The 72,089-nt window shown below is 40.0% G+C and overlaps 1 long non-coding RNA gene and 1 pseudogene across 2 annotated transcripts; one reads left to right on the forward strand and one right to left on the reverse strand.

Moving 5' to 3' along the window:
* Positions 1-6,448: 6,448 nt before the first annotated feature.
* Positions 6,449-39,907, forward strand: LOC132438088 (uncharacterized). Of its 2 annotated transcripts, none has more exons than XR_009522152.1 (3): positions 6,449-6,512; positions 30,099-30,251; positions 39,810-39,862. It is a non-coding gene; the product is annotated as an uncharacterized lncRNA (long non-coding RNA). The 2 variants fall into 2 exon arrangements; XR_009522151.1 differs by lacking the exons at positions 6,449-6,512; positions 30,099-30,251 and adding exons at positions 9,953-10,030; positions 25,379-25,475 and having other exon boundaries at positions 39,810-39,907.
* On the reverse strand, positions 27,568-28,546 carry LOC132438807 (5'-AMP-activated protein kinase subunit gamma-1 pseudogene; annotated as a pseudogene).
* Positions 39,908-72,089: the final 32,182 nt, after the last annotated feature.

A 72,089-nucleotide genomic window follows, 5' to 3' on the forward strand; every position in this document is an offset into this window, starting at 1 on the left:
CATATGAATTTTAGGATTACTTTGTCCATTTCTGCAAAAAAAAAAAAAAAGGGAGTTGGAATTTTGATAGGGATTACAATTGAATCTGTAGATCTCTCTTGATAGTATTGCCGTCTTGATAATATTAAGTCTTCCAGTCCATGAACAGTGGATATCTTTCCATTTATTTATATCTTCTTTAATTTCTTTCAGCAATGTTTTGTGGTTTTCAGTGTACAAGTTTTGTGCATCCTTGGTTAAATGTATTCCTAAGTATGTTTTTTCATGCTATTGTCAATGGAATTGCTTTCTTAATTAGATTTTTGGTTGTTCATTATTAGTGTATAGAACTACAATAGATTTGTATATACTGATCTTGTATAGTACAGTATTCTTGAGTGAGCTTTGATCATTTTTGTCTTTCCAGGAATTTGTCTAATTTATCTAAGCTATAAAATTTATCAACATAAAGTTATCATAATATTCTCCATTATCCTTTTTAATATCCATAAATCTGGAGTGTTATCTCTCTCATTCCTGATATTGGTAATTTGTGTCTTCTCTTTCTTTTTTCCTGATCAGTACGGCTAGAAATTTATTAATTTTATTGATCTTGAAAATATCCGGGTTTTTTTCATTGATTTGTCTATATTTTCAGTTTTCTATTTCATTGATTTCTGTTCTAATATTTATTATTTCCTTTCTTTTGTTTACTGTGTGTTTCGTTTGCTCCTTTTCTCTAGTTTCTTAAGGTAATAGCTAAAGTTACATAGTTGTGATCTTCCTTTTCTAAAATATTCACTTAGTATTACAAGTTTCCATTTAAATATTCCATTAGTTGCATTCAACACATTTTTATATGTTGTGTTTTCATTTTCATTCAGTTCAAAATTCTTTCTAGTTTCCTTTTTGATTTCTCCTTTCACCCATGGGTTATTTGGAAGTGAGTTTTTAAATATTTTTTTCCACATCTTTATTGGAGTATAATTACTTTACAATGTTGTGTTTGTTTCTGCTGTACAACAAATTGAATCAGCTATATGCATACATATATCCCCATATCCCCTCCCTCTTGAGCCTCCCTCCACACTCCTTATCCCATCCCACTAAGTCATCACAAAGCATCAAGTTGATCACCTTGTGCTATGCAGCAGCTTCCCACTAGCCATCCATTTTACAGCTGGTAGTGTATGTATGTCAGTGCTACTCTCTCACTTCATCCCAGCTTCCCCTTCCCCCACTGTGACCTCAAGTCCATTCTCTATGTTTGTATCTTTATTCCTGCCCTGCCACTAGGTTCATCAGTACCACTTTTTTAGATTCCATGTATATGCGTTAGCATACGGTATTTGTTTTTCTCTTTCTGACTTACTTCATGCTGTATGACAGACTCTAGGTTCATCCACCTCATTACAAATAACTCAATTTCATTCATTTTTATGGCTGAGTAATATTCCATTGTATATATGTGCCACATCTTCTTTATCCATTCATCTGTTGATGGACATTTGGTTGCTTCTATGTCCTGGCTATTGTAAATAATGCTGCAATGAACATTGTGGTGCATGTATCTTTTTGAATTATGGTTTTCTCAGGGTATATGCTCAGTAGTGGGATTGCTGGGTCATATGGTAATTCTATTTTAGTTTTTTAAGGACCCTCCATTACTGTTCTCCATAGTGGCTGTATCAATTTTCATTCCCACCAACAATTCAGGAGGGTTCCCTTTTCTCCACACCCTCTCCAGCATTTTTTAAAATTAAATTTATTTAATTAATTAATTTATTTATTTTTGGCTGCATTGGGTCTTCATTGCTGTGCACAGGCTTTTTCTGGTGCAGCGAGTGGGGGCTACTTTTCGTTGCCGTGCGCTGGCTTCTCATTGCGGTGGCTTCCCTTGTTGCTGAGCAAGGGCTCTAGGTGTGCGGGCTTCAGTAGTTGTGGCATGCAGACTCACTAGTTGTGGCTCATGGGCTTAGTTGCTCCACAGCATGTGGGATCTTCGCGGACCAGGGATCGCACCCATGTCCCCTGCATTGGCAAGTGGATTCTTAACCACTGCACCAACAGGGAAGTCGAGCCAGCATTTATTGTTTCTAGATTTTTTTTTTTTTCTTTTCGGTACGCAGGCCTCTCACTGTTGTGGCCTCTCTCGTTGCGGAGCATAGGCTCCAGACGTGCAGGCTCAACGGCCATGGCTCATGGGCCCAGCCGCTCTGCGGCATGTGGGATCTTCCTGGACCGGGACACGAACCCGTGTCCCCTGCATCGGCAGGCGGACTCTCAACCACTGCACCACCAGGGAAGCCCCCATGTTTCTGGATTTTTTGATGATGGCCATTCTGACCAATGTGAGATGATACATCATTGTGGTTTTGATTTGCATTTCTCTAATGAATAGTGATGTTGAGCAGCTTTTCATGTGCTTCTTGGCCATCTGTACGTCTTCTTTGGAGAAATGTCTTTTAGGTCTTCTGCCCATTTTTGGATTGGGTTGTTTGTTTTTTTGATATTGAGCTGCATGAGCTGCTTGTATATTTTGGAAATTAATCCTTTGTCAGTTGCTTCGTTTGCAAATATTTTCTCCCATTCTGAGGGTTGTCTTTTTGTCTTGATTATGGTTTCCTTTGCTGTGCAAAAGCTTTTAAGTTTCATTAGGTCCCATTTGTTTATTTTTGTTTTTATTTCCATTTCTGTAGGAGGTGGGTCAAAAAGGATCTTGCTGTGATTTATGTCATAGAGTGTTCTGCCTATGTTTTCCTCTAAGAGTTTTATAGTGTCTGGCCTTCCTTTAGGTCTTTAATCCACTTTGAGTTTATTTTTGTGTATGGTGTTAGGGGGGTTCTAATTTCATTCTTTTACATGTAGCTGTCCAGTTTTCCCAGCACCACTTATTGAAAAGGCTGTCTTTTCTCCGTTGTATATTCTTGCCTCCTTTATCAAAGATAAGGTGACCATATTGCGTGGGTTTACCTTTGGGCTTCTTATCCTGTTCCATTGATCTATATTTCTGCTTTTGTGCGAGTACCATACTGTCTTGATGACTGTAGCTTTGTAGTATTGTCTGAAGTCAGGGATCCTGATTCCTCCAGCTCCATTTTTCTTTCTCAAGATTGCTTTGGCTATTCGGGGTCTTTTGTGTTTCCCTACAAATTGTACAATTTCTTGTTCTAGTTCTGTGAAAAGTGCCATTGGTAATTTGATAGGGATTGCATTGAATCTGTAGATTGCTTTGGGTAGTATAGTCATTTTCACGATGTTGTTTCTTCCAATCCAGGAGCATGGTATATCTCTCCATCTGTTTATGTCATCTTTAATTTCTTTCATCAGTGTTTTATAGTTTTCTGACTACAGATCTTTTGCTTCCTTAGGTAGGTTTAGTCCTAGGTATTTTATTCTTTTTGCTGCAATGGTAAATGGGATTGTTTTCTTAATTTCTCTTTCTGATTTTTCATTATTAGTGTATAGGAATGCAAGAGATTTCTGCGCATTAATTTTGTATCCTGCAACCTTACCAAATTCATTGATTAGGTCTAGTAGTTTTCTGGTGGCATCTTTAGGATTTTCTACATATAGTATCATGTCATCTGCAAACAGTGACATTTTTACTTCTTCTTTTCCAGTTTGTATTCCTTTTATTTCTTTTTCTTCTCTGATTGCTGTGGCTAGGACTTCCAAAACTATGTTGAATAATAGTGGCAAGAGTGGACATCCTTGTCTCATTCCTGATCTTAGAGGAAATGCTTTCAGTTTTTCACCATTGAGAATGGTGTTTGCTCTGGGTTTGCTGTACTTGACTTTTATTATGTTGAGGTAGGTTCCCTCTATGCCCAGTTTCTGGAGAGTTTTTATCATAAATTGGTGTTGAATTTTATCAAAAGTGGTGAGCTTGAGTTGCTATAAACTTCCCTCTTAGAACTGCTTTTGCTGTGTCCCATACGTTTTGGATCATCATGTTTTCATTCTCATTTGTTTCTAGGTATTTTTTAAATTTCTTCTTTGATTTCTTCAATGATCTCTTGGTTATTTAGCAGCACACTGTTTAGCCTCCATGTATTTGTGTTTTTTTACAGTTTTTTTTTTGTCTGTAATTGATTTCTAATCTTATAGCATTGTGGTTGGAAAAGATGCTTGATACCATTTCAATTTCCTTAAATTTTCCAAGGCTTGATTCATGACCAAAGATGTGATCTATTCTGGAGAATGTTCTGTGTGCACTTGAGAAGAAAGTGTATTCTTCTGCTTTTGGGTGGAGTGTCCTATAAATATCAATTAAGTCTATCTGGTCTATTGTGTCATTTAAAGTTGTGTTTCCTTATTTATTTTCTGTCTGGATGATCTATTAGTGTAGGTGGGGTGTTAAAGTCCCCCACTGTTATTGTGGTACTGTGGATTTCTCCTTTTATGGCTGTTAGCGTTTGCTTTATATACTGAGGTGCTCCTATGTTGGGTGCATAAATATTTATGATTGTTATGTTTTCTTCTTGGATTTATCCCTTGATCATTATGTAGTGTCCTTCCTTGTCTCTTGTAACAGTCTTTATTTTAAAGTTTATTTTATCTGTTATGAGTATTGCTACTCCAGCTTTCTTTTGATTTCCATTTGCATGGAATATCTTCTTCCATCCCCTCACTTTCAGTCTGTTTGTGTCCCTAGGTCTGAAGTGGGTTTCTTGTAGACAGCATATATAAGGGTCTTGTTTATGTATCCATTCAGCAAGCCTGTGTCTTTTGGTTGGAGCATTTAAACCATTTATATTCAAGGTGATTATCGACATGTATATTCCTATTACCATTTTCTTAATTGATTTGAGTTTGTTTTTATGGGTCTTTTTTTTTTTCTCTTGTGTTTGCTGCTTAGAGAATTTCCTTTAGCATTTGTTGTAAAGCTGGTTTGGTGGTGCTGAATTCTCGTAGCTTTTGCTTGTCTGTAAAGAGCTTTTGATTTGTCTGTTGAATCTGAATGAGGTCCTTGCTGGGTAGAGTAATCTTGGTTGTAGGTTTTTCCCTTTCATCACTTTAAATATATCCTGCCACTCCCATCTGACCTGTAGAGTTTCTGCTGAGAAATCAGCTGATAACCTTATGGGAATTCCCTTGTATGTTATTTTTTGCTTTTCCCTTGCTGCTTTTAATATTTTTTCTTTGAATTTAATTTTTGTTAGTTTGATTAATATGTGTTTTGGTGTGTTTCTCCTAGGGTTTATCCTGTATGGGACTCTCTGCACTTCCTGAACTTGAGTGGTTATTTCCTTTCCCATGTTAGGGAAGTTTTCAACTATAATCTCCTCAAATATTTTCTCAGACCCTTTCTCTTTCTCTTCTTCTTCTGGGACCCCTGTAATTTGAATGTTGGTGTCTTTAATATTGTCCTCGAGGTCCCTGAGACTGTCCTCAATTCTTTTCATTCTTTTTTCTTTATTCTGCTCTGTGGCAGTTATTTCCACCATTCTATCTTCCAGCTCACTTATCCATTCTTCTGCCTCAGTTATTCTGCTAGTTATTCCTTCTAGAGTATTTTTAATTTCTGTTATTGTGTTGTTCATCACTGTTTGTTTGCTCTTTAGTTCTTCTAGGTCCTTGTTAAACATTTCTTGTATTTTCTCCATTCTGTTTCTGAGATTTTGGATCACCTTTACTATCATTACTCTGAATTCTTTTTCAGGTAGGTTGCCTATTTCATCTTCACTTATTTGTTCTTGTGGGGTTTTACCTTGCTCCTTCGTCTGTAATGTACTTTTTGTCGTTCCATTTTTTATTTTTTTGATGGGTGAGACTGAATTCCTGTCTTACTGGTTGTTTGGCCTGAGGCATCCAGCACTCGAATTTGCAGGCAGTTGGGTGGAGCCAGCTCTTGGTGCCAAGATGAGGACCTCTGGGAGGCCTCACTCCAATTAATATTCCCTGGGATTTGAGGTTCTCTGGTAGTCCAGTGGTTTAGACTTGGCGCTCCCACCGCAGGAGCTCAAGCCTGACCCCCAGCCTGGGAATCAAGATCCTGCAAGCTGTGTGGTGAGGCAAAAGAAAAGAAAAAAAGAAGCAGTACAATAACAAAGAATAAAAAATAAAATAAAACTAGAAAGATAAGAAATATATTAGGAAAAATAAAAGTATAATTGAAACAACTGCAACAAGGTAAAAGAAAACCACAGCAGAAGAAAGGAAAAAAAAAAGGAACAAGCCCAAAGGAGCAGAACAATAACAAAGTATAAAGCATAAAATAAAATTAGAAAAATAAAAGATTAGAAAAAATAAAAATATAAGCGAATCAACAACAGCAAGGTAATACAGAGGCCCAACCTAAAAGAAGAAAAAAGAAAAAAAAAAGGCCCGAAAAGGCCTTGACTAGGTGGGGCAGAGCCTAGACGGGGGTGTGGAACTTAGGCAGGGGTGGGGTTTAGGGTGGGGCGGGGCCTAGGCTGGGGAGTGCAGTTTAAGCATGGAGTGGGGCCTAGGCTTAGCACCTGCGCAGAAGTGGAGAGGAGGCACGCCCAGAGGGGGGCCTCCAAAGTGTGGAGTTCCGGAGTTTGGAGGTAAGTCCCTGGGTGAGGGTGTGTGGGTGCAGTTTAGGCCCAGGGCAGTTGGAGGGGGTCTCAGAGTGCCACCTGTAGAGGTAGGGCTCTGGGTGGGGGTGTAGGGGCGGAGCTTGGGCTCTGCACAGCAGGAGGGAGACTCTAAGGGCAGAGGATTAGCCCAACAGGCTCCCCGGTGCCCAAGTGGACAGGGAAAATGCTGGCTGTGGTCCCTTCCGTTCCTCCACCCCATCCCCCTCCAGAGTCTCCTCCGTCGCCTCTGGACCCCTAACTGTGGGTGGGTCCAACCAGGTGTAGGAACTCCTCCCCTCCCCCAGCCACCCCTCAGGGGTGCTGGTCCCAGAGGTCCGGCCTTTACTTTTGCTCCCCCTTTCCTCCCTCCCACTCCCTCAGGACCCACGTGGCTGGGTGGGGCCTTAGTGTGCAGAGGATCAGGCCCGGGATCTCAGCAGGCTTCCGGGGGCCCAAGTGGACAGGCTAAACGCTGGCCATTCTCCCTTTTGGTCCTCTGCCCTCCCAAAGGTCCCCCCCACTTTTCCCCTCCGGGCCTCAGATCCCTTTCCCCCCACAGCCGCCCCTCAGGGGCGCTGGTCCAGTCCAGCCTCCACTTCTCCTCTCCTCTCACTACACCCCACATCCTACCCAGTTTCTGGGGGTTTCTCCCACCCCCTTAGGTGTCCATGGTCCCCCACCGGTGCCTGGTAGGTGCCCTAGTTGTGCAGAGACACGAATTCCTCATCCTCCTAGTCCACCAGCTTGACTCTGCCCCTAGAAGTGTGTTTTTTAGTTTCCAACTGTTGGGGGCTTTTTCAGATTTATTTCTATTATTGATTTCCAATTTAATTCCATTTTGGTCATAGAAGGTACTTCATATAATTTTAATCCATTTTCTTGAGAACTGTTTTATGACAGAGACCATGGTTTATCCTGATAAATGTTTTATGTACACTGGAAAAGAATGTGTACTCTGCTGCTGTTATGTGGGATGTTCTATAAATGTCAATTAGGTCAAGTTGGTTAAAATATTGGGTCTTTTATACCCTTACTTATTTCCTGTCTAGTTTTTCTATGAATTATTAAAAGAGAGATGTTGAAATATCTGCCTATAATTGCGGAATTATCTGTTTCTCCTTAGTGATTTATCCATATCTATATGCAGTTGTGCTCCTCTTAGCTTATTAGCTATGACTCTTAATTATGTTATTTTAGGGGTTGCCTTGGGTTTACAGTATGCGTCTTTAACTTATCACATTCTACTTTCAAGTGATATTTCACTTCACATATAGTTAGTATAAGAATCTTACAACAGTATATTTCCATCTCCCCCTCCTGATCTTTATGCTATTTTCACCATCCATTTTACTTCTATTTATTTTGTATACCCATGGTATGTTGTTATTACTTTTGCTTTAAACATTATTTTCAAAGAGATTTAAATAATAAGGCACAGTCTTTATATTTACCTGCATAGTTACTATATCTTGTGCTTGTCTTTCCTTTATGTAGATCCAGATTTCCATCTAGAATTATTTCCCTCTGTCTGAAGGATTTCCTTGAACAATTCCTATAGTGTGGGTCTGCTGGTGATGAATTCTTTCAGCTTTTATATGAATTAAAATGTATTTAATATGATTTCATTTTTGACACGTTTTTTGGGAGGTATAAAATTCTAAGTTGATTTTTTTCCTTTCAGTACTTTAAAGATGTTACTGTCTTCTCACTTGCATTTTTCCAACCAAAATTTTGGTCTCATTCTTATCTGTTTCCTCTATATGTAAAATGTCTTTTCCTCCATTTCATTGCTTTTTAATTATTTGTAACAATTTTATCAAAATATAATTCACATCCTGTATGATTCACACATTTAAAGTATACAATTCAGTGGTTTTTTAGTATATTCACAGAGTTGGCAGCAATTACCACAATCAATTTTAGAACATTTTCATCACCTCAAAAAGAAACCCTGTACCCTTTAGCTATTACTTTCCAATATCCTCATCTCCTTCAGCCCTAATCTCTTTTCTGTCTCTACAGATATGTCTATACTGGATATTTCATATAAAGAGAATCATAATATGTGGTTCTTTTGGTGACTGGCTTCTTTCACTTAGCATAATGTCTTCAAGGTTCATCCATGTTGTAGCATGTATCAGTATTTAATTTATTTCTATGGCCAAATGATATTCCATTGTGCTTATCCATTCATCATTGATAGATATTTGGGTTGTTTCTACCTTTTGGCTATTGTGATTAATGCTACTATGAACACGCATATACCAGTTTTTGTGTGAACATATGTTTTAATTTCTCTTGGTTATATACTTAGGATTAGAATTGTTGGATCAAATGGTATTCTTAAATGTTTGAGGAAATACAAGACTATTTTCCAAAGTGGTTGTTTTTTACATTTTACATTCTCAAAAGTGCAGTGTATGCGGGTTCCAATTTCTCCACATCTTGGCCTACACAGATGATATTATCTTTTTTTTTTAATTATTGAAGTATAGTTGATCTACAATGTTGTATTAGTTTCAGGTGTATAGCAAAGTGATTCAGCTATACATAAATGGAGAGATAGATAGATAGATATTTATTCTTTTTCAGATTCTTTTCCATTATAGGTTATTACAAGATACTGAATATAGTTCCCTGTACTATACAGTAGGTCCTTGTTGTTTATCTATTTTATATATAGTAGTGTGTATCTATTAATCCCAAACTCCTAATTTATCCTTCACATGCCTTTCCCCTTGGGTAACCATAAGTTTGTTTTCTATGTCTGAGTCTATTTCTGTTTTGTAAATAAGTTCATTTGCCTCATATGTGTGATATCATGTGATATTTGTCTTTGACTTACTTCACTTAGTATAATAATCTCTAGGTCCATCCATGTTGCTGCAAATGGCATTATTTTATTCTTTTTATGGCTGACTAATGTTCCATTGTATATATATACTACATCTTCTTTATCCATTCCTCTGTTGATGGACATTTAGGTTGCATCCATGTCTTGGCTATTGTAAACAGTGCTGCTATGAAAATTGGGGTTGATGTATCATTTTGAATTGGAGTTTTCTCTGGATATATGCCCAAGAATGGGATTGTTGGAACATATGTTAGCTCTATTTTTAATTTTTTAAGGAACCTCTACACTATTCTCCATAGTGACTGCAGCAATTTACATTCCCGCCAACAGTGTACCAGGGTTCCCTTTTCTCCACACCCTCTCCAGCATTTTTTATTTGTAGACTTTTTGATGATGGCCAGTCTGACCATTGTGAGGTGTTACCTCATTGTAGTTTTGATTTGCCTTTCTCTAATAATTAGCGATGTTGAGCATCTTTTCATGTGCCTGTTGGCCATCTGTATGTCTTCTCTAGAGAAATGTCTATTTAGGTATTCTGCCCAATTTTTTTTTTTTTTTTTTTTTGGCCATGCAATGCAGCGTGCAGGATCTTAGGGATTGAACCCTTGCCCACTGCAGTGGAAGCGTCGAGTCTTAACCACTGGACCTCCAGGTAAGTCCCATCTGCCCATTTTTTGATTGGGTTGTTTGTTCTTTTTGATACTGAGCTGAATCAGCTGTTTGTATATTTGGAAATTAATCCCTTGTCAGTTGTATTGTTTGCAAATATTTTCTTCCATTCCGTAGGTTGTCTTTTCATTTTGTTTATAGTTTCCTTTGCCGTGCAAAAGCTTTTAAGTTTAATTAAGTCCCATTTGTTTATTTTTGCCTTTATTTCCATTACTCTAGGAGATGGATGCAAAAAGGTATTGCTGCAATTTATGTCAAAGAGTGTTCTGCTTGTTTTCCTCTAGGAGTTCTATACTATCTGATCTAACATTTAGGTCTGTAATCCATTTTGAGTTTTATTTTTTGTATATGGTGGTAGAGAATGTTCTAATTTCATTCTTTTACATGTAGCTGTCCAGTTTTCCCAGCACCACTTATTGAAGAGACTGTTGGGACTTCCCTGGTGGTCCAGTGGTTAAGACTCCATGCTCCCAATGCAGGGGGCCCAGGAACTAGATCCCACATGCTGAAACTAAGAGTTCACATGCTGTAACTAAAGATCCCGCATGCCACAAGTAAGACCTGGTGCAGCCAGATAAAAAAATAAATATAAACAAAACAAAAACAAAGTACCATTATTATAAGAAAAAAAACCCAAAACTGTCTTTTCTCCATTTTATATTCTTTCCTCCTTTGTCATAAATTAATTGACCATAAGTGCATGTGTTTATTTCTAGGCTCTCTATCCTGTTCCATTGATCTATATATCTGATTTTGTGCCAGTACCATACTGTTTTTATTACTGTAACTTTGTAGCGTAGTCTGAAGTCACAGAGTGTGATTCCTCCAGCTCCATTCTCCTTTGTCAAGATCGTTTTGGCTATTTGGGGTGTTTTGTATTTCCATACAAATTTTTAAATTATTTGTTCTACTTTTGTGAAACATGTCATTGGTAATTTGATAGGGACTGCATTCAATTTGTAGATTGCCTTGGGTAGTATAGTCATTTTAACAATATTGATTCTTCCAATCCAAGAGCATGGTATATCTTTCCAACTCTTTGTGTTGTCTTCAGTTTCTTTCATCAGTGTCTTATAGTTTTCAGAGTACAGGTCTTTTGCCTCCTTAGGTAGGTTTATTCCTAGGTATTTTATTCCTTTTGATGCTATGGTAAATGGGATTATTTCCTTAATTTCTTTTTCTGATATTTTGTTGTTAGTGTATAGAAATGCAACAGATTTCTGTATATTAATTTTGTATCCTGCAACTTTACTGAATTCACTGATGAGCTCTAGTAATTTTCTGGTGGCATCTTTAGGATTTTCTATGTATAGTATCATATCATCCACAAAACATCTTCTTTTATTATAGCAATCCTAGCAGATGTGAAGTGACCCCTGACAGCTATTAATATTTTCTCCCTATCATTGGTTTTTAAAAATTTGATTATGATATTCTTTGGTGTTGTTTTCTTTATGTTTCTTGTGTTTGGTGTTTGTTTAGCTTTTTGGATCTCTGTGTTTATAGTTTTCATCCATTTAGAAATATTTCAGCCATGATTTCTTAAAATATTTTTTCTATCCCCCTCCTTTCAGGGTCTCCAAGTACATGTATACTAGGCCACTTGAAGTTTTTCTAAAAGTCACAATAGTCTGCTCATTTCTTTCAATCTTTTTTTTCTCTATGTGCTTCACTTTGGATTATTTCTATTGTTATGTCTTTAGGTTCACTAATATTCTATTTTACAAGTATAATCTGCTTTTAATCTTATGTATTATAATTTTCCTCTCAGTCATTATAGTTTTCATATCTAGAAGCTTGACTTTGATATCTTCATGCTTCTACCCAACATATTTCATCTTTCCTCTAGCCTTTTATACATATGGAACATAATTATTATAACTGCTTGAATTTTCTTACATACTAATTCCATTTTGTATCATTTCTAGGTCAGTTTTGATTGATTTTTTTTCCATTCTGTTATATATTTCTGTTTCTTTGCGTGTTTGATAATATTCAAGATTGGATGGTAGAATTGTGAACTTTATTTTGACATGTGCTGGATGTTTTTGTATTTCTTTAAATATTGTTAACTTTGATATGGGGTAGAGTTAAGTTACTCGGAAATATACTGATTCTTTCAAGGCTCGCTTTAAAGTTTGTTTGGCTGAACTAGAGTTGTGTTTAGTCTGGAGATAATTTGCTCCCACCACTGAGGCAAGACACTTCTTAGTACTCTACCCAATACCCTGTAAATTACAAATTTTTCCATACTAGGGTGGTGAACAGGAATTATTTCTGGCCCTGTGTGTGCCCCAGGAATTGGTCCCTCTAATCCTTTTGGGTGGTTCTTTCAGTTGTCTTGGGTAGTTTTATCACATGTGTGTGATGATCTGTACTCAGCTAGAGACTTGAAGGGCACCCCTGCGGATCTCTGGAGGTTCATTCTCCATGAGGCTATCTCCTCTCCAGTACCCTGCCTTGCAAACTTTAACTGCCTTGGCCTCCCTGGCCTCTCAGCTCTGTCTCCTCAACTCAGGGAGACTGCCAGCCTCAGTCTGAGTCCCACCTCTCTCACTGCAGCCTGAAGACTCTTTCTAGACAAGTAATATGGGGCAATAATAAGGCTCATCTCATTTGTTTCCTTTGTCCTTTGTTATCTAATGTTCCATGTCTTGAAAACTGTTGTTTTATATATTTTATCTTTTAAGTTGTTTCACACAGAAGGGTACATCCAAATCCTGTTATTCCATCTTATTTGAAATCAAGAGGCAATATCTCTTCTTAAAAAGTTAAGCATAGGGCTTCCCTGGTGGCGCAGCGGTTGAGAGTCCGCCTGCCGATGCAGGGGACACGGGTTCGTGCCCCGGTCCAGGAAGATCCCACATGCCGCAGAGCGGCTGGGCCCATGAGCCATGGCCGCTGAGCCTGCGCGTCCGGAGCCTGTGCTCTGCAACGGGAGAGGCCACAACAGTGAGAGGCCCGCGTACCGCAAAAAAAAAAACAAAAGTTAAGCATAAAGTTTTTTAAATAGTCTACATCTAACTGTTTTATTGTATGAAATTTAGAGGGATCTAATACTGTTCTGTCTACTAGTGCTTTATATGTTATAACTGGTGTTTTATCATTCTGGATTATGAACTCATCTGCTGTGGGAAATTAATCCGTGGGAATTCTGTGGAGCCTGGGTTTAGGGAACTTGCCTCTGGGTCAGTTTTATGTTTGCCTCTCCAAGGCTCCTCTCTTTATGTGTTATTTTTTATTTTGGGTATTCCTGGGTCATAAAAAGTAGTGTATATTCAAACATCAAAGTACATGAGCCAGGCCTTGGTTATTAATTATCAGAGGAGTCATTTTTCCCTTGACCCAGAATTCAGGTCAAATCACACAAGCTTCCATGTTTTCTTGGACTTAAATGCAGACCTTTTTCTGTTGCACATTTTCAGTGAGAATACAGCACTTTGAGGGTCCTAAGTTGTTGTCGAAATTTCAGTTCCAATTCCCCAGACTTTGTCTTCTACACTGCTCGAGGTTACAACCCAATCCTCTAAGGCTGCCATGTCCCCATTAAGCACCAACTCCCCAAGGCTGACACAGTGTTACCTCATGAGCTTAGCTCTCTGCTTTTCTTTTTCTTCTTCTCTCTCAGAGTACTCAACTATGCACTTAAAAGAAATGTGTTACATTTTATCCAGATTTTTTTCTATGCTTATTTGGTCCTCTGTATTGTCAGGAAGAGAATTTTCCAATTTACTTCTTGACTCACTATCATCAGACTTCCACCTCCACAACGTCACCAGTGCTATTCTTCCAAGGCCATTGATAACCAGGAGGCAGCTGCCAAGTTCAGTGGATGCTATGTCAGTTAGGATATGTTCCAAACACAAGTGACAAGATTCCTGGATAAAAGTGTCTTAAACCATAAAGATGCTTAATTTTTCTAAGATAGGTGGACCCAGGGTCAGTTTGGCAACTCAGTTTCATTAAAGACCTGTGTTTTTTCTGTCCTTCCTCTTCGCCATCCTTAGTATTATGACAATGATTTTTTTTTAACCTCATCGTCACATGATGGCTGCCTCCCATGACCACATCCAAGTAACAAAAGGTGGCAAGCAAGAAGAGAACTTTTTCCTCATGACTCTGTCTCTTATCAAGTAGGAAAATCTTTCCAGAAGCTCCAAGAAGTTGACCCTTTTGCCCCTATGGCAAGAACTGTCACATGTCCATCCTTGGAGCAATCACTGACAAAGGAGAATGGAGTCATCCCCGGGGCTGGAAACATTGCTGTTGGCATCATAATGGGGTTTTGTTGACAAAGAATAAGAGTTGTAGAGACACATAAGACAAGATCTCTGTCCTTGAGGTGCCTGTTGTCAGTGGAAGGGAGAAGAAACTCGGACACAGCAAACCCAAATTTCATGGTCACACAAACTCAGGAGTGCAAAAACATTAGTGCTCTAATTGTCTACTCCTAAGCCTAATTTCTACACTCAGCCCTCACTCTGCCCCACACAGGAAACTTAATTTATCACATCATGTAAACTCAGCCACTTGTGCCTACCACAGACACCCTTTCTTCTCTTATTATATAGGATGGAATAGAACAAAACTTCTGATTCAGAACAGGATCTTTTCTCTCATAGGCATTTTACACTGCTGCCCATCTGTTCTTAAAATGTAATCTTCCTTTGCTCAAACAGGCCTCCAGATTGTAAAGTAACGGTCATACTATCTCCTTCCAAGGAAAGTGGTCCATATAGTTTACCTGTTTCTTTATTTGAGCGAGTCAGAGTTTAGTATCAACCCTAGTATGCAGAGTGACAAGAGAACAGAAATTTAATTTGACTTTAAATCCAAAGCAGAGAAAAATCACCCAGACAAGTTTATTCGGAAGTGATTAGATTAAATCTCCTATATGGGGCAGAATGGAGGCCGGGGGGTGTGTGGGGCTGGAGGGAGAGGTGAGGTTGGGGTGTAGACGAATAGAGGATTCACATTTTTGCATGCCTGAGTTTGTGTGACTCTGAAATTTACATCTACTACGTCTGTTGATGTTTCTGTTGCCCCTAACAAACGTGCGCCTCCAGGATGGAGATCTTGTTTTACGCATCTAACATCTCTTCCCTTCCTTTCTCCTTTCTCAATGCCTAGCACAAGATCCACAACGCAGTAGGTACTCGACAGAAATGAGTTTCTTTAATAAAAGATTGTTTGAGTGAAGGAACAAGTGAGACAAGGAGGTTACTGCAATGGGAGGAAACAAGCCTAACGGATTTTTAAACCAGATCTACTTAACTGAATCCCGATTAAGGAGGGAAATGACGGAATGCTTGTGGGCACAGAGAGAGAGAGAGAGAGAGCGCTGCAGAGCCGAGCTACAATCACTAAGAGGAGACAGCCTAATCAGAGCCAGACGGGCCCCACCTGACTCCTACTGCAGCTAGAAAAAAAAAAAGGACTAAAAAAAAGGACTAGAAGGTTCAGCTGGAGCGGCTCCCCTTCTCCTGCAGCCCCACCGTCTCCCAGCTCCGCCCCACTCCCACTGCTCTGTGAGGAGGCATGGAAGCTGTGGGGAGGGGAGGCCGGCGAGCTGGGCTTTCCAGGACAAGGCAGGATGGTGTGAGCTCAAACGCTCTGCAATTGCTGGAGCAACGGTGGCGACACTTGAGTTATTCACAAAGGCTGGAATGCAAATGAGGTTGGCACTGCTCCAAGTCGCAGTAGCTTAGGAGGAGGGCGAAAGGCATATTACTATTCATCAAGACCCGAGCGTCGCGTGGGCTCTGAGGTTCTCCACCTGCATCCCTCCCTCTATCACTGACTTCTGGGGGAAGGGGAGGCTCCTCCAGAAGCACTTTATCTGCCAGTCTGAGAGCTGGAGGTGGGGGCGGGGGTCTGAAGTTAGGCAGATTTGTCTCGTCACATGATGGGGGACCTGTATCACGTGATGACTCCGGTGATGTTGCAGGCAGCATGTGACTCCCAGGGCTACGTGGGCTCAAAAACAATTTAAATCCAAAAACACAAGCAGGTTCCCCTCCTCTCCTTTGCCTTTTGGTCTGGCTCTCCCTCCCTTTGGGTTGGTGCCTGACTGAATGGAAAACCCGTCGTCTTGCAGCCACTAACCCGTGAGCGCCGGGTACCTGGAGGCCAGGCCCCTCTGCAGGGGGTCCCCCCCACCCCACCCCGGGAGCTGTGCCCCATCATTCTGAAGCCTGGTAAGTTCCTGAGCACTTGGAGCAATTGTGTGTGAAGCCGTCCTAGACTGCCTCATTAGCATGCACAGGCACCCTGGTTGGGCGCGTTGGAAGGAACGTGCCTGCCGGCTCTGGCCCCGCCAGACGCAGGCTTCCTGGGACCAGCGCTGCGCGGCTGTGCCGGGGCGGCATGTGCACTCCATCTCTCTTCTCCCTGCCTTCCCGGCCTCCTCTTCCGACATCCCTCTCCTATCTCAGCTTGCTCCTCTGAGCCTCTCTCTTCTCAACCTCTCTTACTTGTCACCTCCTCCCTCTCCACCCCCTCTTATTTTCTCTTTTCATTCACCCCCACCTTCTGTTTTTCTCTCTCCCACGCCTTGTCTTAGGAGTTCCTCTCCCCTCGCCTTGAAACATTATTTTTTGGGGGGGGTACCTAGATTTTATGTTCTTTCTGTCCAGAACCTGAAGGCCCAGCTTCTGAGGACTTGGTGGTTGGAAGTCTACTAACGGCCCCTCTGGAGATGATTTTCTTACTAAGACAATGCAGAGGGACCAGTTCCTGTCATGTATGTGTGTGCGTGTGCGTGTGTGTTAAGGGTGATTGATGTATTTCCCATCAGAACTGTTTCTTGAGTGGATGTTTGTGGCTCCAGGTCCCTGCTCAGCCAGGGGATCATCAAGAGACAGGAGGGGCAGTTACAGTGGTTAGGAGACCACGTCCTCTGACCCCAGATGTCTGACTCTATGTGCAAGAAGTCGGGTCTTAAAGCAGGAGTCAAAATCCAGTGCTCAATGCATAGGGGCTCACTCAGTTGTCACAAGGCACCCCACAGAGATGGCTTACAGTTTGAGGCTGCACCTTGGTGGAACGAGCAGAGCATTAGCTGAGAAACTAGCCACAGGGAAGGCAAAAGCAAATTTAATCATGGCAGTGTCTGTAGCCTCATAGGAAGGAGATGTTGGCAGTGTCAGAAGCTCCTGGTTCACTGTTCTCCAGGTATGCTGACACCTGTTCAGCAAGAAATAATTAAAAATTACTGAGCATAATCCATCTAACAATTCAATGAGGAGGTGCTATTTGTATCCCCATTCTAGAGATGGGAAAACTGAGGCACAAAGGAGTTAGTTATGTCACTCAGTTCATAAGTGATGGAGCTAGGATGTGAGCCCAGGCAGCTTTTCTCCAGAGCCTGCACTGTTAACCACTATGATAAACTGCCTCAAAAAATATCTATCCACATCTCTATGTGACAGGTGGTATGCAAGGTTTGGGGCTACATTTGTGAACAAACAGAGACATCCTGTTCTCGTGAAGCTTGCAATCCAGTGGAAAAGGCAGCTAATAAACATACCATCACACAAGACAATATATCGTTTCAAATTAGGGTATTTGCTAAGAAGAAAAATAATAGGGTAGCATGAGAATATATAACTGGAGACATACTTCCGTTGGGGGGCGAAGGGGAAGAGTTGGTCCAAGAAGTCCTCTCTGCTGATGTACAATAATATTTAAGCTATGACTTGAAAGAGGAGCAGGAGTCGACCAGGTGAAGAGCCAGAAAGAGCATCCCAGGTAGAGGGAATGGCATGTGTAAGGGCCTCAGTGTGGGAGAGAACTGGGTCCACTTCAAGAGCAGCAAGAACGAGTGGGACAATAGGAGGTGAAGCCGTCCAGATAATGTGGGTCACAGTAGGCCTTGCTAAAAAGACTTGGGTTTCATCCCAGGATCAATGAACAACCATTAAAGCATTTTAAGTAGGGAAGTAGCATAATTGGATTTGCAATATGAAAAGACTCCTTCCAGAGGTGTATCTGTTAGTTTTTGCTGTGTTACAAAGCACCCCAAAACTTAACAGCTTAAAACAACAATCATTTATAGGTCATTATGCAGCAAGTTGACAGCTGCAGCTGGGATCATCTGGACAGGAATTCTGTTCTTTTTCTTTTTTTTTTTTTTTGCGGTACGCGGGCCTCTCACTGTTGTGGCCTCTCCTGTTGCAGAGCACAGGCTCCGGACGCGCAGGCTCAGCGGCATGCGGGATCTTCCCGGACCGGGGCACAAACCCGTGTCCCCTGCATCGGCAGGCGGACTCTCAACCACTGCGCCACCAGGGAAGCCCAGGAATTCTGTTCTTGCGTGGCTTCACTCATATAGCTAGTTAGCTGGCAGGCTGGCTGGCGGTGGTTGATATTAGATGTTCTCACTCACATGTCTGCTAATCGGCAGAGGCCACTGAAACTGACCAGGCCATGTGTCTCCATATCTAACAAGCTAGCTAGCTCAGTTCTCTTCGTATGATGGCTGAGTTCCAAATTCAGCAAGAGAGGGTAAGCCCCAATGCACAAGCACTTTTCAAACATCTGCTTGCATTGTGTTTGCTAATGCTCCATTGGCCCAGACAGGTTACATGGTCAAGCCCAGATCCAAGGGATGAAGAAATATACCTCTTGACAAGAGGCGTTATAAAATACTGTGTCTATTTGCTTCCAGCCTACTACATGAATTCAGAATGGTAAGCTGGATACTGTCTTCCTCTACTATGGGAAGAACTGAAAGCCAAGAGGAAATTTGGAGCCAGTTTTGCTCTGATTAGAGATGAGCTTAGACCAGGTCATATATCAGACTTTATTATCTGCTTAGAACAAGCAGGGGTCTGAGCATCTCTTTTGGACGTGAATCAGGAGAGGGTAGAGAAAGCGGTGTAGAAATGTCGAAATGTCTCCTCATGGGGTTATCTGGGAATGACTTGGAGTCCAAGAAGACTTTGTGATTGTTACCCTAGAATGACATTTGGGCCATATGGAACTTGGAGTATGTTTCAGTGTTCTCGGCAAGACAACAGTGTGTGCAAAGGCCCTGAGGCAAGGAAGCAGGTGGCTTGTTTTGGGAAATAGGAGACATTAGTTTAATGTAATTGCAGTGAAAATGGCATGGAAGTAGACAGATTAGAAAAATATTCAGGAGGTAGAAAGAACAAGCCTTGCTGATGGATTTGATAGGAGTTTAAGAAAAGGGACTTAAACTTGGTAATATCATTTCCTAAGGTGGAAAGATTAGGAGAGGATCAGAATATTTTGGTGGGGGAAAGGGAGCAGGCAGGAAAAAATCTCGCATTCTATTAACTGGGTCAAAAGTTGCTGAGACATTGAGTAAATTGAGGACAGAAAATTGTCTATTCAAGTTGGTAACATGGAGATAGCTGAAGACTTTGACACGAGCAATTTTGGTGGATTGGTGATAATGGAAACCAGATTGGAGTGTGTTAAGGAGTGAATAAAAGTAAATAAACTGTGAAAGGGAGCACAGAAATCAAGCACCATTTAGATATGGGTCAGGGTTGGGAATCTATCTTGATTTTATGTTTGCTTTAAAAAACCAGAAACAGGAACCTGTAGATTATGTAAACTGTTGGAGTGGTCCAGTTGAAAGGGAGAGAGGGGAATGGGATCCAAAGTGTATGTGAATGAATAGGTGCTGATAGATTTTTATTTTTTTAAAGGAAGGAATAATGAGAAAGAAGATGGAGCAGATACATGAAGGCTTCTAGATTTTGATATTGAGAGGATGAAGAGTTTCCTATCTGCCAACTTTTATTTTCCCAGTGAAAGGGGATTAGTAGAGAGAAAGGAGATGAGAAGAGGGAGGAGGTAAAGATATAAAATGGTCATTTTGGAAATAAGCATCTTGAAGAGAGAAGTAGGGTTGCTGGGCAAAGCAGAGTGCCTACTGAGAACAGAGAGCATGTATTTAAAATTGTCTCATTTTCTCCAGTAACATTTAAGTGCTTGGGTTCAAGAACCTGGAGATGGTGGAGTGCAAGTCGGATGGAAGTTTTGCTGAACAAGTTCCACAGGGGAGAAAAGGGCGAGGATGTTGAAGGGGGTTTTAAGGGAATGATTGTCCAGGTGAGCCAGAGAATCCAAGCTGGACCAGAATGGGAATGGAACCAGGAAGGAATGATGGAGGATGAGTGAGTGGTAAGCTCAACAGAATAGAGGTTATGATGAGGTGAAAGACTGCATTCTTGGAGGTAGTCCAGCATCAGCATCACATGGGAGCTTGTTAGAAATGTGGAATATCAGGCCCCAACCTAGATATTCTGAATCCAAATCTGCATGTTAACAATCCTCAGGTGACTTGTATGTACACTGAAGATTTAGAAGCAATGATCTAGATTGTCTTGTGAAAAACAAATGGTGCTGAGAATTTCCTGGTGGTCCAGTGATTAGGACTGCATACTCTCACTGCTGAGGGCCTGGGTTCAATCCCTGGTCGGGGAACTAAAATCCCACAAGCTGCGCGTTACAGCCAAAATAAGATAAACAAAATAAATGGTGCTATTCTGGGCAGAGTGAGAAGGTAATGAACCCCAAAATGTCACACTCACTTCTATATTTATTTTCCCTTTCAAAACAGATCTTGATTTAGCAGAAGTTCTTCTTTAAAATTTTGTCCTGGTTTTTATTTTATTTTAATTTTTATTATGCAATGTCTCAAATGTATATATAAATATAGTGAAAACCAGTATACCAACATTAGTTTCAATAATTTTCAACTCATGACCAATCTTGTTTTCTCTATACCATCCCTCCACCCCACCCACTGCCGCCACCAAACAGGATTATTTTGAATCAAATCTTAGGCATGATAAAATTTCATCTGTAAATATTGGAGTGCAAGTCGGGTTGAAGTTTTGCTGAACAAATTCCACAGGAGAGAAAAGGGCGAGGGCGTTGAGGGGGATTTCGAGGGAATGATTGTCCCTTAAAAGACAAGGGCCCCCTTTTAAAACATAACCACTGTGTCATCACTGCTTCCCAATAAAATCAAGAATAAATTCTTATTATCATCAGATATCCAGATAGTGTTCACATATCTGCAGTTGTCATATTTGTAGTAATTTGTTTGTTTGAATTAGCATCCGAACAAGGTCTGTACCTGGCAATTGGTTAATATGTCTCTCACATCTTTTGTAATTTATAGGTTCCTGTTCATCTCTTTTTTTTTTCCTTGAAATTTTGTATTAAAGAAACAAGATGATTTCTCCTCTAGATTTTCCCAAAGTCTAGACTTTACTGATTGTTTGCTCAAGGTATCGTTGAATATGTTCCTCTAAATACCTCTAGGTAATTAGACCTAAAAAGAATTGCTTTCAAAAAAACTTCTATGGTGAAATGTATCACACATGAAACATGTATGTATAAATACATACATATATACATACAGCCTGAAGAATAAAAATGTCCTTGTAACACCTACCTAGTGCCTTAGAAGCCCTCCAATAACATCTCTCTTCATCTGCCCTAGAGGTAACCTCTATCTTGACTTTTATAATAGTAATTTTTCTGCTAGATTTATTACATATGTGTGCATCCCTAACCGATATATTAGTTTTTCCAACTTTTTGAGTTGTAGATAAATGTAATCAGATCATAGATATTCTTCTATGACATTTATTTTACTCAATATTTTATTTTTGAGATTCATCTGTGTTTGTGTATGTTCATTCATTTTCACGGATGTATAGTAATCCACCAAGTGAATGTACTACAATTTATTCATCCATTCTACTCTTGATGGGCATTTGGTCTTGTACATGTCTTATGGACTTGTACAAGAATTTCTCTAAGCTATATACCTAGGAGTGAAAGTGCTGGATCATAGAGTATGCATAAGTTCAGTTTTACAAGAAAATGCCAAACTATTTTCTGCAAGTTAATTTTTTTCCTTTCCTATCCTTACACCTTTTAATTTTTGTTGTCATTGCCTCGTTGTACCAGCTAAGCCTTCTAATACAATATAATAGAAATAGTGAAAGTAATTATCCTTGTCTCATTCTGATCTCAAAGGGAAAGCATTCAACATTACACAATTAAGTAACTGATTTTTTTTTTTTTTGGTTGAATGGGGTTTTTTAGAATTTTATCTCTTATCACATTAAGAAAATTCCTATTTTTCTTTGCTTGGAGTTTTTAAATATGAATTGTTTTTGAATTTTATCGAATACTTTTTCTGTGTCTTCTGAGATGATAAAATGATTTTCCTACTTTATCCTTTTAGTGTAGTGAATTATATTGTTGAATTCTACCTTTTTTTCCAGCTTTATTGACATATATATACATTTGTTTAAGGTATACAATGTGATGATTTGATACACACACATATATATACTGTGAAATGATTACTACAATATGCTTAGTTAACACCTTCATTCTTCCATGTAATTACCTTTTTGTGTGTGTAGTGATAACATTTAAGATCTACTCTCTTAACAACTTTCAAGAATATAATATAGTATTGTTAAGTCTAGTTACCAAAACTTATGCATCTTAGAGCTGGAAGTTTGCACCCTTTAACCAACATCTCCCCCATTCCCCGCATGCCCCAGCCCCTGTCAACCATCATTCTACTATTTTTTTTAAAAAATATTTATTTATTTATTTTTGGCCGCGTTGGTCTTTGTTGCTGCACGCAGGCTTTTTCTAGTTGCGGCGAGTGGGGGCTACTCTTCGTTGTGGTGCGCGGGCTCCTCATTGCAGTGGCTTCTCTTGTTGTGAAGTATGGGCTCTAGGCGCACAGGCTTCAGTAGTTGTGGTGCACAGGCTTAGTTGCTCTGTGGCATGTGGGATCTTCGCGGACCAGGGATCGAACCCATGTCCCCTGCATTGGCAGGCAGATTCTTAACCACTGAGCCACCAGGGAAGTCCCCATCATTCTACTATTTTTATGAGTTTGAATTTTTTAGATTCCACATATAAGTGAGAACATGTAGTATTTGTCTTTCTCTGTCTGACTTATTTCACTTAGTATAATGCCCTTAGGGTCCATCCATGTGTTACAAAAGGCAGGATTTCCTTCCGTTTTATGGCTGAATAATATTCCAGTGTGTATGTATGTGTATGTGTGTGTGTGTGTGTGTGTGTGTATCACATTTTCTTTTTCCTTTCATACACTGATGGACACTTAAGTTGTTTCCATGTCTTGGCTATTGTGAATAATGCTGCAATGAACATGAGGGTGCAGATAACTCTTTGAGACAGTGATTTCATTTCTATTAGATATATATTCAGACGTGGGATTGCTGGATGATATGGTAGTTCTATTTTTAATTTTTTGAGGAATCTCCATACTGTTTTCCATAGTGGCTCCACCAGTTTACATTCCCACCAACAGTGCCCCAGGGTTTCCTTTTCTCCACAGCCATACCAACACTTGTTGTCTCTTGTCTTTTTGTTAATAGCCATTCTAACAGGTGTGAGGTGATATCTCATTGTAGTTTTTATTTGCATTCCCCTGATGATTAGTGATGTTGAGCATCTTTTTATGTACCTGTTGGTCATTTGTGTGCCTTCTTTGGAAAAATGTCTATTTAAGTCCTTAGCCCATTTTTAAATCAGGTTATTTGTTATTTTGATATTGAGTTATACAATTTCCTTATATAGTTTAGATATTAATCCCTGATCAGATAGATGGTTAGCATAATTGGGAAAAGAATTTGAAAAAGAATAGGTACACGTATATGTATAACTGAATCAATCTACTATGCACCTGAAATTAACAAAACATTGTTAACTGTATGCTAACGTAAAATAAAAAAATTTTAAAAGATAGTTAGCAAATATTTCCCCCCATTCTGGAGGTTGCCTTTTCATTTTGCTGATTTTTGCTTTTGCTGCGCAGAAATTTTCAGTTTGATCTAGTCCCCCCTGTTGATTTTTGCTCTTGTTGCCTATGCTTTTGTTGTCATATACTAAAAATTGTTGCTAAGACCAACGTCGAGGAGATTTTTCCCTGTGCTTTCTTCTTGTAGTTTTAAAGTTTTGGATCTTCTATTTAAATCTTTAATCCATTTCCAGATAATTTTTGTGGGTTGTATAAAATAGGAATCTAATTTTATTATTTTGCATGTGAATATCCAGTATTCCCAGCACCATTTATTGAAGAGACTGTCCTTTCCCTATTGAGTATTCTTGGCTCTCTCGTAAAATATTAGTTGACTGTATATGCATGGGTTTATTTCTAGGCTCTTGGTTCTTTTTCATTGATCTATGTGTCTGTTATTATGCCAGTACCAAACTGTTTTATTACTATAGCTTTGTAATAAATCAGTAAGTGTAATGCCTCCAGCTTTGTTCTTCCTTCTCAGAATTGCTTTGCCTCTTCAGGGTCTTTGTGATTCCATACACATTTTAGGATTGCTTTTTCTATTTTTGTGGAAAATGCATTGGGATTTTGATAGGGATTGCATTGAATCTAGAAATGCCTTTGGGTAGAATGAACTTTTAACAATATTAACTCTTTTGATCCACAAACACAGGATATCTTTCCATTATTTGTGTCTTCCTCAGTTTCTTTCATCAATGCTTTATAATTTGCAGTGTACAGACCTTTCACTTCCTTGGTTAAATTTATCCCTAAGTATTTTATTATTTGTAATGCTACTGTAAATGGGATTGTTTTCTTTACTTCTTCTTCGGATAGTTAATTGTTGTTGCATAGAAGTACAACTGATTTTTGTAGGTTGATTTTGTATCTTCAACTTTACTGAATTCATTTATTAGTTCTAACTTTTTTTTTTTGGTGGAGTCTTTAGGATTTTCTGTATAAAAGATTATATCATCTGCAAACAAAGACACTTTTATTTCTTCCTTTCTGATTTGTATGCTTTTTATTTCTTTTTCTTGCCTAACTGTTCTGTCTAGGACTTCTAGGACTCTGTTGAATAAAAATGTTGAGAGGGGACACCCTTGTTTTGTTCTTAATTTTATTGGGAAAGCTTTCAACCTTTTACTGTTGAGGATGATGTTAGCTGTGGGTTTGTCATGTATGGCCTTTATTATGTTGAGGTACATTCCTTCTATACCCAATTTGTTGAGATTTTTTATCATGAAAGCATGTTGAATTTTGTCAAGTATTTGTCTGCATCTATTGAGATGATCATATGATTTTTATCTTTCATTCTATTAATGTGGTGTATCACATTTATTGATTTGCATATGTTGAACCATCCTTGCATCCCAGACATAAATCCCACTTGATCATGTTGTATGATCCTTTTAATGTGCTGCTGAATTCAGTTTGTGAGTATTTTGTTGAGAATATTTGTATCTATATTAATCTGTGAAACTGACCTTTGGTTTTCTTTTCTTGTAGCATCCTTATCTGGCTTTGGCATCATGGTCATGCTAGCTTGTGAAATGAACTTAAGAGTGTTCTGTCCTCTTCAATTTTTTGGAAGAGTTTGAGAAAGGTTGGTGTTAATTCTTTAAATGTTTGTTAGAATTCATCAGGGAAACCATCTGGTCCTGGAATTTTCTGTGTTGGGAGGTTTTTGATTACTGATACAATCTCCTTACTTGTTATTGGTCTGTTCATATTTTCTATTTCTTCATGATTCAGTCTTGTTAGTTTGAATGTTTCTAGGAATTTATCCATTTTTTCTAGATTATCCAATTTGTTGGCATATAATTGCTCATAGTAGTCTCTTATGATCCTTTGTATTACTGTGGTATCAGCTGTAATGTCTCTTCTTTCATTTCTAATGTCAATTATTTGGGTCCTCTCTTTTTTTCTTAATTAGTCTAGCTAAAGGTTGGTCAATTTTGTTTATCTTTAAAAGAAACCCAGCTCTTAATTGTGTTATCTTTTCTATTGTTTTTCTGGTCTTCATTTCATTTATTTCTGCTCCAATCTTTGTTATTTCCTTCCTTCTGCTAATTTTGGGCTTAGTTTGTTCTTCTTTTTCTCGTTCCTTAAGGTATAAAGTTTTGTAATCTTTCTTTTTTTTTGGGGGGGTGGTTCTTGTCATTTATTAAAATTTAATTTAATTAATTTTATTTTTTTAACATCTTTATTGGAGTATAATTGCTTTACAATGGTGTGTTAGTTTCTGCTTTATAACAAAGTGAATCAGCGGTAGGTATACATATATCCCCATATTCCCTCCCTCTTGCGTCTCCCTCCCACCCTCCCTATCCCACCCCTCTAGGTGGTCACAAAGCACCGAGCTGATCTCCTGTGCTATGTGGCTGCTTCCCACTAGCTATCTATTTTACGTTTGGTAGTGTATATATGTCCATGCCACTCTCTCACATCGTCCCAGCTTACCCTTCCCCCTCCCCATGTCCTCAAGTCCATTCTCCACGTCTGCGTCTTTATTCCTGTCCTGCCTCTAGGTTCTTCAGAACCTTTTTTTTTTTTTAGAGTCCATATATATGTGTTAGCGTACAGTATTTGTTTTTCTCTTTCTGACTTACTTCACTCTGTATGACAGTAATCAAGACAGTATGGTACTGGCACAAAAAGAGAAATATAGATCAATGGAACAGGATAGAAAGCCCAGAGATAAACCCATGCACATATAGTCACCTTATCTTTGATAAAGGAGGCAAGAATATACAACGGAGAAAAGACAGCCTCTTCAATAAGTGGTGCTGGGAAAACTGGACAGCTACATGTAAAAGAATGAAATTAGAACACTCCCTAACACCATACACAAAAATAAACTCAAAATGGATTAAAGACCTAAATGTAAGGCTAGACACTATAAAACTCTTAGAGGAAAACATAGGCAGAACACTCTATGACATAAATCACAGCAAGATCCTTTTTGACCCACCTCCTTTGGAAATGGAAATAAAAACAAAAATAAACAAATGGGACCTAATGAAACTTAAAAGCTTTTGCACAGCAAAGGAAAACATAAACAAGATGAAAAGACAACCCTCAGGATGGGTTCTTGTCATTTTAATTAGGTTCACCATGAAAAGCAATAACCTCAGCTAACCACTCTGCCTTCTTCTTTCACCAACTCCCATCTCCCTTCACATGCATACAGCATAGACACCCCAAAACCCTCCTCCCAGTGATCCACCCCACTCCCATTGTGGGAAGAAATGTCACAAAATGAATTTAGCCTCTTTCACCCAACATGAAACAGGATGAATGAAAATATCTTTATGAAGAGTTCTATGGTGCTGTTGTCTTATAGTGGAGTCAGAGGCTGAGATAGAGGCTAAGGCTAAATGAAGCCCAGGGATCTCTTAGAGATCAGAATTTTCTGGGGGGGGCACAGAGCCCATAGTTTGCCCAGAAAGGGGGATATGAATGAGGGTAGGAGCTAGGATGGGCTAGACTGAAAGTTTTTCTGAGTACTGTGAGGTTAAGGACACCTAAAAATTTATTCTCCTTCCTTTCCCCATGCATTCTCCAGCTCCCAGGTAGAAGGGTAGGGGGGCTCCTGAGCACGGAACAGTCACCAGGTTTTATCCGTGATTCCCAGAGCTTTAGGCAGGCAGTGAGTGAGGCACATCCGCTGGTGCTGCCTGCCCTCTTCCCTCAGCTCAGGGCTGCTTCTCTCTGCCTGTAAGCACTAGGTCCTACAGGTTGTCAGATAATGATACAATTCCCTTGACCACATCACTCTCATCCACCACTGCAAGCTGGTGAACCTCTGCTCCCACCAGCCTATTGATGATGGTCTCCAGCGTCTCATGCAGGTAGCACTTGAGGACACATTTATAGTAATGTGACTGATGTCGCAGGGCTTTGGCTACAGACACACCTAGGTTGTTGTAGGTCTTTTCTGCTGCCTGATAGATAGCATCAAACTTGTAAAAGATGTTTACCACATGACCTTTCGCATTCACCACTGGCAGGGCTGAGAACTGGTGCTGTACAGAGATGCCCAGAGCCACATACAGCAGATCATAACAGTGTTGGCATAGAAGCTGATTTGTAGCTCTTCCAGAGACTTAGACGTGCACTCTGGCTTGGGAACTTAGTGATAAACAATTTGAGGAACTTGAGACTGCGTTTGTGGATGAGGATGTACAAGATGTTGCCTGATTCTGGGTTAACAACTGGCAGCCTGTGGATCTTGTTTTGAATTAATGAAGAGACAGCATCAAACATGCTGGCATTAGGAGAAATGCAGGCAAGTGGTTTAAAGAAGTCCTGTATGTACACCTCCTTCCAAGTTTCTGTCTTGTGTTCTTCCAACTCATAGATCTGTACCAAGGCTGATTTATAGTAACGGTGCAGGATATTGATGAAATCAGTGGTAGTCCACACGCCCACAAGTCCTTGCTTTTTGCTGTCCCAGAAAGGGGCAGCTTGTATACCATTAGTCACCAAAGCAAAGAAAGCTTTCTTCACCTGCAGGGAAGTAGCAACTACAACCAAATTGGAGCTTGTGAGAATCAAGTCATAGCAGCAAGAGACTCTATAAAGGAAGTGTATATGCTGTTGTTAGATTCTGGGGTCTCTTGAGGACGCTCATTTTTCCAAAGTTGGAAACTCTCAAGACGTGGCCATCTCCATTGCAAGAGGCACTGGCTGGGTTCATTCACTTTAGGAACCTTGCTTTTTTTTTTTTTTTTTAAATAGACATGTTTATTGCATTAAACTTCCCTCTTAGAACTAGTCTTGCTGCATCCCATAAGTTTTGGTATGTTGTATTTTCGTTTGTGTCAAGATATTATTTGGTTTCTCTTTTGATTTCTTCTTTGACCTATTGGTTGCTCAAGAGTGTGTTGTTTAATTTCCACACATTTGTGAATTTTCCAGTTTTCCTCTTGTAACTGATTTCTAGTTTCATATCAGTCAAAAAATATACTTGGTATGATTTCAGTCATCTTACAGTTGCTATTTGCTAGGTTTGTGTTGTACTCTAACATATGATCTATCCTGGAGAATGTTCCATGTGTGCTTTAGAAGAACGTGTATTCTGCTGCTGTTGGGTAGAATATTCTATACATGTTTGTCAGGTCTATTTGGTCTAAGGTGTAGTTCAAGTCCAACGTTTCATATTTATTTTCTGTCTGGATAATCTATCCATCATTGAAAGTCGGGTATTGAGGTCTCCTACTATTATTGTAGTGTTGTCTATTTCTCCCTTCACATCTACTGGTATTTGCTTAATATATTTAGGTGCTCTGATTTGGGTTGTCTATATATTTACAGTTGCTGTATTTTCTTTATTAATTAACCTCTTTATCATTATATAGTGACCTTCTTTGTCTCTTGTTAACACTTTTGACTTCAAGTCTATTTTGTCTGATATAGGTATAGCCACTCCTGCTCTCTTTTGGTTTCCATTTGCATGGAATATATTTTTCCACCCCTTCAGTTTGAGCCTGTTCATGTCCTTAAGTCTGAAGTAAGTCTCTTGGAGGCAGCATAAAGTTGGTTTCTGTTTTTTAATCCATTCAGCCACTTTGTGCCTTTTGATTGGAGAATTTAATCCATTTACATTGAAAGTAACTATTGATAGGTAAGTACTTACTAATGCCATCTCATTAATTGTTTTCCAGCTGTTATGTAGTTCCCTTTTTCCTTTCTTTCTCTTTTGCTGTCTTTCTTTCTGTACTGGTGATTTTCCATAATTAAATGCTTTGACTCCCTTCTCTTTATCTTTTGTGTATCTACTGTAGGTTTTTGCTCTGTAGTTATCATGAGTATTAAATAAAACATCTTTTGGACATAACAGTGTATTTGAAGTTGATAACTTAACTTTGACTGCATACAAAAGCTCTATTCTTTTATTCCCACCCTATATTTTATGTTTTTGATGTCACAATGTACCTCTTTTATATTGTATATTCACTAACAAATTATTGTAGCTATTGTTATTTTTAATACTTTTGTCCTTTAAACCTTTATACTAGAGTTAATTGATTAACACACTACCATATAACAGTATTAGAGTATTCTGAATTTGACTATATACTTACGTTTGCCAGTATCTTTTATATTTTCATGTTATTTCATTTCTGCTTGAAGAACTCGTTTCAGCGATTCTTTTTTTTTTTTTTTTTTTTTTTGCCGTACGCGTGCCTCTCACTGCTGTGGCCTCTTCCGTTGCGGAGCACAGCCTCCGGACGCGCAGGCTCAGCGGCCATGGCTCACGGGCCCAGCCGCTCCGCGGCATGTGGGATCTTCCCGGACCGGAGCACGAACCCGTGTCCCCTGCATCGGCAGGCGGACTCTCAACCACTGCGCCACCAGGGAAGCCCCAGCGATTCTTGTAAGACAGGTTTAGTCATGATGAACTCCCTCAGCTTCTGTTTCTTTGGGAAAATCTTTCTCTCTCCATTTCTCAAAGACAACTTTGCTAGGTAAAGTATTCTTGACAGTTTTTTTTTTTTCTTTTAGTAATTTGAATATATTATCCCACTCTCTTCTGCCCTACAGGGTTTCTGCTGAGAAATTCATTAATAGCCTTATGGGGGTTCCCATATAGGTGAGATTTTTTTTTCTCTTGCTGCTTTAAAAATTATCTCATTTTCTTTGATTTTAGACAATTTTATTCTACGTTGTCTTGGAAAACATGATTTGGGTGTTGAAATTTTACAGTCACCTATTAGCTTCAGGAACTTGGATGTCCAAATCTCTCCCTAGGTTTGGGAAGTTCTCAGCCACTGTTTCTTTAAATAAGCTTTCTTTCCCCCCTTTCCCCCTCTTCTTCTGGGACTCCAATAATGCATAACTGTTTCTTTTAATGGTATATCATGATTCACATAGGCTTTCTTGACTCTTTCATTCTTTTTTCTTTGACTTCTCTGACTGGATGATTTCAAATGATCTGCCGTCTAGCTCACTAATTCTTTTTTCTGCTTGGTCAAATCTGCCAAAGCTCTCTATTGAATTCTTCAGTTCAATTATTGTGTTCTTCAACTCTAGAATTTCTACTTTTTTTTAATACATAGTTTCTGTTTCTTTGTTGAACCTCTCATTTTGTTCATGCATTGTTTTCCTAATTTCATTTATTTATCTGCGTTTTCTTGTAGTAGTTCATTGAATTTCTTTAAGAGGATTATTCTGAATTCTTTGTCAGACAGTTCATAGATCTCCATTTCTTTAGGGTCAGTCATTGAAGTTTTATTAGTTTCTTTTGGTGGTGTCATGTTTTCTTCATTATTCATGATCCTTGTGGCCTTGTGTTGGTGTCTACACCTTGAAGAATAGCTTTATAGACTGGCTTCAGTAGGCAAAGCCCTTCACCTGTCAGCCCATCCAGAGATTCTAGGTGATATCCATAAGTGGGCAGGCCTGGTGCCTGGGTCAGCAGGTAGGAAGACCTGGTGCCTGAGTCCTTGGGGGTGGACCTGGAGCCCGGGTTCACCAGGCAGGCCTGGTGCTTGGGTCTGCAGTGATGGGTCTGGGACCAGAGTCTGCATGGTTGGACCTGGATCCTGGGTCCACAGGGGCCAACCAGGTGCTGGGGACCACTAGGGTGAGCCCAGCATCTGGATCCACCAGGGCCAGTTGGTATTTGTCCAGTGAGTCTTCTGCTGGAAGTGTGATTGTATCCCAGCAGGTACACAAGATGATCCACTGGGTAAGGAAGGAAAATAGTGGAACTTCTATTTTTATTTATTCCTTACCTCATTCCTTTTCGTTTCCATTTCATGAATGTTTTGTATGTTTTTTGAATGTTTTTCCATACTGAATGTTAATTCAGTAGTACACATACATAAACTATAAATAAATACACACATTTGCGGGGGTGAAGGTTCACATGTCTACTGCTGAAGTGAGTGTTCAAAAGAGTTTAGAGACCACTGCTCTAAACCACCACCTTCTACTTTCTCTTTTTTTAAATTTATTTATTTATTTATTTATTTTTGGCTGCATTGGGTCTTCGTTGCTGCACGTGAGCTTTCTCTAGTTGTGGCGAGCAGGGGCTACTGTTCGTTGCAGTGCGTGGGCTTCTCTTTGCAGTGGTTTCTCTTGTTGCGGAGCACAGGCTCTAGATGCACGGGCTTCAGTGGTTGTGGCTCGTGGGCTTTAGAGTGCAGGCTCAGTAGTTGTGGCACGCAGGCTCAGTAGTTGTGGCTCGTGGTCTCTAGAGAGCAGGCTCAGTAGTTGTGGCACATGAGCTTAGTTGCTGCAGCATGTGGGATCTTCCTGGACCAGGGCTCGAACCCATGTCCCCTGCATTGGCAGGCGGATTCTTAACCACTGTGCCACCAGGGAAGCCCCTACTTTCTCTTCAGAGAGAATATAACTGATTAACTTACAGCTTCCTTAATTACCAGCAGACCTAAAGATATACTCTTGCCACCTTGATAGAGCTGTGTTTTCTAAGTACCCATAAAACAATATCCCTACCAGTTCTTAGAGACAGTGAATTTAGAAATTTTACTTATTATCATGGATCTCACTCTCAGATAGTAAACTGGAGAGGGTAAAATAGAGAATGTGTTCCCTGTGCCTCATGAAGTTAACTAGTTGCTATTATAGATGCAATAAAAAGTAATTCTGTCCTCTGACCAGCTGAGAATAACATTTTAAGGTAAGGAATTGCCTATTCATTGAGGCATAAATCAATAACTGGAGTCGACTAATGATAGACCAGGGAACAATCAGGTACAATGTAGTAAATTATGTTCTGTCATCTTATAATTCTTAATAACTCAGCTGTCACTCTAGACAGTTTTGCATCTTTGTCTGGAGAATGGAAAGAAATAAAATTTAGGCTGATATTACAGACAAGGTAAAAATCTGGGGTGTGGGTGGAAGGAAAGTCTTCATAGAGGAGACTCTTAAATTGGGTGCTGAAGGGTGAATGAAAGTTCACAAGGGTGACGGGGGGAAAAGCGGAGGGCATTCCAGACAGAAGGAATAAGATGGGCACAGACACAGGTGGAAGACATCTCCTCTGGGGAATGGAAGGTAGTGTGGCCTCGCTGAGGCATACAGAGGCTGCGAGCGTTTGTGAGAGAGTACAGGAAGGGGAGGTTGAAGAGGCAGGGTGGGGGCCAGGTAATATAGTCCTTGAGAGTTAGACAAGCCTGGAATCAGATTCCTGCTCGGCGTCTTACTAGCTCTGTGATTTTGAGCAAGTACCTCTGTAATATTCATAATTCCCTATCTGTAAATTCATAATAACAAACTAGTACCTACCTCCTAGGGTTACTGTGAGTTTGAAGTAAGAGAATCCCTTTTAAATGCTTAGAAAGGCACCTGATCACATGGCATCATTTAAGGTCTCAGTAAATAGAAAGTGTTATTGTTGCTATTGTTATTGTTATACTAATAACAACGTGTGTGTGTATACACACTAATAACAACTATTGTTTTATATGAATCAAGGGACTAGATTGTGAAATGGCTTATATATCACGTCAAAGAGTTCAGGCCTTTTAGGTCAGTGTTTCTAAAATGTGATCAATTAATCTGTAAAACTAATGGTCCTCAAGCAGCTTCTGTGGCGCAAGTAATAAAAAGATATGTTCTTTAAAATTTTATGAATTTGAAATGGAAGAAAAAGTATCAAATACCATTATGTTCTTAATAATGGTTCACACATATGGATGGATCAAATCTGTCAGACACTTAACAAGATGTAGTTAAAATCAGTTACTAGGATATAGTTTATTTTAGCTATATCATTGGAATATTACTGTTTATGTGTGTAAAATTTGCATTTTTTGTTGTTACTATTGTGTTATGGCTCTGATTAACAAAAATAGATTAATGACTAAAAAGTGGTTCATTGAAGTGGAAAAGCAATGATAAAAATAGTAGTATAGGGCTTCCCTGGTGGCACAGTGGTTGAGAGTCCGCCTGCCGATGCAGGGGACACGGGTTCGTGCCCTGGTCCGGGAGGATCCCACATGCCACGGAGCGGCTGGGCCCGTGAGCCATGGCCGCTGAGCCTGCGCTCCGCAACGGGAGAGGCCACAACGGTGAGAGGCCCATGTACCGGAAAAAAAAAAAAAAATAGTAGTATAAACTCTACAATTCAGAAGCATAATTAGTGAACAGGACTTCAGGATCTATTGGGACAAGAGCATCTGTGAATGTGATTATTTCACCCAAGCAGCTGAAAGGGAAAGTGTGAACGGGAAGTGTGGCTATGAATATCTAAAAACTGGATTTTATTGAACAAGGGATTTATCCCCCCTTGCGCACTCTGTATTAGAAAACCCTGTCAGAGAGCTTCGTGATGCTCTCAGAGATTTTACATCATTTCCAAAATAGCATAACCTTATAGGTCAACCAGTAGTTTTTCTGGGACCAAGCACAAAATAATATTTTCTGGTATGAAATTGATTAATTTTATTTCTAAATGCAAAGACACCAAGGCAACAGCATCAACAGATACAAGTCATGCTATGGCCAACATGCTTATAAAACCAGCCTCAGGGCTTCCCTGGTGGCGCAGTGGTTGGGAGTCCGCCTGCCGATGCAGGGGACACGGGTTCGTGCCCTGGTCCGGGAGGATGCCACGTGCCGCGGAGCGGCTGGGCCCGTGAGCCATGGCCGCTGGGCCTGCGCGTCCGGAGCCTGTGCTCCGCAACGGGAGAGGCCACAATGGTGAGAGGCCCGCGTATCGCAAAAAAAAAAAAAAAAACAGCCTCAAATTCAAGACAAATAAAATGCTGAGGAAGAAAGCCAAAGTGGCCACAAGCAAACCTAATGTCAGGAGAGTATGCTGCATAGCACAAATGGCACACAAAGAGGGTGGGACTATTACTGTTGTACTGATGACAGCCAATATTTTGTTTTACAGTTGAGTGAAACCACTTGTGGGAAAAGAATGAACCGGCTTTTTGCATCTCCGTGGTAGCTATATGAATGAGAAAGACATAATTTATAATTTTGAATTCTCATTATCAATTAATCTAATATTTTTGTGAGATATGATGCAGGTTAGAAGTGTGTTTGAGGTAATGCTGATGGAGGACCAACCATGCGTCCAGCAAAAAAAGGCTTGGTGTGTCAGTATCTATTGCTACAAAATGTAAAACAACTACAAACCCTAGTCATTTCAACAGTAGGAATTGATTAATCTCATGAGTCTGTAGGCCCGTGAGGCTCCTCCCCATCTCAGCTAGGCTCCTCCAGGTGTCATGCTAGAACGTGGGCAAGACCAGCTACATGATTTGTGGAGCTCAGTGCAAAATAAAAATGCATGGCCCCTTATTCAAAAGTTATTAAGAATTTCAGGGTCATGACAGCAGAATATGAAACGAAGCATGGGACTTTTCTTAGCACAGGACGCTGTGTGACTACAAAGGCCCCTAGCCATGAAGCCAGTCCTGGCTGTGGGTGGTGTAGGCAGCTCTGCTCCTCTCAGCTGGGTTCTTTCATGTGTCTCCTCTCAGCTGGGTTCTTTCATGTGTTCTTTCATGTATCAGCATGGCTAGTCTGGGATAGACTTGGCTGGGACAAGTTGGGTAACTCTACTCTATGCATCTCATCTTCTAGCAGGCTGGCCCAAGCATATTCTTAAGGCAAAGGCAGAGGAACAAGAACAAGCAAGCCCAAACACGCAAGCACTCTTCAGGTCTCTGCTTTGTCACATTTGCTACCATCCCATCGGGCCACAGCAAATCCCACTGGGCCACAGCAAGTCCCATGGCCAGCTCAGAGGTAGAGTGGGAGGGTGCTACCACACTGTGACAGAGGGCATGGACATAAGGAGGGATGAAGGGTTAGGGCCATTTTTGCCATGTACCTCACTTGACTACTCAAAAATAGTTGTATCCAGGTGCTAAAATTGCACGCTGTTTTATTTACCAAGAACAGTTACGCATGCTGATCCTCTCTAAGTGTTGAAGAAGTAACAAAAATTGTTAGCACAATCAAATCTCCATCAGGGAGCCCATGTCTTTCCCGTGTGTTTTGTGAAGAAATGGGCGGCGTGTACTAAAACTGTTTCTCCACCGTAAAGCGTGCTGGCTATCCAAGGGGAAGGTACTCATGTGAATAATTGAAAGGAGGGAGGAGATAAGACTTCTTTATAACACCAATAATGCCAGGGAAAGCCAGAAACCATAAATCTGGGTCATTACCAGTGTTGTAAGGAAATGTTATCTCAGTGATTTCAAGTGGGTGTCAACATGCCCTGGGCAGTAGCTTGAAAAGCTCAAACCTCTCACTTCAGGCCCAACCTCTTAGGACATTCAGTGCCAAGGATAAGATATCAGGAAATTGAACTGTGGTGAAGAAGCTCTGTTAGCAGGCATTGACTCTTTCCTAATACTTGACTTTTTTCATTTTCTGGAGAAAGACATCAATAACATATTATTGGGCATATTTAAAAAACATTCACTATGCCAGAAAACGTGGAGAAATTCTTTCCAGAGCTGAACCCAAACAAAAAACATTAGAAATTCATTTGCAACTACCATCCAAGTTAAAACATCCAACCATCCAGCCTTTGAATAAGATATATTCTTTGACTTACTTGCTTGTGAAAGTGGCCTTTAGTGAGAGACTTCACCACTTTTTCTAGGTATAGGTCCCATCCAAATATACACAACCGTCTGTAGGGCCACCAAGCATTTGCTGCCCATAATTCTTAGGTATGCTCTCTAGTTGAGCAGAACAAAATAAATGGAATCTGTCATTAATCCAGATGCACATATATATGTGTGTATGTTATATACTTTAATGATTGATTGCAAATAACAGTATCCCTTTCGCTGACTTGATATTTCTCATCATCCTACTTTTGCTATTTCAACTCTCTCTACCCAAACTCAGGATCTGAGTATATTTGAATACTTCTTTTTAGTAGGCCTGGTATACTGCACTATCCAAACTCTTGCTACTTGTTATCCAGAATTCAGGTACCAAGTATATGTATCTCTTGCTCTATGAACTTGATTTCCAAACTCAAACTCAGGAGATAAATAGGCTTGGATAACAAGGGATACTTGAATATTATTAATTTTTAAGTTAATTTATACTCATTTTATTATTTAAAAATTTTATGAATGTTAACCTAAAATTGGAGGTTTTCAATATGCTCCAGAGAGCTAGTAAGTAGTTATTAGACACTGAAAGTTTAAGAAACGCTGCTTTCCTTTAGGGAATGAGGGGGTCATTGAAAGATGCAAAGATTTTAAACAGAGGGGAAAATAGGGTCAGATCTGTATTTTCAGAAGATTACTCAGGTAGTAATATAGTGTTGAGTTTGGAAAACGGCACATAAAACTGGATGCTGGCAGACTTGATTTTAACCCTTCTACAAATACTCGCCAGTACTGAACGCCAGTAGCAGAGCTCAGATTTGGGGACACAAAAATGGAAAGACTGCAATGGGCCTTTTGTCCTGGATCCAGCCTAGTGGGAGTGATCACTATTCAAACAAATTACCCAAAGATTAAATTACAATTGTGCTAAATCTTGATGAAGAATGGAGATAGAAACCATTCTTAGAGAAAGATGAGACATGGAGGTGAGAGAGGAAGGAATTAAAAGATGATTCTGCATTCCTGGTTTAGAGCCTGAGGTAATTAACGAAGAAAAGGAATTGAAGAAGAGGAGCGTTGGCGTCTTTTGGTAATTAAGTTTTGGACATGATGAATTTGAACTGCCTCTTAGGCATGTAGTATAGTTGTCCAGAAGGCAAGTGTGTATATAAACGTGGAGAGAGAAATCTGAGCTGCAGATACATATTTGGGGATATAGGATGGACTGGTAGCCATGGAGATTGACTCAGCTTGTCCACTGTCCTTAATAGCTTCTTCTCTGGCCTCAGTCAAGCCCATAGACAACTGTTTCTGTAGGGCAGGATATTTTTTTTAACCAGTTTCCATCTCCTTAACCTCCACTTTGAACCTACCCACTTTGGTTTAGTTTTTATTGTTTTCTAATGCCTTGAATCTATATTTCCATTATGGAATTTGTTTTTCTCTTTGGTTGCCCAGCTTCCATTCACTCTACTTCTGCTAACAGCTTCTGGGTTTTGCCTGAGGCTCCAGCTCTCCCCCACACTTTCATCCCATGTAGTTCTGGCAGTATTGACTGCACCCCGAGTTTGGGGCAGGGGGTGGGCATGCCTGTGATGTAGGCCTGGCCAACCAAAGTCTCCTGGTCACAGTGATTAGCTCAGGGTTAAGCACATGATCACAGTAGAAGAAAAGAGATGCCATGAAGGTTTTGCTGAGATATCTGGCATACACTCAAGAGTTCTTTCCCTCTTAATATAAACCTAAAAGCACATAGGGATAACATTTCTACAGCAGTCCTGTAGCCACAAGGAATTTGAGAACAGAGCCAATACTAAGATAGGAAACCTGAGAAATGAAGGAAACTTGGATTTCGGTGATCTTGTTGAGTTCTTTTACTTTGAGAATTTAACCCATTAACATTGATCGTGATTACTGTTTCTTCCCATTGAATTTGTTTATTTTTATTCTTTTTGTACAGTGGTTCTCAGATACATATGTCCCCATCCCAGAGATTCTAATTCATTTGGTCTGGGGTGTGCTCTGGCCATCAGTATTTTTAAACCTTCCCCATGTTGTATATGCAGCCAGCTTTGAAAATCCCAAATCTAGCAGTCACTCTTGATTTTTTAAATGTTTTATTATAAAATACCTTATGTACAGAAATATAAGACACTCAGGGGAAAAAAACATAAAGCAAACAAAACAACATTTTTACGTTGAGAAATGAAATATTTCCCACACCCCAGAAGCCTCCTGCATGACCCATTCCAATTCATCTTAAATCTCCTGTCAGATATCTTCCCATCAGTATCTAGATTGACTTTGCCTCTACAGCCCCCTTGGAATAATTCAAGCCACGACCTACTTTCAGACCCTTTCCTGCCCCCTCCAATGTTGAAATCTTATGAAATTCTAGTTCCAGTTTTTAATTTTTCTCACAATAAACATATCCGCATTTATTTAGATATAGTCATAAGTTTTACTAGTGTTTATAAACACTATGTTTCTTGTATCCACCACTCCTTTCTCTAGAACTTGCAGTGTTGGAAGCTGGAGCATTGTTAGTCCAAATGAGGATCCCTGTTCTTATTTCCGGAGCCAATTCCTGGGATTTTAAGGGATGGGGTAAATGTACTGCCAGACCAGGTAGTTTATATTCTAGGGGTCGAGATATTCTATCCTTCTTGGTAGGTAGCTGAGTATTCTCCGGGGCACTGCTTGCCTCCTTCGGCTGCCCCTGCAGTTATTCTGAAGCATCCTACCTTGGAGAGCTACCCATGTAGCAATGACAGGACCAGGCACTGGGGACAACCTTTTCTCTTCCTCCCCAACCTCAGTCCCTATTGTTTTGGAGGCCCCGTTAAAAAGGCTCTGCTTCCCCATCCAGGCCAGCCTTCAAGTTCAGAGCCTTCTCCAAGAAAGGTATTTATTCCCCTATTCAAAAAGTAGTCCTGGGGTCTTTATCCTGGGAACTTTATCTGCCTTGAGCTGCCAGCTAGAGGGCGATATCTGATCCAGCCAGGCCAAATGCAGCCCTGTATTTAATTACTTTAACAACTGTCCAGGCGGACCTCTCTCTCTCTCTTCTGCTTGTTTACTCTAATCTTGGATTTCCCCCTGGATTCCTTAGGAAGAGCTACCTTCCCTCAGGAGTGTTTAGTGTCAAGTTTCTCCACCCTAGTTTTGCCGTTGACTGGAACCCTTATATATTCTATCTTACAGGAATTCTTCATCATTTCTGATTTACTAATAGGACTCTTCCTGAGTTTTGGCAGTTATAGATCTAAATGCAAAATTTGCCAGACCATATAGATATTTTATATATAAATAATATATATTAAATATAAATGATTTTGTATATGTAAATAATGCATATTTTTCTGTCATTTTAGTGGAATTTTGGAACATGGAAGGTAGATACCTGTGCTGAGAAAATAAAATGGTGAGACTGGCATAAGATGGCATCTCATAGGGAACAGCCATATTTTTAGCATCTCAATTTGGGCCTTAGTGAGTACAAGAGTATACTTACAATTACTTGTATTTTAATTAATGCTCAATTTGCTAAATTTTTAAATGTAAAAACCCAATTTTCCCTAAGCCTTTAACATATAACTCACAGATGATATTGTTGTATTTATAAGTCTTATCTAAAGTTAGACTCATTTTCATTTGTTCTTATATCAGTGCTAACTTAGCTTGTAAATTTGACATAGTAAATTCTCCTAAATATTTAACATCACTTACAAACTTGATTAATAACAGTCCCTTAGCTTTGGCTTTTTTTTTTTTTTTTTTGCGGTACGCGGGCCTCTTACTGTTGTGGCTTCTCCCGTTGTGGAGCACAGGCTCCAGACACACAGGCTCAGCGGCCATGGCTCACGGGCCCAGCTGCTCCGCGGCATGTGGGATCTTCCCGGACCGGGGCACGAACACGCGTCCCCTGCATCGGCAGGCGGACTCTCAACCACTGCGCCACCAGGGAAGCCCAGCTTTGGCATTTTTTTTTTTTTCCAGCTTTGACATTTTTAACCACAATTACAGATTTTATTCTCTTCAGTGCTTCAAACGTCTTACAAGGCAGACTTATAAATGAAACAAACAAAATTGCTAAGCACTGAAACACTATTTACAAACCTAATAAATCTGAAATTGTTTACTAATCCAGAAGTTTTTAAGCATTCAGTTTTAGTCTAAGTCAATCAAATTCTCTTAACTATTTTTTAATTAAAGTCACAAATCTTCTTACATCAATCAAATTCTCTTAACCCAACTTTCTGCCTCCTTCACCTGTTTGTACCCTGGTAACTGAAGGTAGCAGAGGAAAAACATGCATGATTAAGCTTATTGGTTTTGCTTTAAATTTATGTCCATAAGTCTCCAGTAAGCTCCTAGTACTGCCTCTAATATTACATTTCCCTAATATATTTACTCTCCTGTTTTCCCAGGTAGCTTTTTTTTTTTGAAAAAGGGGAGGATGGTTATTTATTAGCCTTTTTTCATCTTTTGAAATTTTTTTTTTCTTTTGGCTGTGTCACACGGCTTGCAGGATCTCAGTTCCCGACCAGGGATTTAACTGGGATATGGCAGTGAAAGCCCGGAATCCTAACCACTAAGCCACCAGCGAACTCCCTAAGATTATTATTATTTTTAATTATGGTAAAATACATAATAATATAAAATTTACCATCTTAACCATTAAGTGTCTCAGATAACTTTTCACAACTTGTCTCTCCCTACTCTCAGTGGATGATCTCATTTGCTAAGTAATTGTAAACATTAGAAGCAATTAGAAAAGAATGATTTTTCTTCCTCCCACTGCCAGATTTACCAGGCTACCTACATCTGTGCCCTTTGAATCTGCTCTCCCTCATCTAATAGTGGAAGAACTGTCCGTACCAATCTCTCCCCCTGAGGCTTAGATCCTGTCCCTCTCACCTGCTGAAGGACTGTGGGCCCAACATTATCCCCATCCTCTCCTCCACTCATCCTTTCCATCACCATGCAAAAGTGCTGTCTTTAAAAAGCAAAAAGACTAAGTTTTCTTTGGCTTTTCCTTTCCTTCCAGCTACTTCCCCATTATAGGAAAAGTCGCTCCAAAGAGCTGTCTACACTGCTTTCTCACCACTTCACCTCATATTCCCCGTTCTCTCTTTAACCCACTCCAGTACTGCCCCTAAGCCCCATGCTTTAGAGGACCCCACTCAGGCCCCCCTCAGGCTATGCCCCTCCCCATGAGGGGAACACAAACCTTTGGATTTGCCGCCTCCCCAGACCTCACTCAGGATGCCTAGGACCCTGTCTAAATGGTCCCAAACCAGCTCCCAGGGCCTATTAGGGGCTGTTCCCCAGATCCAAGGGATGTGGTGTATATATCTCTACGCCTCAGAGATGGCTGTTGACTAGGGTGGAGGGTTGGGGAAGCATGTGTAGGTGGAACTTGGATATTCAATCTGGAGGGAGAGAAGAAAAAGCTGGGGGAGCAGGTCAGGGTACCAGTTCTCTCTATGCCAGTTCCTTCTGGTAAGGAACTCGCCTTCCAATATGTAATGAATACAATAATATTTTATTTAGCAGTTTGCTTGACTGATAAAATTTAAATGCTTAGACGTGTGATGTGTAGACCTCCACTTGTACTTTTGGCCCCATGATTGCCCTCTCCAATCAGATGTTTACAAGTCCCATGAATCCTCTCTAGTGAAGGTTGCCGATGACCTGCAGTTTGCCAATCCAATGCCCACATCTCTGTCGTCATCTTCCTCAACCTCTCAGCAGCATTTGACACAATGAATCACTTTCTTCTCCTGTGTTCCACAGCACCCAAATCTTGGCCTGCCTCCTGTTCCCTCTTGGTTTGGCCCGTTTGTTTTTTCCTCCGCCTCTTCCCACTTGCCCTAAATATGCCCCAGGGTTCAGGCCTCAGACCTCAACATCACTCCACTTAAATCCTTTCCTCTGTTATCTGAGGTCTCATGTCCGTAAATACCACCTGCGGCTGGGGTCCCCAACCCCTGGGCCTCGGACCGGCAGTGGTCCACGTCCTGGTAGGAACCGGGCCACACAGCAGGAGGTGAGCCATGGGCCAGTGAGCGAAGCTTCATGTGCGGCTCCCCATGGCTCTCATTACCTCCTGAACCACACCCTTCAACCCACATCCACGGAAAAACTGTCTTCCACGAAACCGGTCCCTGGTGCCACAAAGGTTGGGGACCGCTGACCTACGGCTGATGACGCACTCCTAGTTTCCCTGCTTATCACCACCACGTGGGTATCTAATAGGCACTCCAAACTTTACATGTCCAAACTAGAATTCTCGACTTCCCTTTAACAAACCTGTCCCCCCACCCCAGTATGTTTCCATCATCCCCCCCAGACGTTTAGTCCAAAATGCTACATGTTTTTCCTGATTTCTCACTGCCTCACATCCCACACCCAGTCAAGGCATAGGTAAGTTCTTTGGTTCTGTCTTCATAACCTGTCTTCAGACTAGTCACTTCTCTCCAATTACACTGCTACCGTCCTCTTCCAAGCCAATATCATCTTCCACCTGGACTCTTTAAGGGGCCTCGCAACTGGCTGGCCTGCTCCCACTCATACCCCTCCTTACTACAGACTACGAATTCTTTTTTCTTTTTGGCCGCGCCTCAAAGCTTGCGGGATCTTAGTTTCCCGACCAGGGATCCAACCCGGGCCCCTGGCAGTGAAGGCGCCGAGTCCTAACTGGTGGACAGCCAGGCAATTCCCAACAGACTACTAATTCTTACAGCAGCCCCCATGGGCTTTTAAAAACCATAAATCAGACCACATGACACCCTTGTTCAAGACGTCCCAAAGACTTCCCTTCACATTAAAAATAAAATCCAGACTCTTCCACGTGGTCTACAAGGCCCTACGTGACCTGGCATCTGCTTTGCTTTCAACCTCCTCTCCCCATTGCTCACTCTGTTGCAGCCGTAGTGCTGCCTTGCACAGTCTGGAGCACACCAAGCTCGTCTCTGCCTCTGAAGCTCTATACTCTCTCTTTGCTCTGCATGGATGCTTTGCTTCTGCATGGTTTGCTCCTTCATACATTTTAGATCTCAGTTCAAATACCTCCCCAGAGAAGTCTTCGATCCAGAGTACACTCTCTTTCATGTCTATCACCTTAACCAGGCTTATTTTCTTCATAGTATCAATGACTTTTTAAAAATTGAAGTGTAGTTGATTTACAGTATTATACTAGTTTCAGGTATATGGCATAGCGATTCAGTATTTTTGTAGATTATACTCCATTAAAAGCTATTACAAGATAATGGCTATAATTCCTTGTTATCCAAAATAACCTTGTTGCTTATCTATTTTATATGTAGTAGTTAGTATCTGTTAATCCCATAACCCTAATTTGTCCCTCCCCCACTTCCCTCTTCCCTTTGGTAACCACTAACTCATTTTCTATGTTTGTGAGTCTGTTTCTGTTTTGCCTATACATTCATTTGTATTATTTTATAGATTTCACGTATATGTGGCATCATACAGCATTTGTCTTTCTCTGACTTATTTCACTAAGCATAATATTCTCTAGGTCCATCCATGTTGCTGCAAATGGCAGAATTGCATTCTTTTTTATGGCTGAGCAATATTCCTGTGTGTGTGTGTGTGTGTGTGACATCTTCTTTATTCATTCATCCGTTGTGGGCACTTGGATTGCTTCCCTGTCTTGGCTGTTCTTATAAATAGTGCTGCTACTACATTGGAGCGCATGTATCTTTTTGAATTAGTGCTTTTGTTTTTTCTGGATCTATACCCTGGAGTGAAATTGCTGGATCACACGGTAGCTCCAAGTTTTGTTGTTAGAGGCCCCCCCATACTGTTTTCTTTAGTGGCTGTGTCAATTTACGTTGCCACCAGCAGTGCACCAGGGCTCCCTTTTCTCTGTACCCTCTCCAACATGTATTATTTGTAGACTTTTTTTGTGACAGCCATTCTGACCGGTGTGAGGTGATATCTCATTGTAGTTTTGACTGGCATTTCTCTAATGATTAGTGATGCTGAGCGTCTTTCCATGTGCTTGTTAGCCATCTGTATGTCTTCCTTGGAAAAATATCTATTCAGGCCTTCTGCCCATTTCTTGATTGGTTGTTTGGTTTTTTTAATGTTGAGTTGTGTGAGCTGTTTATATATTTTGGATATCAACCACTTGTCGGTTGATATCATCATTTTTTTTTCATTTTGTTGATGGTTTTCTTTGCTGTGCAAAAGATTTTAAGTTTAATTAGGTGCCATTTTTTAAATGTTTGCTTTTATTTCTTTTGCCCTAGGAGACAGATCCAAAAGAATATTGCTATGATTTACGTCAAAGAGTGTTCTGCCTATGTTCCCTTGTAAGAGTTTTATGGTTTCAGGTCTTACATTTAGGTCTCTACACCATTTTGCGTTTATTTTTGTGTGAAGGAATGTTATAATCTCATTGTTTTACACGTGGCTGTCCAGTTTTCCCAGCACCACTTGTTGAAGAGATGGTTTTTCCTCCATTGTGTATTCTTGCCTCCTTTGTCATAGATTAATTGACCATAGGTGCATCAGTCACTTTTGAAATAATACTAGTTGTGTATTTGTTTGTTCTCTGTGTCCATCTCTGAGTAGAACTTAAGCTCACTTAAGGCAGGGACGAGATGCCCAGTACTTAGAATAGTGTGAAAATTCAAGCAATAACATTTCAAAATAAATGTACATTAGATAATAAAATTCTTCTAAGTATTTCATGCACCTTAAATAATATGCAAAACCCACAAATTATCACAGGGGCCGTGAAAACTTTCTGCTGAACCAAGAGGTTCAAGTTGGACCTAAATAGGTTCATCGTCCCGGCTCTTGGTTTTAGACTTTCCCACGTTTGTCAAGTCACTTCTCTAGGAGAGCAGATTATTATCTCAGGGAAACTGAGGTTACAAGTATGGGAACTTCAGACAGTGATTACAAGCAGTAACGGGGGAAGTGGGATATGCTTTCCAGGTTGGGGCAATATCAGCTCCATTTTAACAACCTTGACCCTCTCTCATAGTTAAGCTGTGTGTGATCTGTTTATGATAGATATCTAGCCTGTCTCTTTCACCTAGAATTAAATGTTAAATTCGTAACATAAGCATCATTTATTCTTCACATTTAGCCAATTATTTATTTATTTATTATAAATTTATTTATTTTATTTATTTATTTTTTGCTGCATTGGGTCTTCATTGCTGCGCACAGGCTTTCTCTAGTTGCGGCGAGCTGGGGCTACTCTTAACTGCGGTGCGCGGGCTTCTCATTGCAGTGGCTTCTCTTGTTGCAGAGCACAGGCTCTAGGCACACGGGCTTCAGTAGTTTGTAGCACACGGGCTCAGTAGTTGTGGCGCACAGGCTTAGTTTCTCTGCAGCATGTGGGATCTTCCCGGACCAGGGCTTGAACCCGTGTCCCCTGCGTTGGCAGGCAGATTCTTAAGCACTGCACTGCCAGGGAAGCCCCTAGTCAATTTTTTTAAAAAAATCTTATTCTTCTTACAACTTTTTTTTTTTTAATTTGTAGAGCTAGGATTCTGTATCTTTCACCTAGACTGTTTCACTTTTTATTCATGGGATTCTGTGCCTTCTTTTTTCTGGCCGTGCCACACAGCGTGCAGGATCTTAGTTCCCCAACCAGGGATTGAACCTGGGCCACCACAGTGAAAGTGCCAAGTCTTAACCACTGGACTGCCAGGGAATTCCCTGTGCCTTCTTTATATTGTACTTTCTCAGCTGTCTCATAACTCATCATTCCATGGACATTCCATTTGCTGATTTGGGGGGAAAACTATTGCTCTTTGAGTGTTTATTTTGTAAATTTCCAGAACTCTCTTCTTATTGCTGATAGTTTTTGGATGATTCTGCTAGGTTTCATGCAAGGAAAGATCATTTTTGTCTCCTTGCCAAGAGCTATACCTTGTTTTGTCTCCATGCTGCTTTGTTTGGTTTTGCTTGAGCTTCCAGAAAAACATCAAATGACAGTGGTAGCTCATATCCTGATTTAGCTTCTGACTTTAAAGAGACAACTCCAGTGTTTTATTGTTCAGTATGATGTTGACTGTTGATCTGAGATTCTTTGATCATCCATTCCTTAATTCATTACATATTTATTGGTCCCCAGCCAAGTGCATTGGATTTGGCAATATGTAGGGCACTGAGAGCCTTGGGGAATGCAGTTTCCCTGGCGTGGTGCCAGCAGAAGCCAGATTGCAGTGGTTTGCAGAGAGGCATATGATGGAAACCTCTTCCTTAACACGTGCCAAGGGTTTTCATCAAGAATGGATGCTGAACTCTTTTTGATTTTATTTATTATTCATTTATTTTTATTGAAGTGTGGTTGATTTACAATGTTGTATTAATTTTTGCTGTACAGCAAAATGATTCCTTTATACATATATATACTTTCTTCTTTTATGCTAAATTCTTTTTTAATGCTCTTTCAGCATTTATTAGTTCAATTATTTTTTTCTTGTTTGACTTATAGGGATGATTGAACATGTTAATATATTTTACATTCATTCATTCAAGAAATATTTGAGTGCTTACTCTAAGCCAGGCATTCTTCTATTATAAAAATTTGTGATTTTTATAAAACGTTGTCGGCCTTTGTGATATCTTTAATATCAGTTTGTAAACATTCAATGGTTTTTACAATACTAGGATAACTTCTACTTAACCGTGGTGTGTTATTCTTTAAATTTTATTACTAAAGCAATAGACCTTATTATTAATAATTCAAAAGATGAAAAGCATATAAAGACAGAAAGTTCACATCCAATTTTCCGATATCCCAAGGGATATTCCCTACTAATAGATATTTCTGGACCTTTTTCTTTTTCGGTTTTAATAAACTTTTAAAAATCATTTGCAAGGATTTTATGTAGGATTTTCGCATCGGTATTCGTGGTCATGGTACAGATGTCACAGTAGGAGAGCCACACCTGGCTCCACATCAGGTTGGCGTCTCCTGCTAAATGACACTTTGTTGCAGTCCTGACCCATCTGTTCTTTCTGGGCAACATGGCATTCCACCCCCAACCCCCGACTCTGGGTGTGCTGGGAGCCATGTGGAAGTAGCTGAGGTTCATTTGTTCACAGGGTATTTGTGGTATTTATCCGACTCCACGGAACTTACATTCTAGGCAGGCAGCAAAAGATAAAATAAATAAAATGTACAGTATGTTAGACGGTGATAAGAAGTATGGAGAGAAAGCAGGGAAGGGGGACGGGAAATGTTATTGGGAGAGAGGGAACCATAATTATGTGGGGAGGTTGAGGGTCTTGCTGAAAGAGAATTCAGACAGCAATGAGAATGAATGTCTACAGCTACTTACCACAATATCCATGAATCCCCAAAATACCATGTTGAGCGAGACAGGTGAGGCAATGAGAGTGCATTCTGTACGACTGTGCTTATGCAGAGCACAAAAACAGGAACCATGATCTATAATGTCCAAGTCAACCCAGCAGTTATCATGGAGGTGAAGGAGTGTCTAGAAGGAGACCCAGTGGGAATTCTGGTAATGTTCTGTTTCTTAATCCAGGTGCTCTTAACACTTGTGTGTTCAGTCTCTGAAAATTCATTAGACTGAGCATTTGAAACTGTGTGTATTTTCAATATAAATGTTACATGTTAATAGTTGCATTATTATTATTTTTTAATTCAAAATCAGCTGTCTGGTTGGTACATGGCACAACCACCAGAGGGACCCTCCCTGAAATCTGCTGCCTTGTCTTTTTTCCCCAATACCTGGCACATTAAAGGGATTCATTACATGCGTGTGTTTGAATGAATAAGTGAGTCAGTAAACAAATGCATCTCTATAACCTCTAACTGGTTTTGTACCTGGCTTCCCTTAAACTAATCACCCTGGAGAAAACTGAAGCAATAGCTATTTTTATTGTCATTTTTGCGTTTTATTATTATTTTTATTTATTTTTTAGGTTTTATTTATTTATTTATTGGAGTATAGTTGATTTACAGTGTCGTGTTAGTTTCAGGTGTACAGCAAAGTGATTCAGTTATACATACATATAAATGTATTTTTTTCAGATTCTTTTCCCTTATAGGTTATTACAAAATATTAAGTATAGTTCCCTGTGCTATACGGTAGGTCCTTGTTGGTTATCTATTTTATATCTAGTAGTGTGTATATGTTAATCCCAAACTCCTAATTTATCCCTCCTCGCACCTTTCCCCTTGGTAACCCTAAGTTTTTGTTTTATGTCTGTGGGTCTATTTCTGTTTTGTAAATAAGGTCATTTGTATCATATTTTAGATTCCACACATAAGTGATATCATATGGTGTTTGTCTTTGTCTGACTTACTTCACTTAGTGTGATAATCTCTGGTCCATGTTGCTGCAAATGGCATTATTTCATTGTTTTTTATGGCTGAGTAATATTCCCTTGTATATATGTACCACATCTTCTTTATTCATTCATCTGTTGATGGACATTTAGGTTGTTTCCATGTCTTGGCTATTGTAAATAGTGCTGCTATGAACACTGGGGTGCATATATCTTTTTGAATTGTGGTTTTCTCTGGATACATGCCCCGGAGCAGACATTATTTTTAAAAAATCATTTCTGTCTCCCCTCTGCTTATATAAGAATAGTAAATTCATTCAGCAGACATTCAAACACTTTTATGATTTAGAGTCAGGAGATCAAGTAAAATGAGGACAAAAATTTGTCCATTGGATTTGGCAACATGTCGGTTCTTGAAGGTGTTGGTGGAAGCAGTTTCACTCATGTGGCTGCAACAGATACCAGACTGCAGAGGTCTGAGGGGAAATGGGATGTGAGGAACTGGAAACAGTGAACGCTGACACATATTTCAAGTCCTTTAACTCTAAAAGTTAGGAGAGAATTATTTGGGGTTGATAGTTTTTTTTTTTTAGTGTTTGTGTGAGTGTTTATCATGAAAAATGAGAAAAACTAGAGCATGTTTACATGCTAAAGTGGGAATTCAGCAGACAAGAGTAGTTTCATTCATCTACTTCTTCATTCAATCCGTCAGTCATTCATGTGGTCCACAACTACTTACTAAGTACCTGTTGTATCAGTTCTTGATAGTGGTAAAGAGCAGTGAATAAACTAGACACAGCCTCTGCCCTCCTGCAGCTTACACTCTATTAGGGAAGAGACGTTGAAGACGTCGGTGACAGAAAGAATGATGCTGGCATGGGCGGGGGCAGGGGTGGTTACTGAATCAAAGTACAAGGGGAAGAATTAGCATGGGCAAGAGGGATCTTTTCTTACAATGAGACAGCAGTGATATCCCTTTCTTACAAGGGGATAAAACTGAAAGATGGATACAAATGTTGCTAAGAAAAATTATTAAAACAGCAGCGTGGAGCCCTCCTCTTAGGCAGGAGTGTGGAAACGTACACTAGATCAGGTGAAACCAGGTAGGGGATGGTAGGCTTAAGCCAAGCTCTTCCCAGAACTTGGATGCTAGATGAGACCTTAGAGATACCTAATTGAGCAGCTACCCACCTCGGTTCATAAATCAAGCAGTTGTCAAGGGTGAAGACTGCGTAAAATTCTGCAGAGTCACATCTGACATGAGGATCGGTAAGCCAGCAGAGAAGGTGAAAACTGCATGAAGTTTCCAGTGAAAAATCTCGAAGGAAGAGGCCATACTGGAGATGAGAAACTTTCTTGGCATGTTTTCTTCCAGAAAATCATAGGTAGAGATTTTTGTTTCTTTAGCTGAACATGAGGTGATGTCATTGGTTTGCCTGTGGGGGCTTTGTATTAAGAAATGATTGTTTAATTCTCAGCTTAATGAACCTCACAGGATGAGAGGTTTGTAGAGACCGAGACCAACCCAGAAGCCATCAGGTCCCTGTTTCCTATCTCACACTATTCCTCACTATTAAGGTGATGCGTTTTTCTTCCTTATGCTTTCTTTCTCCCTCCCTCTCTCTCTTTTTATTCTGAAAGTGGGTAATTAAATCCTCAATAAGTGTAACTCTATTACAGTCAAAATATCAAGCTTGCAGATTACTTATTTTTAAAAAATACTAATAAAAACAAATTTCCACTGTCATTCCCTTGCATTCTAATAGGCTTTCTTGAGTGGGGAAGAAAGGGATGTAATTAACACCAAAAAGTTGCATATGTGTGTGTGTCTCATAAGTAAATCTATATCACTGGCTATATTCGGGAGGGAGAAAAAAATTAAAAGCAGAGAATCACTAATATAATGCAACCCCTTCATTTCTCAGGTGTGAACACTGAGGCCCAGAGAGGTGATGTGATTTGCCCAAAGTCATGCAACTAGTGGCAGAGCCAGGCCTAGAAGCCAGGTGTCCTGGCTCCCAAGACATTCCGCTGCCCGAGGAATGGAACAGGTAGTATCACTCACACTGGGGCGCATGGGTCAGTCCGTTCAGCCCAGAGCTGCCTGGGGTTCCAACTAAGGAAACCAGAGGAAGTGTCAGCTCAAAATTCTGACCACTGAATGACTCAGGGCTGAAATCAAAACTGTGTAAGAGAAAAAAAAAGGGAGGTTTGAAACGTAACCCTGTTGAGTCCAAGACAGAGGCCAATGGACCATGCTCCCACGGCAGCGGTTATCTTCTCAAGGTAGATCTAGCTCGCCGTATCATGTCCATCTTCAAATAGCAAGGTGGTGAGTCACTTTCTGGCCATTCTGACACCTATGCTCTCTCCAATGCAGTTCAGTGTTAGGAAAGTCAGTGGCCACTTAAAGAGGACAACTGGGGAGTTGGGGAAAAAGGGAGTCAGGAAGACCAGTTAGGAGGCTTTTGTAGACATCCAGGAGGGAAATAATAAGGAAAGTCTGGCTGGTGGGTTTGCTGGATCAGTGTGACATCACCTGGGTAGTGGCTGGTAAAGCTGGCCTGCAGTGATAGTGGAAAGGCAGACAAAAAATGAAATCCACATCAAAATGGGGAGGAAAAGAGTTCCTGCTTTCATGTATTAAGGAATGTTCTTAAGACCAGTACTGATAAAACAAAAACTACCTAAAATGCTATAAGTAAGATTTATCCTGTGTGTTATATGTTAATATGGGTACTAGTCACTGCTAACGCGTATTAATCCCTGTGAGGAGTCTGAGTCATAGTTTCTTTTTCCTTTATTCAATGGTTATTTATTGAGCACCTACTATGTGCCAGGTTCTATTCTGGGTACTTGGAACACATCAAGTGAGCTAAACAAACAAATACCCTTGCCCTCATGGAGCTTAATCAGGGAAAAGTAGCTAAAGAAGCTAGTCTCTTGGGAAAAATAATGGAGAAGAAAGCTAGGAGGGAAATTGCTAATTGAAATGGTATTAATCAAAGTAAAAGCCAGAAAGAATAGGTTGAGTTTCACTGGGTTCCTCAGAGAAAGCTTTTTTTCTAGGCAGAGAGAACTGAGATAGCAGAATCATCCCAAAGGCTCTGCCCAGATTAGTGGCTGTGATCTTGAGGTTCCAAACAGGACTGGACACCCAGGGATAAACTGCAACACAGGAGGCACTTGGGGAAGGACTCTGAACCCAGGCCGGGTGAGGAGGTTCAGATCTGCAGACAGAACAGAGTGCCCAAAGGAATGGTCAGTTTACATGGGTAGTTGGACTTTAAGAGATCATGCAATTTTGTCACAGGTGGTTTCAACACAGGGGTGTGGGGAGCAAGCCATGGGAAGTCTAGGAGCACCTGAGATCCAGGTAAGTCAGGTAGGTGAGCATCAATCAGTGGGCAGAAAGCAGGACTGTGGTCATTGAGCTGAGATTCAAAGAACATTTCCAGCCTCTGGGAGGAATAAACCACATTCCAAGCAAGGCAGTCCCAGGAGTGAAGAAGGGAGATGCCATCAGAACCAGGGCATAAGGTAGGGACTTGCTCACAGGAGCCCAGTTATAAGCTGGACCCTTCATCAAACCTGAGATGATAGCCAGAGGGACTGAGCTCCTGAACCTTTAAATCTCGCTGTGGATTAAGACTCCTTCCCATTGATGGGAAGCACAGGACCTGGTCTTTAGAGAAAGTAGGATGAGGGGACAGGAAATGGGCACCACCTCCCTCCTCCCCCCGCCCCATGCAGAAGGAAGGAGGGGGGAGATCATGTCTGTGGCTCCTGTTGTCAGCAGGAATCCCCACTATTGCTTCCTTGGTTGCCATAGCATTGGATGGTTCCAGAGAGTCCTTTTTCCTGAATTAATCCAGGTCTTCACTCCAAAACTCAGAGGATGGTTTTCTTAGAAGGACTGCTGATGAGGGCAGGCATGGAGTCCTTATCTGCATCTTACTTAATCTTTATGTGGTTCTTTCAGCTACCACTTAGTCTCAGCGCACGCTGCACTCCACACTCCATCCCATTTCCATCTCCCTGGCTTCCACATTTCTCACTTATTCCCTATTTGGAGGCTTAGCTCAACCTTCACATGGCTTGACGCCAACTTTACCTGATTTGACATCTTCCTCTGGCTACACTTCTGTAGTGGACATTCTGTTTGACTCTTCAACCCACCCCCTGTTAGTAACAGCAATACAATTTGGTCCACACACTACCACCAATACCACGTCAAGGCTGACTTCCAAACAGTCCTTCTGTCTCTGTGCCACTTAGCCCAGAATCAAAGTCCCAGGAGTGAGCATCTGACTGCCCAAGTTCGTGGATCCTGGATCCTGCTCCTTGGGCTTCCACAGTGTGGGAGCTGAGAGAGGTGGCAGGTGCCGTAAACTGCCTTCCTGCCAGACCTAATCACAATGGGTAATTCTCCCAGAGGGAGATCTGGTGCTAATCAGAAGGGACGGATTCTAATCTGTGCTGTCCAATAGAATAATAATGCAAGCCACATATGTAACTTTTTTTTTCGCTTTTTTTTAAAATTAATTTTTATTGGAGTATGGTTGCTTTACACTGTTGTGTTAGCCTCCACTGCACAACGAAATGAATCAGCCATACACATACAGACATCTCTTCATTTTTGGACTTCCCTCCCATTTAGGTTACCACAGTGCCTTAGGTAGAGGTCCCTGTGCTATACAGTACGTTCCCATCAGTTGTCTATTTTATATGTAGTTATCAATAATGTATATGTGTCGATCCCAGTCTCCCAATTCCTCCCACCCCGCCCCTTTCCCCCTTGGTATCCGTACATTTGTTCTCTATGTCTATGTCTCTATTTCTGCTTTGCAACTAAGATCATCTATACCATTTTTCTAGATTCCACATATATGCGTTAGTATACGATATTTGCTTTTCTCTTTCTGACTTACTTCACTCTGTATGACACTCTCTAAGTCCATCCACGTCTCTACAAATGACCCAATTTCATTCCTTTTTATGGCTGAGTAATATTCCATTGTATATGTGTACCACATCTTTATCCATTCCTCTGTCGATGGACATTTAGGTTGCTTCCATGTCCTGGCTATGGTAAATAGTGCTGCAATGAACATTGTGGTACATGACTCTCTTTGAATTATGGCTTTCTCAGGGTGTATGCCCAGTAGTGGAATTGCTGGGTCATATGGTAGTTCTGTTTTTAGTTTTTTGAGGAACCTCCATACTGTTCTCCATAGTGGCTGTATCAATTTACATTCCCACCAACAGTGCAAGAGGGTCCCCTTTTCTCCACACCCCCTCCAGCATTTGTTGTTTGTAGATTTTTTGATAATGACCATTCTGACCGGTGTGAGGTCATACCTCATTGCAGTTTTGATTTGCATTTCTCTAATAATTAGCGATGTTGAGCATCTTTTCACGTGTTTGTCGGCCATCTGTATGTGTTCTTTGGAAAAATGTCTATTTAGGTCTTCTGCCCATTTTGGGGTTGGGTTGTTTATTTTTTTGATATTGAGCTATATGAGCTGTTTGTATATTTTGGAGATTAATCCTTTGTCAGTTGCTTTGTTTGCAAATATTTTCTCCCATTCTGAGCATTGTCTTTTTGTCTTGTTTATGGTTTCCTTTGCTGTGCAAAAGCTTTTAAGTTTAATTAGGTCCACATAAAATCTTCTAGTGCTACATTAAAAAAGGCAGAGGGCTCTCCTGGTGGCGCAGTGGTTGAGAGTCCTCTTGCCGGTGCAGGGGACACGGGTTCGTGCCCCGGTCCGTGAAGATCCCACATGCCGCGGAGCGGCTGGGCCCGTGAGCCATGGCCGCTGAGCCTGCGCGTCCGGAGCCTGGGCTCCGCAACGAGAGAGGCCACAACAGTGAGAGTCCCACGCAAAAGAAAAAAAAAAAGGCAGAAACAGGTGAAATTAATTTTTATATTTTATTTGACCAATATTTCCCAAATATTATTGTGTCAACATGTAATCCATATAAAAAATTATTCGTGAGATATGTTCCATTTAAAAAATTTTATTGAAGTATAGTTGATTTAGTGTTTGCTGGTATACAGCAAAGTGTTCAGTTATACGTATATATATTCTTTTTCATATTCTTTTCCATTATGGTTTATTATAGGATATTGACTAGAGTTCCCAGTGCTACACAATAGGACCTTTATCCTACTATTTATCCAGATATGTTCCTTTTTGTTGTTCTTTTAAGTCTTTGGAATTCAGGGTGTATTTAACTCTCATGGCACAGCTCATCCAGATGCTACATTTTCATTGGAAATATTTGATCTGTGTTTATGTTTACAGCTGAAAAAGTAGAATCACATTCCCAAGTTGTTCCAGACCTGCTTAAAAGTTTTCCAACTACTGAATCAAGTACCAAAAATCACTTGCCTTTAATATTCACCTCCACATTGACAAAACAAATTCATCTTTATTGGAAGAATTGTTTGAAGCAAAAGCATATCAATTTCAAAGCTATGTTTGTCCAAGTTATGTTAATACATTGTTTCTTGCATCAGCTCAGTGTATTCACATGGAATGTAAAGGAGTGTTGCACAAATTGAAAAGTAACTTTAAGTTTATCAATACCCACAAAAATTTTTCTTCAAATTTCTTCCAGTTTTTTGGTAGGTTTTGCAGATAATTTACATAATGCTGATTATTACCACTTAAAGCATTATGTACATTGATTCATATGAAAATGTGTAAAAATTATTGATTTGCATTATAAAAAAATTTTAGCTTCAGTGTAAATCCTTGTACTTTTCTAGCTTGGTCACAAGTAAGCTTTTTCTCTTTCCTTAGAGCTTCAAATGTATCTCATTCATACACACTATGATATCAGTAAGAAAACATAAATCATGCTGCCATTTTTTAAATCTTTGATTGTTAAATATTTAGTAAGAATTTCTTCTCTTTCAAGTAAATCTTGAATTGGAATTGACAGTACAGTAAATCTTTGTAAAACTCTTCCATGACTCAACCCATGAACATAGATTAAGAAACAAGATCATCATATTCATTGCTTTCTGTTCCTTTCCATAAACTGGTGATGATTCACAGCATTTGCATGCATACACTGAGTAATTTTAACAACTGTATCCATAACACTTTCCATAGAGTTTACTTCTGAAAGTGAACACAAATATTTTCAATATATATCATACGGTGGGATGAAGCAATAAGGGAAACATCAGTCTCTTGTTTTGAAATTCCAATAAATCCGCATTTTTGACTGAACATAGCTGGAGCACCATCTGGCATGATAGAAACTATTTTTTTCATATCTAACTGAAATTCATCTTTATCAGATGTGAAAGATTCAAAAATTCTAATCTACAGTTTTTTTTAGAGCCATGGATTTACAATGTTTCTGTATAAATTTGGAAGACCTTTATATACCCAAAGTATTCATTTGGCAGTGTCTCATGGCATGATTCAGCTAAAATTTGCTATTTTTCAAAATTTGAATTAATTTGTCTTTGATAAATTCTTTTATTCTATGGGCATTTGTTTGGTGGCTTAGTTGAAGCTTGTCCACTTGTTATGAAATATCTTTTTAGTCTCTTCTTCATAATTTTCTCACAAAATTTTCATAACTGAAAAAATAATTTCTTTTACCATCTTTCCATTGAAAATTGTGTGTGCACACGTGTGTGCAAGAATCATTTTATAACTGGCCAAATTTGCAATCTCTGATTCTGTTAACGCCTATTTAAAATTTTTTTGTTCAACATTTTATTTCTGATTTCAGGCAACTAATTTCAATGGTGTGTGTGTGTGTGTGTGTGTGTGTGTGTTAAAACACACCGAACATAAAATTTACCATTTTTAAGTGTAAAGTTCTGTGGTACTGAGTGCATTCACATTGAGCAACCATCACCACCATCCATCTCCAGAACTTTTAAAACCTTCCACAACTGAAACTCTGTACCCATTAGACTAACTCTCCATTTCCCTCTCCCTGCAGCCCTGGGCAAGCACCATTCTACTTCCTGTCTCCATGAATGTGACTACTCTAGGTATCTCATATAAGGGCAATCATGCAATATTTGTCCTTTTGTGACTGACTTATTTCACTTAGTATATGTAATGTCTTTAAGGTTCATCCATGTAGTAGCAGGTGTTAGAATTTCCTTCATTTTTAAGGCTGAATAATATTCCGCTTAAGTACATACCACACTTTGTATATCCATTCATCCATTGGCGGACAAATGAGTTACTTCCAGCTTTTGGCTATTGTGAATAATACTGCTACGAACATGAGTGTACCAATATCTGTCCCTGCTTCTGCTTCTTTTGGATATATACCAAGAAGTGGAATTGTTAGATCATACGGTATTTCTTATGTTAGTTTTTTGAGGAATTACCATGCCATTTTCCATGGCAACGCACAGAGTTCCAGTTTGTCCACATTCTCACCAAAGCTTGTTATTTTCTGGGTTTGTTTTTTTGATTGTTTGTTTGTTTTTTCAGTAATAGCCATCCTAATAGATGCGAAAAGATCTCATTTTGGTTTTGATTTGCATTTTCTTAATGACTACTGATATTGGGCATTTTTTCATGTGCTTCACCAATTCTTTTTTGAATGTAGAGAGAAAACTTCTTATCAAATTCAACTGTATATTTGCTGGAAATGCCTCAATATTTTCCAGTTTATTATTTTTAAAAATGTTTGTTTCACAATAACACAGCGTGTTCGTTTTGCTCTGCCACAGCAAATTACAATTGACATTCATCGTGAAATTTGTGGCACTATCTTCTTCCAGTCCCTTTTTTTTTTTTTTTACTATTTTGGTCACTAGCTTCTACAGCTCCATTTGATTCTTCATCATTTGTACACCTTCATTTTATACCTTTAAAATTGATTCCTATGTAAAAAAGTAATTGAATTATAATTAAAATAATACATATTTTGATTTAATTACTAATTGCAATTTAAAAGGTATCATGCAACTCATACTGTCTGCATAAAATATTCCAGTAAACACATTACAGTGATTTACATCAGTGCACAGAAAAAAATCATTCAAACTGAATCAGTCCATATACACCAATTAAATAGGTGATGTGTTTATATATCATCCTAGGAACGTGCACAAGTGGCCTACCTATAACAATGCATATGTGCCCTACATTATAACAATAATATTTTATGCAATGCAATTATTTGTTTGTCCTACCAAAATTCAATATAACAAAAAAAACTGTTATTCTGATTCAGTTTCAAAATTTTAAAAATTAAGTAAAGCTAAAAATTTAGTTCTATTTCAAGTGCTCAGTGGCTATATGTGGTGAGTGGCTACTGTATTGGATAGCATGGCTCTAGAAATACAAAACGACAACAGTAAATTGAGCAATTTCACTGCTTAGTTTCTTCCCTAAAGCTCTGTATATGGACACAGGAAGGCATATAGAAGGAAGTTCCTTGCAACATTGTAAACATTGTTTACAGTGGCCCCCAAACAGAACAATCTCATATCCATCAATTGGGTTATGGCCAAAAAATTGTGGTGTATCCATTGTAAGGAATTTTATGTAGCAATTTAAAATAGATCTATGGTTAGATCTCTAAAACATATCACTATGTGGGGAAGGGGAAAAAGCAAGCTGTACACTATGATGTCATTAAAAAAATACCACATTTTAAAATTAATTAGATAGATAGATGGATAGATGAGAGAAAGAGAGAGAGAGAGAGATAAAAATAGATTCACACCGGAGTGGTTACTTCTGTGCCTCTGTGGAGGGAGAGAGGAAACTTAGACTAACTTGGATTTAATAAGAAGAATGCATTCGTGTCTTACTCATGTGACTAAAACTAATTTGGAAAGAAAGATCTTAAGAAAAGGGAAGTCTTGAGAGAAGTGGAAAGATGAACAAAGACACCAATTAAATAGAATTAACTACAATAGAGATTATATGGTGTCTAAATAAGTATAATCACATGATTATAATATTTAATGAATATGTCAAAAGTAATTCTTCAAAAAGAAGATATACATATAGCACAGGCAACTCTACTTCACTTTGCTGTACAGTAGAAACTAACACAACATTGTAAAACAACTATACCCCAATTAAAAAAAAAAAGAAGATATACAAATTATATAGTGGCCCTTCTGTAAACTGAAAATGGGAAATGCCAAACAGTGATCAAAACTAATTTATGAGGCTCGCCTCTACCAGCATTTTGGAGAACATCCAGGTTACCCATCACCAGCTGCTATTGCATTAAAAGCCTCCAGTCTAAGGTCCCAACTGGCATCCAACCCCCTGACCTCAACATTTTCCAACACATCAATTGTTTTTGTAGTTCCTACTTTCATATCTACTGTTCTTTTTCTTCTGCTTCATTTGTTTCTTAAATATAGATGTTGATTCAGTGGCAGTTAGGATCCAAACAAGTGGTGATGAGATCAAACGACATAACCTTTCTCAGGAAAGAGAGGGGAAGATATCTAAGTGTTTGGGATCCTCAATTTGCCCTTCTGTACCTAGAGAAACCCAATTTCAAATTAATAAACGCCCCAGTGCTAGTTTTTTGCCTTCCCACAGATCGAGTTTACCCCAGGGCCTACAGGACATGGATTGATTAATTTCATCCTGATCCCAAATTCCCCTCAGCCTACCTGACATTGATTGAGTAAACAGATTAGTCAAGACAATTAAATCAGCAGAGCGGCTCGGGAATCTTCTTGAACTTTGTGTAAAAGTGTCCTGAAATTAGAGCTTCTTGGGAGCATTCGCTTCAAACCATTTCCTAAATTGAAATTGCATTCCACTTCCCTAAGATCACAGCCTTTCACTAAGACAGGATTATGGAAACTCTGAACTACCCAAGCAGAGGATGTGTGTCTGGGAATAAAACAAATGAACAAATCTATAAAAAGTAGAACAATAACACCAACAAAGGCAGAATGATTCATACTGCAAATGACAAGAGGAAAAAATAAACAAGGGAGCATTAACTTCAGAAAGTATAAAGTATGATGACAATGATAAGACCTAACAGAACAGTAATGAAAAGACTTAACCAATCCCATTAAAAAACCAAGCCCTTTTAGATGAGATTTTAGATATCTAGCTAAGAGTTTGATAGTGTCTGGTCTTACATTTAGGTCTTTAATCCATTTTGAGTTTATTTTTGTGTATGGTGTTAGGGAGTGTTCTAATTTCATACTTTTACATGTACCCGTCCAGTTTTCCCAGCACCACTTATTGAAGAGGCTGTCTTTTCTCCACTGTATATTCTTGCCTCCTTTATCAAAGGTAAGGTGACCATATGTGTGTGGGTTTATCTCTGGGCTCTGTATCCTGTTCCATTGATCTATATTTCTGTTTTCGTGCCAGTACCATACTGTCTTGATTACTGTAGCTTTGTAGTATAGTCTGAAGTCAGGGAGCCTGATTCCTCCAGCTCCATTTTTTGTTCTCAAGATTGCTGGATATGGGGAGGGGGAAGGGTAAGCTGTGACAAAGTGAGAGAGCGGCATGGACATATATACACTACCAAACATAAAATAGATAGCTAGGGGGAAGCAGCCGCATAGCACAGGGAGATCAGCTAGGTGGTTTGTGACCACCTAGAGGGGTGGAATAGGGAGGGTGGGAGGGAGGGAGATGCAAGAGGGAAGAGATATGGGAACATATATATACGTATAACTGATTCACTTTGTTATAAAGCAGAAACTAACATACCATTGTAAAGCAGTTATACTCCAATAAAGTTGTTAAAAAAAAATCTAGCTATATCATGTTTCCAAGAGACAAACCTATGGAAAGTGAATCAAAAGTGTTAAGCAAAAAAAAAAGGGGGAGGAGGGTGATCTAAAATACATCAGAAATAGAAAAGTAAATGAGACAGAACGGTAATATTAATTTTAGAGGAAAGAGGACAAAAAAGCATTTTGGACAGAGTATTATTTTATGGCAGAAGGTACAATCCTCCTAAAGGATAATAATACTTGTGAACATCTATGAGATAAAAACCAAAGCACTGCAGAAAAAAAATGATAGGAACTGTCAAAGAAAGTGAGATTCTATTTTGTGGTTTTAAATAGTTTCCACTATAATCGCCATTTATTTCTATAATATGACTTCGGTAAGGAGAAAAGTCTTAACAAGAGCTTTTCCTTAACTCCAAGAGAATATACAGAGTTTATATGCTGGCTGGCTTCTTTATAATTACATCAGTAAGAAAAGTTAACCTCCCGTGATAAATGTAGCTTAGAACATTGAGGAAACAAGCAAAATTCTCTACAACAAACACTCTAGCAAATGCCATTTCCTGTATAAATATTTAACTTTTTAAGATTTTAAATTAATGGTCCTAGGAGCATTAAAATAATTTCTGACTTTAAGAAAGTTCCTTGCCTTTTATAGTTATCAGACTTAGACAAAAACTTAATTTTATGATGACAGAAATTCATAAAAGTACGTATTTAACTTAATTTTATCACTAGATTGTAAATATGTTTTTAACATGTTTTTTTAAAATCTATTTAAGTAAAAGCCAGTGTTTTGCATTCTCAAAAGAACTGGAGTCAACAGTTTTTTTATCTTAGAGCTTTTTGTTAAGTGCCTTTGAATTTATTACCTCAAATTTAAAGCAAGGCTGAGGCAAAGAATGTGGGGATTAAAAATAATTATTTCTATGGAATTATAAGAAATATTAACAAAAATAAAATTAAGCAAGAGATTAACAGGCTCTTCTCATTCTGAAAGAACAAAATACAAGAAAATCAGGATTTAAATAAAAAATGATAACACGTTAGGCCAAATGAAAACTTAAGTAAATTCCAAAGGCAGAAATTGTACAAGTCAAATTACGTATTTGATAAAAACAAACTATAAATGAATAATGTCAGATTACTGAAAAAATCAAAATACTTAGAATTTTTTAAAATCCCCTAAAAAATTACTTTGGGGAAAAGAGGAAATTAAAACTTTAGTTTCTGTTTGTGTACAAAATAACACAAAAAGAACACTACCTTTCAAAACTTACGAGAGAGAGGCAACCCAGTAATCAGAGGCAAAATCATAATTTTAAATGCTTTTTATTAAGAAAGCATAAAAAGAAATGAAATAAGTTTCTGATAAAAAGATGTTATGGGAAAGAACTAAATGAACTAAAATAGGAGGTAGATAGAATCAGTCATGACAAAGTCAGCCACTACTATATTAAACAATAGAGAAAAACAAATGTTAAATAAATCCATATACCAGATCTTTGATAAGATCAATAAAATAAAACTCTAGAGAGATTTACAAAGAAAAATAGAGAAAAAAAAATAGAGAGCATATTTCAAAAATTGGAAATAAAAAAGGTTTAGCCAGATATACAGTAGAGATTTTGAAAGACATAAGAGAATATTTTGTCATCTATGCTGATAACATTAAAATTTTTATATTATGGCGATTTTTTAAAAAACAAAATGTAAGGGGAACAATGATTATTAATAGATTTTTTTGGGAGTTCCCTGGTTGCCTAGTGGTTAGATTTCTGGGCTTTCACTGTCATGGCCTGGTTCAATCCCTGGTCTGGGAACTGAGATCCCGCAAGCCATGCAGCCAAAAAAAAAAAAGATTTCTTAACACTTAGCATTACCTACATTCCTGAAATATGTTAGGTTTTCTTTAGTAATATCTTATTTGAGATGTAATATTTATAAATGAGCTTAGTATATGGTTTTTGTGACATGATTTTCATGTTTTGATGTGGCTTTCCCAGAAAATATGAACGTCTTTTACTTCTGTGTGCTCTGATACAACTTACATACAAGCAAAATTGTCTATTTCGTGGCTATTTAGAAGAATTCCTCTAAGAAACTCTCTGAATCTGGTGGGTTTTTGGTAGGGAGCTGGTTGATAACATTCTCAGTTTTGTTCCTGCTTACTGTTTTAAGATTTCTAGCGTTGTATTTATTTTGGTACAGTTATTTATATTTTCCTGGAAAGTCATCTATTTCAGATTTTCAAATGTAATTGCACAAAGTTTTGCTAGGTATTAAATCTTTTCATTTCCTCTGTATTATGTTGTTTCCTTCTCCTTACTTTTAATGTCTTTTCTGTGCTTTTTCTGTTTTGTTTTTGTTTTTTCTAATTAGTTCACTCTGTAGTTTATCTATTTCACTTTAACCCACCCCATCCCAAAGAGTCAGTTCTTGGATTAACCAATTGTACTTTTTAAATTTGTTTCATTTTCTAGTTGATTCATTTCTTTATGATTTTCTTTCTTCTAATTTCCTAGAATAGTTTGTTGTTCTTTTTCTTCTTCTTTGAATACTAAATTCATTTGGTTTTTTTGCCTTCTTTACTAATATATTTGTTTAAGGCTCTGTATTTTCCTCTTAACAACCCATATTTGCCATATGACACAGGTTTTGATATGTATTGACTTTATTTCATTATTTGAGATATTTTTTTAAATAAATTTATTTATTTATTTTTGGCTGCGTTGGGTCTTTGTTGCTGTGTGCAGGCTTTCTCTAGTTGTGGTGAGCAGGGGCTACTCTTCCTTGTGGTGCACAGGCTTCTCATTGCGGTAGTTTCTCTTGTTGAGGAGCACGGGCTCTAGGCACACAAGCTTCAGTAGTTGTGGCTCACAGGCTCTAGAGCACAGGCTCAGTAATTGTGGCTCACAGGCTTAGTTGCTCCAGGGCATGGGGGATCTTCCCAGACCAGGGCTTGAACCTGTGTCCCCTGCAATGGCAGGTGGATTCTTAACCACTGCGCCACCAGGGAAGCCCCATTATTTGAGATATTAAGAAATTTTGGTTTAAAAATATTCTTTAATCTCTTTCTCTCTTCCCACACTTCTCCCCCACCCAGGTGGGTGGTAGGTTTTTTTCCCTCCTAATTTTGTGGTTAATTTCTAGTTTTCTTGTGTTATTGAAAATGGTCTGTAATATTTCTACTTTTTGAATTTTATTAAGATTTTCTTTGTGGCTTGATATGCAGTCCATTACTGTAAAAATTCCACAGGACTATGAAAAGATGCATCCTCTATTGTCAGTGTACAGCATTTGATGCAAAACTACAAAGTCAACCTAATTAAGTGTACATTGAGGTCCTCTAAATCTTCATTTTTAATTTCCTTCTCTATTGTGGACTGGGAGAGGTGAGCTACATAAGTTTTTTAGTCCTTGGTTTCTGTTTGTAGTTGATGCTCTGATCATTTTGATACTGTCTTCAATTGTGTCCTCATATCATTGAAGTTTTAGCCTAATTGTGGTGTGTACACACACTTTGTCATTATCAAATGCCCCTGTTGATCTCAACTACCTTGTATAATTCTAGATTCAACTTTGTCTGATACTAATATCATGAACCCAGCTTCCTTTTTGTCATCTTCACCTGGTATGTCTTTGTTCATACCTTTCAACCTTCCTGAGATATTTTGTTTGACATATTCTTTTGTTTTCAGCCAAAAGTTGTGTTTTGCTTTTTTGATCCAAGGAGTCTTTCTCTTTAAATTGCTTTTTTAAAACTCCACATACATTTATGGAAATAACAGATATGAGTTGTTTTCGTTCTCTCATCTTTTCTGTTTTTAATATTTACTTTGTTTTCTACTATTTTGATATGAGGATTATGTTTGTTCTGCTTCCCCTTACTTTGTTTCTGGTAACTTTTAGCTTTATAATTTTAGGTTGGCTTTATACTTTTAGGTAATATTTTAAACCTCCATTTCCTGATTTGTCAACTTTAGTAAATGTCTATTGAATTCCCCAAATAAAGGAAAATGGGTGAGCTTCCTGGGTTTCTGTTTTGTCAGTTTTTGCATTGGGATAGGGTGGGGCAGGCAGCAAAGGGAAACAGAGCTAGGCTGAGCCAGTGAGCCATAGTGGCTGCTGAAGGCTGGTTCCTGTTTTCTGCAATTGTGTTAAATGCCCCATCACAGGGCTCACTCCACCTCCGTTATCCCCTCACCCAACTTTCCCAGAGGTTCCTCCCACTCCCCTCTGAGCCAGAAGGTGGGGGAGAGGGGGGACAGGCACCAGGTACTTCCGCCTGCCACACACACCATCAGGAGACTTATCTGATGTACTGATATTTTCTTTACTGTTTCCTCTTCCATCCAGTCCTTTTATGGCAGTAAGTAGTTAGAGCGAGGTAGTTGAGACCAGTCTATATCTCCTTTCCCGCTTTCCTGCCACCTGGGATATACCATGCCAGACCCTACCTGTTTTTCAGCTCTCTGGAAGGACACCGATATGGAAGCAAGGAGCTTCTCTTCCCGTGGGTGTGGGAGACTTTCCCCCCAGCTGCTGGCTTATCCCCTCAGTTGTCTTCTCTCCAAATGGGGGGATATTATTAAGATTTTTCAGGATTTTCACCTTCACCTTCTACCCATTCCTCACCCCTCTTCACACTTCCTGGGGTACAGGGCAGAAGCTGCCTGTTAATTGCATGAAGCTTCTGTATTTTTTTTCCATTGACATTTTAGAGCCAAAACCTAAGGTCATACGTCTTCCTCTCTTCCTCTAAATGATCCTGGTGGCTTTTTAAATCTAGATTTTGTTAATTTTTGTCCATTTCATTATGTTGGGATAGGAAAAGTCTATCTCTTTGCTTCTCTTCACCTTTATATTCCAGAAGCTTCCCTTATTCTTTGCGGCATAATATTCTGTAGTATAAGTGCCCCATAATTTAGCTAACTATCCTCTTATTGTTAGAGCAATTTGTTTATTAATGGAGCAAGTAATTAATGCACAGTGTGATAAGGAAGCAGGGAAACAATCATGTTTACATAGAACTGGTGAATTTTTAATTGATATAGTCCTCAAAGAAAATACTCTATCAAAGATCTTAGGGCTTCCCTGGTGGCACAGTGGTTGAGAGTCCACCTGCCGCTGCAGGGGACGCGGGTTCGTGTCCCATTCCGGGAGGATCCCACGTGCCGCAGAGCGGCTGGGCCCGTGAGCCATGGTCGCTGAGCCTGCACGTCCGGAGCCTGTGCTCCGCAACAGGAGAGGCCACAACAGTGAGAGGCCCGCATACCGCAAAAAAAAAAAAAAGATCTTAAAAACATTTGTACTCTTTAATTCAGAAATACCATGTATAGAAATTTATCTTAAGATAATAATTATAGAAGAGCCTGATGGTTACTATGGAATAATCTTTATTGGTGCCTTATATGGAAGAGCAAAAATGTTGGAAACAACCCAAGTATCTAACAATAGAGAACTGGTTGAAAAAATCATGGTACATCCATATGGTGGAATCTACACAGTCATTAGCTCTTGGGAGGAAGTGATGAAGAGACCTTCACCTTATCTGCAGAGAGGTACACTGCCAATTGTGTTTCTCATTCTACTTTCACTGGCCTTATAGCGAGTGGAAATGATTTCTAGATTCTAGCAGAAAAGTAACTCCCAGCCCTGGTTCTGGTAATGGTAGGACAGTTCTGTGTGTGTGTGTGCACATGCTTACAAAGTAATGTCTGCAAAAGTATGTAATAAGCTAGAGAAAATTGTTTTTACCAGCCTCATTTCCATGGAGAACACTGAATTTATTTGAAAGAAATTTATTGATAAACTACTTAGAAGAAAACATGAGACCCCAAATGATCTGCATATGGTCAGAATTGCCTTACAAGAGAAAATAGAGGACCCTCTATTTATTTAGTTTATTCCAGAAGACGTGAAAAGAGAGAATAGGGAGTGGGGAGATGTGTCAGGGGTCCCCAAGACCACCCTCAGGTTTGAAGATTTGCTGGGAGGGCTCACAGAACTCAGAAAAGCTGTTATGTTCACAGTTAAAGTGTGTTACAGTGAAAGCATACAGATTAAAATCAGCAAAGGAGAAAGGTACACAGGGCAGGGTCCAGGCACTGGGTTTCAGTTGTACCCTCTCAGTGGAATCATAGAGATACTGCTTAATTCTCCCAACACAACCAAGGAAGCTTACCTAAGCTTTGATGTCCACGGTTTTTGTTGGGGGTCCGTCATGTAGACAATAGAGTGAGTGTGTCACTGACCTTAGTTACTCAGTCTCCATCCTCTCCAGAAGTAGAGCTAATACAGCATGGCCCAAAGCCCTCACCATAAATCCCACGTTAGCATAAACCATCTGGCATGGCCCAAGATCCCAGGTATACGAAGACACTCTTATCAGGCAGGGTATTCCAAGGGCTTAGAGGTCATCTCCCAGAAGCAGATCAGAGGCCAGTCCTTTTCTTTGATATGTGCACGGTTTGACCATCCCAAGCCTGCTGAGTTAACCCCGGAGTGCACAGAAGAGAAGGGTGAATAAACGTAGGGAGATATCAGAAGACTCTCCTGGAAAGAGTGTCCTGCCAGTAATCCCCAAATATCAAGAAAAGCCTATAGTAAATCGTGAAATCTTCCTGTATATGAAGGTCTTAGGAAAATCTGTGAGCAGGAAGAGTCTTGCATCGGAGAAAAAGTGTTTGTTTGGGGCAAGTGTGGTGGAAACAGACAGAAGCCAGGGGAAGTAAGCCACAGGACTCAAAGGAATCATGCACAGAGCTGCAGTCAGATTCTAACACCAGGGGAGCAAGAATCCAGGTACAGAGGCTACTCTGACAAAGAGAAGGGGCAGACATATTTTTAAAAGCATCATTTCACTATCTTATTTGTATGACTCACTGTCCGCTACTTTTCCTAAAGTAGTGGTTTTCTGCCCTAGCTGTACGTTACAATCACCTGGAAAGAATTTTTTAAATGGCCCCACCCCAACTGAGTCAGAGTCTTTGGGCATGGGGGCTGGGTGTTGGTATTTCTAGAAAATTTCCTGGATGAATCTAGTGCGTAGCCAGGGTTGAGATCCACTGCTCAGAAGTGTTTGCATCATAGTCATAATGATGGTCTCGTTTACATGTTATCTTAAAACGGGGTCTGTCAACCTCGCCACGACTGACATTTTTGGGCCAGATAAGTCTTTGTTTGGGGGCGTTGTCTTATGCGTTTAGGCTGCACGTTTAGCAGCACCCCTAGCCTCTCTCCACGATATGCCAGGAGCACCCGCGCTGCCCGGCTGTGACAATAAAAGATGTCTCCAGACACCACTGATGTCCCCTAGAGGGTCAAAATCACTTCTGGTTGAGACCCACTGCCTTAAAAGAATTATTGAAGGTGCCATTGGTAGAAAATGTTCTTGGGACACAAGTCTTTTCCTGCTCCTCCTTTATCTATTGACCAAATCTTTTTGGGGTGGTGTACAGGGCAGCTGTGGTCCACAATCAGTGGAAAGTTGTGAGCTGTGCTGAAAAACTGATACCTACCAATGTAACTGGGAAATCTCAGTGTTCCTGAGAAATAGTGTTTAAAAGCACAGCCTGGAGGGAAAAACAAGCATAGCCTGGGACCAAATCCTGACTCCAACATTTATACACTGGGTTAGCCGGGTTTCTCAGTTAGCTTTTCCTAACCAAAGTGGCTCCAAAACTAACCAACCCTATTCTCTACTGCTCATGAGTCTATGATCAGCTGGTGGTTGCTCTGGTCTCGCCTGGGCTCACTCTTGTGTCTGGGGTCAGCTGCAGGTTGGAGAAGTGGCTTTGCTGATCTTGGCTGGGCTCTGTCACATGCCTGGGCTGCAGCTGGAGCAGCTGGACTCTGCCCTACCCGACCTCTCATTCTTCATTAGGCCAACCGGGCCTTGTGCACGTGGTAATGTCGGGGTTCCAGAAGAGTGAGCAGAGCCATGCCTGGCCTCTTGAGGCCTACACTTGGAACTGGCCCATTGTCCCTTCCCCACATTCTTCTGGTTCATGCTGACCCCAAAGGCCAGTGGGTGGGAAAACAGATTCCACTCTTGATGGAAGGAACCGCAGAGTCCCTTTGCAAAGTGACTACAATGTGACAAACACGGGGAGGGGTGGAGAGTTGCGGTCATTTTTGCAATCTACCACATTGGGCAGCCACTTAACCTCATTAAGGCTTAGTTTCCTCATCTGTAAAACAGGGATAATATTGCCCCGTTCAGAGTTGTTGTGAAGATTCGATGCCAAGTGTATAGTGGTGCTTGTAAACAATAGCTATTTTTACTCTCTTATTATTCTACACTTTAATATATCTCAATGGTTGCACTTTACTCAGTGAATGAAATTGGAATTCCTTAGTGCAACTAACAAAGCGTTTGTGATTTGGACCTTGTCGGCCTGCCCCTCCCTGCTTCAGTGACTCTGAACTACTTAAAGCTGCCTGATGGAGCATCGTCATGACGTGTGCCCCCATGTTTCACCAGTGTCGTTCCTTCCACTGGGATGTCCACCTGTGTCCTTGGCGGCCTGAACGATTAGAAGCAGTTGAAATGCAGTCTGCTCTAGGGCCTACCTCTTGCCCACCCCCTTCCCCTCGAAGAAGAGGTAATTATTTGTTCTTTAATTAAGGTCAGCAGTGATTTCAGGGGGACACACATGGAGCATAAGATATCACTGGACCATATAGTGAGAAATTCATTCCCCTCCAGTGGTTTTCAATACTTCACACAGGAAAGTTTCATTTTGGTGCTAGTGTATCTTCAACAACCTCTTGCCAACCTCCTTTGTGAACAGAGAGGGTGAGCCCAAGTCTCAAAAGTTTCAACAGAAAAAAGTATCAGCTAGAATTCAACAGCACTGAATTGTTTCCATCACTTTTATTTTTAGTTACTTCCTTTCATGGCAAGTGATACTAGTTTTACATTTTTCATAGCGCTATAAAATTTCCTTCAAAACCACATTTACGTGGCCAATAAAAAGGGAGTCAAGTTCAAGGGAAGAACCTGAAATAAAGAACAACGTGGGTGGTATTCAGGACAAAAATAGAGAGGGGGTACTTGAGTGACAAGTTTGGAAAAAGTCCTGAAATACATCAGCTGTACAATCTCTAAGAAAGATCCTATTGCTGTTCCAGGATTCCCTAGTTGTCTGTGGAGTCACGCTTTCGTCTGACCCTAGATTCACAGCCAGTGAGGCAACAACAAGGTCTTCCCAGTTTCTGACCCCGGCCCCTCATAGAGGCGCTGGTACCATTTAAGGGAGAAGAGGCAGTTGCCAGTGGGTCATAATCCTTACTCAGCTGATTTGTGTTATCCCCATGGTGATAGGAGGAGGAAGAGAAGATGAGTAACATTAGTCATTGTTAGAGTAATAGTAAGAATAGTAACAGTAATAGTACCCGTAGTAGTAATAGGTGGAATAATAGAAATTGTTGTAGTAGTAATAGAAATATTCACAGTAGGAAGAGACCACTTATTGAGCATCTAATGAGGGTCAAGAATTGGGCTTAACTCTGTACGCATCTGCTCCCTTATTTCTCATCATAACCCTGTGAGGCAGCTACTCTTCTTACCTCCATTTCACAGCTGAGAACATTGATCTTAATGAGGTAAAGTAATTAGCCCAAAGCCACTCTGCTGGGAAGTTAGCAGGGCTGGGAGACTAAGGTCAGTCTGATTCCCAGGTTGGCCCTGCTCACGACCAGAGACATCTCCTTCCACTAAGGTTTCCAGTGTGCAATGCTTTGCACCTTTCCGAAGGCAATGGGAATGCTGCTTCAGCAATTCATGTATAATTTAAGGGAATTCTGAAGCAGTTTGAATATTTAAATTATGTCTTATCAAAGTAATGTAAAAAATCTGCTTCTCTTCAATCTACAATTCCCAGAAATTCAGTAGAATATCTGAGAACTCTCCTGTTTCCATCTCCAAGCACCCCCAGCCCCACCCGTGCCATTCCCAGCCTCCGGTCTCTCGTTTACTGAAGAAATGAGATTCAGATGGAAAAATACTGGCACAAGCTTGACCGAGGTTCTCTAATAAAGACACTGTGCATCACGCATCAGCTGCTGCTGTTGCTATGGTGACAGCCACAATTTCTCCCAGACAGCTTGGGCCTGAAGGGAGGGTGGACCCTAGGGGAACAAGTGGATTTCTCCAACCTGTCAGTCCCTCTCACCTTTCCCGTTTCTCTCACCTCCCCAACTCCCACCAGCTTCCCCCCTGCTTCCTCAGATGACGCGGACAGAGGGTACCAGCACCCCCAGGCCATCGTAATTAGCATCTGGCTCTGAGCCCAGTCTTTTGGCAGCACATTCTTCACCTTCCTCACCAGCCAATCTCCTTTCTCCAGCATCCCTCCATCAGCACTGCAGCAGCTGCGGCACCAACAAACTCAGCACCAAGGTCACCCCCAGAGCCAACAATGACAAAGCACCTACTTCCTCCCCAGGTGGGCGTTACACCAGTTAATGCCTCGCTATCATCTGAGCCATTTTGTAGTAGTAAATCGGTGATTCTGAACAAAGAGGGTGTCCCTACGGGGATGGGTAAATGCTAACCACCGGTTCGTGGAGGGGCTAAGAGAGTCACTTGGCTTAGGACTAGTCAGTTAAGTTCTCCAGGACAGAAGGAACAGAGCAAGATGAGCATAAGATATCCCAGAGGGTGAGGAAAGAATCAGGAAAGTTTGTGTACAGCGGCAGCTTGGAGCCTGCAGTGCTGAGGGTGGCGGTGGTGATGGGGAGGCTGCTGATCATGATGTGACAATAGTACCATTTATTTTGTGCCGGATACCGTACTTTCCAAGCATTATTGCATTTAATCCTCACATCGACTATATAGTAGTAGTTAGTAAGAACTGGCAGGTACTGTTACTGCACCCATGGGTATATAAGCCTAGAAAAGTTAAATATCACACCCTGCCTAAGGAAGCAATCACAGAAATCCAGAATGTGGGACATTCTACAAGACAATTGGCCTGGATTCTTCACAATATCATTAACAAAAGGGTAGGGATATTTTCTAGAAAAAAAAAGGAGAGTGAAGAGACATAAAAACCAAATGCAATTTGTGATCCTACTTGCACTTGATATGGAAAATAAAAACAGTCATTAAAGATATTTGAGGGAGGGACTTCTCTGGTGGTCCAGTGGTTAAGAATCTACCTTCCAATGCAGGGGATGCGGGTTTGATCCCTGGTCAGAGAAATAAGATCCCACATGCCACAGGGCAACTGAGCCCTCGCACCCCAACTAGAGAGCCCGAACGCCACAACTAAGACCCGATGCAGCCAAATAAATAAATGAATTTTTTTTTTTTTTTGCTGTACGCGGGCCTCTCACTGTTGTGGCCTCTCCCATCGCAGAGCACAGGCTCCGGATGCGCAGGCTCAGCGGCCATGGCTCACGGGCCCAGCCGCTCCGCGGCATGTGGGATCTTCCCGGACCGGGGCACGAACCCGCGTCCCCTGCATCGGCAGGCGGACTCTCAACCACTGCGCCACCAGGGAAGCCCTAAATGAATATTTTTTTAAAAAGACATTTGAGGGACATTTGGTAAAATTTGAATATGGACTGTATATTAGATGACATTAGGAAATCACTGTTA

This window comes from Delphinus delphis, chromosome 15 (assembly GCF_949987515.2).
Source record: "Delphinus delphis chromosome 15, mDelDel1.2, whole genome shotgun sequence".
Classification (NCBI taxonomy): domain Eukaryota; kingdom Metazoa; phylum Chordata; class Mammalia; order Artiodactyla; family Delphinidae; genus Delphinus; species Delphinus delphis.